Source organism: Pelodiscus sinensis, chromosome 1, assembly GCF_052426305.1.
Source record: "Pelodiscus sinensis isolate ZL-2025 chromosome 1, ASM5242630v1, whole genome shotgun sequence".
In the NCBI taxonomy this organism is placed as follows: Eukaryota; Metazoa; Chordata; order Testudines; family Trionychidae; genus Pelodiscus; species Pelodiscus sinensis.
The window spans coordinates 60,154,286-60,226,374 of record NC_143052.1 but is presented as its reverse complement, the minus strand read 5'-3'; positions in this window follow the sequence as shown (position 1 = coordinate 60,226,374).

Below are 72,089 nucleotides of genomic sequence, written 5' to 3'. Positions count from 1 at the left end.
TGGAGCTAGGGTTCCAGTGCAAGATCAGGCCTGCCATGGTGGGGCTAGAGAAGAAGACTAACAGAGGATCTCCATGCTGGCAAAGGACAGCTTCAGGTGCCCCAGTGGCCCTGCACTGGCTTGCCTGGAGAAATGGGCAGAGACCCACATGTGCTCCCCCTGAAGGTGAAGGGAGTGCAACTCCATTGGCTACCTGAGCAACCCCGCCCCCACCCTGGGTTCTCCATCCCCTAGCCACTCTCTCCCTCATTCACAGGTAGCCACCACTCACTAGGTAGCAGCCAACAGCAGTGCAACATTACAGGGACTGGAGGACTCAGGAGTTAAAGGCAGTGCGAGAAGCAACACTTTCTCGCTTCAAAGTGCGACATTTTCCTGCCAGCTGTGCAGCTTGCAGTCTCTCCAGCCTCCAGTTGGCTCTTCCCCCACCATGGCAGCCACAGCTGGCCCCCCCTCCCACCCTGTGGGCAGCTGCCACTCACCAGGGATGGTGGCCAGCAGAACAAAAAGAGGCTGGAAAATGCCACTTTTCTCTGGTCGGATGTGTGGCTCACTCATGCTCCTCTGAACACTTCCAGGCCATGTTTGTGCTGCTCGCTGCCTCCTGATGGCTCTCCTGACACTACAGCCTGCAGGTTAGCCTCCCTGCTCTCCTGCCCTCCCATACAGCCCTCTCTGCAGAGAGACTAGCCCCCTCGCGGAACAGCCTGTGCAAGGGTGTGTGGGGAAAGAGTGCCATACCCGGTACTGGACTGCCTGGCTGGGGGGGCACCACGCTGTTGGGGAGGGCCCATACCAGGGCACAGTATGTTTCATTTAAAATCCTCCCCTGCTCTGGCTAGCAGAGTCTTCTATCCTTGAATTATACCTGTCATGCCGTCTGGAGTGGCTCAGGACTGTATGTGCCTACCTCTGGGCAGGCTGTCAAAAACAAGGCAGACACCTCAAACTGGTGATATGTTCTATTAAATTTCACCAAGCCAGTGATAAATTTGAACTCTTGGATCACCTTAATAGTCTTATCCTTGAATTACATGCAGTCTCCTTAGACTCTCCAGTCAATCTTGCCACCCGGACAAATTGGACTGAGTGATAAATGGTCACATGATATCTAAGTTGCTTTCAGTTCCAAGAGATCCGTCACTTACCCCAGATCAGCTAGCACCCAACATACAACAAAGAGAATGTCTATGGAAAATTCTGTAATAAACTATCCCCAGGTTTATTAACTAGGGTTCTTTCATCCATTATCTAGGGACAGGTTTTTAGGTGCTAAGCTATTGCTTTGGGTTCCTCATCTAATATAAAAATATTGGCTATGATTTATTGAACCTCATATAAAATGGATTAAACCTAGTGCCATTCTTCAGTCTGGAGCACAGTCTTGTTAGGGATTTCTCTTTCCCATGAAAAATATTCCCAGAGGAGAATTTTTTTTCCTCCAGATTATTGGTTATTACACAGGGAAGATAGAACAGATGCATGTTCATTGGATAAAAACCACAAGCAGGCATTTCCATCATGTGTAGCTTACTTTTCAATCAACAGTAAATTATGATCTTCTTAAACTGGAGTGCATATAAAAAATGGCTATAGGTGAGTTTAAAGTGATGTTTCCTTTATTATGACTTAGACTGCTTAGTGACCTCTCACTATAACAGTTGATTTATTCACAGTATGAATTTGTTCATTCCATTACAACAGATTGAAGTAAATGGGAACTAAGGCAAGTTTTTCTACATAAAGGGATTGCATATAAGAGGATGTTACTGAAAAATCTTTCCTTGTCTACTAGAAGAGAGACTCCATCAAAGAGGGCATGGCAAAGAGGGAAACTGCCCCAGGTCCCAGCAATTCAAAAGTGTCTGGGGATTCTGGCCACTGCAACTGTGGCAGAGGTGGTATCCAGAATCTGGGCCCTTTAAATCGCCAATATAGTGGCACAGTGTACTCCAGGCAGCACTGGAGGAACGTGCTGTGGTCCAGGTGGCATTGAGGGCTGGCTTCCCCTGATTTTGTCCCTTTTACCAGAGGCCCCACCACTTCCATCTGAGGCCCCACCCTCTAAGGGAGAGTAGAGCCAGTCCCCACTTTGTCCAGGAGATCAGTGAAGGTGTTGATTCTCCTAGGGAGTGAAAACTGAAAATGGAAAGTTCAAAAGAATTCCCATGTTGCAATGGCGTGAACTCAGTATAAAATGTATTTTTCTCAAAATCCTGCTTTTCTGAATTTGAAATAGAATATATTTACATATATATGCACATGGATTTCAGCACAATATGTCTAATATAAAATGCTATTGAAAATGAAGACAGATGATACCCTTCCTACTAGGCAGGGATGTCTCATAACTGTAAATAATGAATTCCTGTGTATAACTAGATCTAACATAAGCAGAAGGATAACATTCACTGAGACTATGTCTACACAGCAGGGTTATTTCGAAATAACTGATGTTATTCCGAAATAACGTAGTACGCATCTACACATCAAGACTGTTATTTCTAGATAAATTCGAAATAACGGGCTTCTTACTCTGATTCCTGTAACCCTCATTATATTAGTAAGGGTTATCTGAGGAAGAGTGCTCTATTTCGAAATAATTGCTGTGTAGACAGCACCAAAAAGTCTAAATAAGCTATTTTGACTTAAGCTACGCAAGTAATGTAGCTCAAGTTGCATAGCTTATTTTGAGTTTAGCCCTGCTGGGTAGACATGCCCTGAGGCTCTTAGTATGGGACTAGAGTTTGAAAATGTTCTTTACCTGAAGTACACACTTGTTAAAAAAAAATCAATGTTTAAGAACAAATCTCTTTAACTATCTTGCCAAAAAAAGTGGGTTAGAATCAATTGCTTTCATAGTAAATCCCAGTTTATTTATACTGTCAGTGAGTGGAACCTTATTTCTAAAGCACTTTGAGATTGACCAATGAACGTTGCTATATAAGAGTTTGTATGATTAATTATTAGTTCTTAGGTTTGTTTTTTTTCCAGAATTCGATAGAAGTTGTTCAGTGCAGGAAATTTCTCTCCAAAACACAGTTCTATGAAAATAAAATTCAGATCCAGTATCTATAACATGACATATGACTGACATGAATTCTCATAGTTTTGAAATTCTAGGAGCTACTAACAGTTACCTCTTTTATTTCACCCTATATCTGCTGAAAGGCAGTTATCCACTATTTGCTGTAGTCTGAAGAGCTTTCAGGATGTCTCTACAGAAACATAAAATTAGTCAAAAATAAAATGAATAGAGATGGGTTGATACCAGATTTCCTATTTTTCAGGAAATTCAGCAATTTTGATTTTTTTCCATTCCAAACTGGAAACCAAAACATTTCAAAAATTCCTGCAATACAAAATTACACATCTACACACCCAGAAATTATTTCAAGTTGAGCAAAATGTCTCTTTCAACTAGAAAACATTTCACGTTCAAAAGATGGGAATTTTCCAATGGAAAAAAAATCTTTCTTTGGAAAATTTCTGCTTAGTTCCACTTATGGAATTACTAAGAGAAATTACCAAATAAGTAGGTTTAAACAAAAAATTGGTGAACAAGCACTTATACTTCAGTTGCAACACATAAGCATCACAATCATAAAATTGGAAGAGTAAATTTTACTAATATTGGAAGGGGTAAGTCTAGATGACAAAATTCTGATAAAGTGGAGTGATTTTATATTACAGCAGAAGGAAATTGAGATAGAACTCCTGGGATACATCTACACTGGGTGCTAAATTCAAGTTAAGATACGCAACTTCAGCTATGTTAATTGCATAGCTGAAGTTGAAGTACCTTAACTCAACTTTTGGCGCTATGAAGCAGGAAATCTAAGGAAGAACACTCTTCCTTCACCTCCCCTTACTCCTCGTGAAATTAGGGTTGCAGAAGTCAGAGTAAGAAGCCTGTTATTGAGAAATTAATTTGAAATAATGAGCTTGCTGTGTAGACATGCATTCTGTTATTTCAAAATAACATGAGTTATTTCAAAATAAGTGTGCCGAGTAGAAAATAACATTAGTTATTTCGAAATAAGCATGTAGTGTTTTTAAACTGCATAGGAATTCTACCCCTGCCTTTTCTCTAATTGTGAAGAATTTGTCATCAGATGCACAAAGATACTCTTGAAATTAATATTTGCATATAACACTAAAAAGTTCCCTTGTTCTCTCAAAGCAAATGATTTGTCCATTAAAGCTCAATATATCCCTATGTCCTAGTTATCTTTTGGGTTTAGAGAAGGTAACAAAGATAGCCCAGATTTGAAAAACTTAAACTACAAGAAAAAGCTAAAAACTGAGTGGCTACGTCTAGACTGGCATGATTTTCCGCAAATGCTTTTAACAGAAAAGTTCTTCCGTTAAAAGCATTTGCGGAAAAGAGTGTCTAGATTGGCATGGACGCTTTTCCACAAAAGCACGTTTTGCAGAAAAGCTTCCGTGCCAAATCTAGACGTGGTTTTGCGCAAAAAAGCCCCAATCGCCATTTTCACGCTCGGGGCTTTTTGCGCAAAACAATACCACGTTGTCTACACTGGCCCTCTTGCGCAAAAGCATTTGCGCAAGAGGGCTTTTGCCCGAATGGGAGCAGCACAGCATTTCCGCAAGAACACTGACAATCTTACATGAGATCGTCAGTGTTCTTGTGGAAATTCAAGCCGCCAGTGTAGACAGCTGGCAAGTTTTTCCACAAAAGCAGAAAAACTTGCCAGTCTAGACGCAGCCGGTATGTTTATTCTCTTGAAAAGATGAACGAGGCCTTTTCAATACCTTCCAGAAGATCATTGCTGTGGGAATCCCAGGAGTTCATACAGTAGGTCCAGTAAAGAAATTAACTGCTGATCATGCTCCTGTCAACTCTGGTACTCCACCAGGTTGAAAAGAGTAAGGGGAATTGATAGGAGAGTTTCTTCCATTGACACCCCCCCCCCCCAGTAGGAATGCAGTGGTAATTTAAATTAAGGTACATCGACTCCAACTTTGCTATTCACATAGCTGGAGTTGCGTATCTTATTTCAACATTGCCCACTAGTGTAGACGTGGGGGGGGGGGGGGGAGGGGGCTGACAATAATCTTCAGATGTGTCAAGGGCTATTATTAAAAACACAGCCATCAATTATTTGCCTTCTCCTCAGTTCAGTGGACATGGAGAAATCAGTTTAACCTACAGTGAGGTTTATATCAGATTTTAGGGAAAATATTCAAACTGTAAGGATAGAGGACTACTGGAATAGGTCACCAAAGGAAGTTGTGGAATTCCCCATCATTAGAGGCTTTTAAAAACAAGTTAGATTAGTGATGATCTAGATATATTTGGTCCTGCCTCGTTTTGAGATGAACTAGGTGACCTCTTGGGTGCCCTACATTTCCATGAAAATAGGGTTTTTAAAATCAAGCTAGGTTTGGAATACTAACTAGCAAAAAGAAAACTTTTAACAATGAAATGCTGGTCATTTTTACATCCACACAGTATCACAAATATTTGGTTGAATACAACTGACATGTAGTTAAAATTCCCCTCTTGTAAAAGCCACATATGCAAAATAATCAGTAATAAAAGGCCTCTATTCTCTTTGATTGAAAGAGATATGTGATCAGAATTATAAGGACAATTTTAGTTACTGCAGGCCAGAGATCTATTTACCAGAGAAAATGAGTTACACCAGCATAAAACTGGAGTAATGCTGTAGTGAATGGGGCATGACTTCTTTCTCTTCTTTGCAAATAAAGTACTCTAATGGTGAGATTCAGCACTGTGCCTCTTAGAAGTGTTGCAAAGGATTTGCAGCTGCAGGCAGAGGTAGAGGGTTAAGACCTGCTCCAATTATGGCCTGTTATGGCAGCCTCCCTGGACTGTGCTATCCCTGCAGTGCTATATGCCATTCACAGAACTTGCCCTGTGCCAGGAGTCCTCAGTGTACAGCCGACAGCTGTGTTCCTCAGTTCTTGCATCTGAGGAATTAGCTCCATACCAGACCTAGGTGTTTTAAACCTGCTTTCTGTCATTCCAGCCCTTTTACCCAGTGGAAAGGGGACCTTGCAGGGGTAGAGAATCTCACCAAGTCTTTTTTTGCACTCTCTCATATAGAAGTTCTTATACCTCTGAACATTTTCACTTCTCTGTACTTTTTCCATTTTTCCTACTTTACTTTATTCTTAACAAGGTGTACAAAACTGAATGCAGTAGTCAGAGAACATAATATACCATTCATTTGCCCAACTCCATTACAGAATAACGTTATTCTCTATCTTTTCCTGAATACTTGATAGAAAGCCAATATTCTTCAATACCAATGCCAGTGAGGGCAATTATAAAAACTTTATGATATTCCAATCTCTTTCACAGTCACCCGAAAGAATTAGCTCCTAAGGAAGGCCTTTGTGAGAAGCTGCAACCCCCCTAGATGTAAACTGCAAGCAGCAGTAGCAGCTTCTCAGAGTTATGATACAGTTATTATTTCGAATTAACTTTAATAGCATCTACACAGGCAAATTGCTATTTTGAAATAAATTCAAATAAGCGGAGTGCTTATTTCAAATTTGGTAAACCTCATTCCACGAGGAATAACACCAAATTCAAAATAGCTAATTCAAAATAAGTGCTGTATAGACGCTTATTTTGAAATAGGGGGCCTCCAGCCCTTCCCAGTTTCCCCTGGTGGCCACTCTGGGCCAAACCAAAAAAACTCCTCTTCTCTCCCCCAGCCCTGGAGCCCTTAAAGGGGTAAACTCTGGCCACACTGCACTGCACTGCCAGCACACACTGCACTGCCAGCAGTTGCTGCCCCTGACCCAATGCCCGCAGAATGAGCCGGGCAGCCAGTGCCAGCCAGCCATCCACTTCCCAGTCCCCCAGGAGCCAGCCAGGGGCCGGAGACGGTGGGAGCCCTTCTGGACTAGTGCGGACATCATGGACCTCATAGAGGTTTGGGGGGAGGCCTCCAATGTCCATGATCTCTGCACTAGATGGAGGAACGCAGCCATGTACAGCCGCATAGCTGCCACCATGGCCACCAAAGGCTACATGCGCACCCAGGAGCAGGTGCGCATGAAAATTAAAGAGCTCCGGCAGGTGTACACAAGGGCCACATGGGCAGCTCCGTACAGGGGCAGACTCCTGTCCCCATTTTGACACCCTGGAGCACATCGTGGGGGGCGGCATGGTCCGTGCCACCCCGGGGGACAACGATCTGGGAGCAGAGAGTCCTGACCAGTGCACGGAGGAGGAGCTACAGGAGCTGTCACAGAGGGTGCCACACTAGCAGGACCCCTCAGCTGTCCCAGCAGCTGAGTCACCAGGGTCGTCCGGAGAGGCCACAGCATGTGAGTGCCATTACTGTCTCCTTCCTCGGGGGGTGGGGAAGGAGACCAGGGACTGTGCATGTGGGCCTTGCTTACCATGGATCATGCAGCAACCTGTGCATGTGTGAGCATGTGCCGTGCCACCCCTGGGCAGGTGACTCCAGCTGCCTGCCACATAGGGACCTTGGCCTGACAGTCACACGCATGTGTGAACAGACATGACATGCCCCTGACCCCAGGGCGGGACACAGCAGGACACCCTCCCTTCACAAGCCCCCTCTACACAGAGGCAGGGGACATCGCCCCCCCCCCCACCTCGGCCGCACTATACACAGCACAGGGGCATGGGTGTGGTCTTGGGGCAGCTCCCTCTCCCGGGGATAGCCGGACATTCCGACCATGGCCTCTGTGCAAGCACAGCGGCTCTGACGGTGCAGGGCACAGTCATCCTCACCTTGCAGAGTGCAGCTGGGCTTCACCCACTGTGTCCCCAGGGAGAACTGACCACTTGTTTTGTTTCTCTACAGCTGCACCAGCTACGCATGAAGAGCGCACACCACGCCCGGGACATGCATCCGAGGGCTCGGCAGGCCCACTCGAACAGTGAAGGGGTACTGACAGCAGCACCTGGGGGCACTGCGAGCCCTGAACCTCCAGAACTGGGTGCAAGAAGACCTGCAGCTCCGCGGGAGCAGCTTGCCCAGGGTTGTGCCATCTACTGACACCTGCAGGGGCCCTGGTGCAGAGCGTGCTGCCTCCTGCCAGTCTCGCGCCTGCTGCCTCCCCAGCTACCGCTCCTTCTCCCACTTCTTCTCCCTCTCCCTCTTCTTGCATCACACCCTCCTCAACCTCCACACCCTCCTCTCCATCTCTCTGGGGATGCCGAGGCCCCCGCAGCCGCTGTGCTGGGAGACAGTTGGCCCGGTGAGACCCCCACCACTGAGCTTCCCTTCCCTCTTCTTCCCCTTTCTTCTCCCTTCCAGCTCCCTCCTCCCAGGTTTCTCCCTTTCCTCGCCCGCCCTCTCTCGTCCCCTCTCCCGCCTCCTTTCTCCAGTATCAGAATTTCATCCCCCCTCCCGAGTTTTGTTAAATAAAGACAGTTCGTGTTTGTGAAAAAGTGTGCATTTTATTTTACATCATCAAGGTAGACAAGCAAGCAGGGAAACCTGAGAACTGGCTGTCTGAGGGAGGAAGGAGGCCCTTTAAGCACAGACCTCAGTTAGCCTCAGGCATCAGCCACACAGGGTAAGTCCTGACCTGGTGCCCTGCCGGAACTGGCTCCGACCATCCTTAAATGCGATTCACAGTCCACTCAGCGTGGACACGCTATTTCGAAATAGCAAAATGCTATTTCGAAGTGCATTTTGTGTATAGACACGTTATTTTGAAATAAGCTATTTCGAATTAACTCTTTTGAAATAAGATATTTTGAAATAACGCTGTAGTGTAGACATACCCTCATCTGGAATAGTCCCTTGAAAATTTTCTTCCTTCCACAAGTATCAGCCTAGGAGGATTTAGGCTTTTTAAATCCTTCAGAATTGCATCTTCCTACCTCATTTGTGGTCCTTTGACCTCAATTCTAAAAAACTTCTGTGATAGTGTGCCTTCTTCTCCATGTTGGACATGACCACACTATTATGCTCTTGGCATCCACTGGTGGAAGACTCCAACTTCCCATGATCATCTAAGTTATCAACTTGTTTGTAACAAAATTAAACCAAAGTATATTACGAATGCACCCTCACTTTTGATATTGAAAACTCATTTTTCTTCCTTTTCTCGGCTGTTTTTAATGTCAGGGTTTCTTCTCTGTATAACAGAGTTGTCATCACTACTGTGTTAAACATTTGAATCTTAGTTGTCACACTAATATCCTGCTGTCCAAACACGGGCCTTTAAAGATACTGAAATGTCATTGATGTAAGACTGAGAAAAACCTGTGACTTTTGTAATTACAGATTCTCCTTCTGTTAACTAGATACCCAGATGGATAAAACTTTTCACCATTCAACATCTTTGCCATCTTCATACAGCATTGGCAGGTCATACCTTTTGATTTTATAAGAGGAAGTCATAGCCTTGGTTTTATCCTCTTCCCCACCGCATTGACCGTCTGTTTCTGCTGGGGTGAGGGTTTTTTTTTTAGGTTTTGGTTTTGGGGTGTTTTTTGTTTGTTTTTTGCAGTTCTTCCACAATGCTTTATATTTGTTCACTTGTCCCTCCAGAAAGGCAGTATCCACCTGCAGACTTGAGATCCTCTAACGACAAAACTTTAAATTGCACATCTCTTACTCAATCAGCATTTGTCACCCTATCCTCTGTTAGAACATTGAATAAAATAGGTAAGAGAATACACAGCCCTTATTTCTGCTGCAACCTTGGGAGTTGGGGGGGCGGGAGGAAACCACAGCTCCTACTCCTGCCGCAGCCACTGCCATCTGAAACCAAAGTCATGGAAATCTGGTAAAGTCATGGAATCTGTAACTTCTGTGCTTATTTATATCCTTTTTATGAGCATTTTGTATTTTGTAAGACTTGGACCTAAATGATTTATTGTTTACCTGAGTGAACCTAGAGAATTAGAGAGAGAAAACTAAGTTATGCAACTGAAATATAAACTTCAGGCCATTATTTGTAAGAGATATGAACAACATATCTTACATTTTTTCTGAGAAATATTTATAAACAAGCCTTACATATACTGGTTTTAATATTAAAATGTAAACAGTCTTCTACATGCAAATATTCATTTGAAAGTAAATATCCATCCACTTGAAAATAAATGTGTACAGAATTTTTAACAAACAGTACAAGTGTAATACTTACATTGACGAGTGTTGATTTGCAGTGTGAATGCTTCAATTACAGAACATCTGCAATTAGATTAATTATGAATTTTCAAAGTTGACTCATCATAGTAACTGACACTTCACAATAAAATCCAAGTGTGTAATCGTTCATTAATCAAAAAAGCAAAAACAAAACAAAACCAGTTTAAGAAAATCCCACCACACAATTTGCAACATTTCCGCACCCTATTTATAGGAATAGACTTACATGGTTATCAGAGAAATGTCACATCATTAGAAACATTGATTCACCCTGTAATGTCATTTACAAAATGTCACCTTCTGACAATAGTGCTGCTAGGAATAGTATCACGCTACATTGAATCAGCAGCTACAGTGAACGCTATTTAAAAAGTAAACATTTGCAAGACAATCAGTCACCACAGTTACTACCTACTCCAGTTATAGTGAAAACTCTGGTACCTTGGAAGCTACTGTGTGGTAACTATAGATAAATATTGATTCTCGGGTCATATTCTCAGCTCATGTACATTAACATACCTCTGTTGAAGTCAGTACAGTAATTCTTCACTTAACACGTGCCCACTTAACACATTTTCACGATAGCACGATTTTGGGGAGGGGACATTTTTTAAACAACATTACCCCGTCCCCACAATAACACAATTTCCCCTAGGGCTGGCCGGTGGCTGGCAGCTGCACAGGGCTTCTCCTGCGTCCCTGCAAAGCGGCAAAGCTCGCAGCACCATTCCCCAGTGACACCCTCTGGCCAAATGCCTTGTGTCCAGACAGAGGAGGTCACTGGGAAACGGTGCGGCGAGTGGCAAACCTCCGCCACTTTGTAAGGAGGCAGAGGAAACCCCACGCAGCTGCTCGTGATCGGCCAGCTGGGGAAACCCAGCCGCTGGCTGCAAGCTCCCTTCCCTGTCCTCCTCTTCCCTTCCCGAGAGCCAAACACCTCCCCAGTCCCCTTTCTCCCCCAACCTTATGTCCCGGTCCTAGCTGCTAACAAGTGCAAGCTGGAGCCGCAAGTGCAAACTCAACCACCACCTTTTTCATTATTTTCAATGGGAAAAGAGACTCAGCATAACACGTTAGCACTTAACACGAACATTTTCAAAAATGCATCTATAGTGTTAAATGAGGAATTTAATGAGGAATTGCCAACTCTTGCATATTATTCCCAATCTCATAATATTTTGGTTCCCTTTTAATGTATTTGCATGAGCTTCTGAGTTTTGCTGTTATTCCCATGGAATTTTGTTCGTCCACAAAATGGCACCCCTCTCCCTTTATAGTGAAAAGAATTCAAGCCCTCTGTGAAGTGGCTTCAATGTCCCTTTATATTTAAAACTGAATATGAGGCTCCCCCACAAAGATGGCCAGCTTTCCCTCAGTTTTCAATGGAATTGCAGCTATGCTACTCCCAGAAAAGATGGTAGCCCTTAATCACCCTGTGAGAACCTAGTAGGGGATGAGAAAATGCTGATGTTCAGGTAATGAGATTATGGGAGCACCAGGAAGGGAGAATGTGTCAGAAAACAGTATAGGTAACTATGTGGGTGTCAGAGGCTGACTGAGAAATGCAGATGAATTGTGGGAACCAGGAGGCAATGGATAGAAATATAGGAAAGCAGAGGAGGCATATGGAGGGACTGTGGAAAAATGTAGCATAGCAGGGATGGAAAATATGATGGGTACCTGATTGTAAGGGAATATGGAGGAAGAGTACAAGTGGGGCAGGTGTTTATCCTGTTTAAGTACAGAAGGGATTAGAGATTCCTGATCCCACACCTCAGAAGAGAAGGTAAGACAAAATACTTCTAAGTAACAAATGGAGAAGTTTACAATTGTGTGGATTTCACTGAAGATTGAAATTTGAATCTGAGATGCTCTCACACACATTGGAGGTGGCTAGTTTCCCTCTAAAGGTAGAAATATCATGGAGAGAAAGCTTGTTAAAAATGTGTTTTTTTAAACATTGACCGCTGTGACCCACATGTCATAATTATAAAGGGTGTGGAAGAGAAGGGGGACAATTCACCCGTCCTTTTGAGTAAGAGTTTCAGAGCTTTTTAATGCCGGAAGAGATTGTTTTTATCATACTTCCTGCATAACAGTGGACATAGAATTTCCACCAATAACTCCTGCATCAAGTCTATAATTTCTGGTTGAGCTAAAGTGCATCTTTTAGAAAATATATCAAATCATGAGAGAGAGCACTCACAGAAATCCTTGGCAAGTTATTCCAGTGGTTAATTACCCTCATTTTATTTCTATTCTGAATTGTCTAACTTCAGTGCCCAGCTATTTGATCTCTTTATGCTGTCTTCCAGAATATGGAGACAGCCACAATCAGAAATTGTCTCCCCCTTTAGGTACTGAGACTGTGATCAAGTCATCTCTTAACATTCTCTTTGATGTGTTCAATAGATTGAGTTTCTTAAGTGTGAGCCAGGATTTTCCCCCAGAATGATTCTTGTAGCTTTTTCCTCAAATCTTTCCAAATTGTCCATAAATGTCTTAAAGTGTTGATATCAGAACTGAACCCAGTATTCCCATAACTGCTTAGTCAATACTGTATTCAACAATAACAATATATACCAAATCCTGCTAGTCCCCTACTTACACATTATAGGGTCATCTTAACCCTCTTAACCATAACTTCATGTTCAGTTAGCTTTCTAGTGTTATATTTTTACCACATGTCAAGGCTCCTTCCCCACTCTGGCATGATAAATACAGAAGTGGGGTCTGCAAAAGTACTTCCCACTCTGGCACAATAAATGCAGAAATGGGGGCCTGAAAAAGTACCCCAAAACCTTATCTTTCCAGGCTTTGGTAAAAAATTTCCCCCCAAAATCTTAACCTAGATTTTGGGGATAAAAACTCAGCTGCCACCACTCAAGTAATGATAAGAAAATCAGGGGAGAGATCACTTGGGAAATCTCACTCCTAAATTACAAACCAGGAAACAAAAATTAACCACTACCAAGTTAATAAAAAGAAAAGAGAAAGAACTTTTATTATTATCACCACAATATTCCTGTTGCAAGCATAATGACTAGATGGAACAGTAACAAAATAATATAATCATGGAGGAGAAATTTACCATGGGCAGGAACATAGGGTATGTCTACACTACCACCCTAGTTCGAACTAGGGTGGTAATGTAGGCAACCGGAGTTGCAAATGAAGCCCGGGATTTGAATTTCCCAGGCTTCATTTGCATCTTGCCGGGCGCCGCCATTTTTAAATGTCCGCTAGTGCGGACTCCATGCTGTGCGGCTACACGCGGCACGGACTAGGTAGTTCAGACTAGGCTTCCTATTCCAAACTACCTAGTCCATGCCACGTGTAGCCACGCGGCACGGAGTCCGCACTAGCGGACATTTAAAAATGGCGGCGCCCAGCAAGATGCAAATGAAGCCCGGGAAATTCAAATCCCGGGCTTCATTTGCAACTCCGGTTGCCTACATTACCACCCCAGTTCGAACTAGGGTGGTAGTGTAGACATACCCTTAGTTACTAAGGAGAGCAAAATCCCTTTTTAAATGCGCAGACATCAGATCCCTTTTCCCCAAACCCTAAAACAATAAAACCTAACAGATTTATCTAAACTTGACCCTACTTACAGCGTTTAAAGGGGCAGAATATCACCCTAGCCACACACAATAGATTACATGTCTAACACAAAACATAAAATAATCTCACAAAAAGTGGTGTTATAATAACCTTACAAATTACTGGGGTACATACTGCCTCAGTGGAGCTTTTTGAGAGCAGGTTAGGCAAACACTTGTTAGCGGTAGTCAAGATGATGCTTCGTCCATCCATGAGTAAAGTAAGAGGGCACCAGCATCCAGATCATAGCCCTACCCCCTGTTCTGCCTTGAGGCACATTCCCACTTGGCCCCTCCCGTGAAGCCCTCATGCTTCATTCCCCTCTCCCCTGAGGCATTCCCCCCCACCCTTCACTCACCTGGTGGAACAGGGGTGGACAGAAGAGCAGTATGGGTAGGGTTATAGGGGAAGATGATGAATGGACGCAATGCCTCAGGGCAGTGGGGCATGGCCATAGTACCATTCAGCAGCTGCCCTTCAAAGGGAGGTGTGCTGCATTCTGTTTGGGGAAGCTTAGCTTCCCCTGCTTGTTATATCTGCTGCCCATGGGCAATATGAAAATGTAGTATGTCCAAAGAGGGATGCAAAATCATTTTTAAAAGAGTGCAGGTGACTTCCAAGTATTAGCATATGGTATGGTGTTCATACAGGCAAAGCAAGAATTGGTCCAGTTTCTGCTGATGACTCAAAGTAGATTTGTTAGCTCTTAGAGCATGCTATAGTGTCCCCATAAAAGCAATCTGCTAGATCTTTTGTGGCAGGATGGTATGAAACAGAATAAATGTGCTGAATTTCATTTGAAACAAGGAATGTCTCAGACACTTCTTCATAGAACTGAGGTCCATTGTCACTCATCAACTGTAATGATAGACCACATGGCTATGAAGCTATGAAGATGTCCACTGGTCTTGGGAGGTCTAGTATAAACTATTTTGAACATTTCTGACAATTTTAAATGGGCATTGGCAATGACCAAAAACATGTAGCCTTCTAAGGCTATGTCTAGACTGCAGGCTTCTTTCGAAAGAGGCTCTTTCGAAAGCATCTTTCGAAAGAGCCTCTTTCGAAAGATCGCGTCTAGACTGCAGGCGGATCTTTCGAAAGAGCAATCCGCTTTTTCGAAAGAGGGCACCCAGCGAGTCTGGATGCTCTCTTTCGAGGAAGCCCTATTTACATTGAAGAACGCCTTCTTTCGAAAGAGGAACTTTCGAAAGAAGGCATTCTTCCTCGTGAAACGAGGTTTACCGCCATCGAAAGAAAAGCCGCATTCTTTTGAAATAATTTCGAAAGAACGCGGCTTGAGTCTGGACGCAGGGGAAGTTTTTTCGGGAAAAGGCTACTTTTCCCGAAAAAACCCCTGAGTCTGGACACAGCCTAAGAGACCAGCAAAATCCACATGGATATGTGTTCAAGGAATCTGAGGCCAAGAGATAGGTTATTCTCTAACCAGGAGAGGATCATGCTAAATTAGGGTGCTTCTACACAGCCAGGTTTAACTCAAAATAAACTATGCGAGTTGAGCTACGTCAATTGCGCAGATTATTTCAAAATAGCTTATTTAGAAATTGGGAGCATCTACACAGCTCTTATTTTGAAATAGAGCACTCTACCTCCAACTTCCCTTACTCCTCATACAATTAGGGTTACAGGAGTTGGAGTAAGAAGTCCTCCAGCTTGACAGTATTTTGACATTATTTCAAAATAAATGCCTGCTATGTAGATGCGGACTAAGTTATTTTGAAATATTGCTAGTTATTTTGAAATAATGTTGCTGTACAGACATACCCTTAATGAGAAATAGTACCACACTTCACCTTCTTTTCAATGTCTTTCTTGATCTTCACCTACCAGACATGACTCCATGTTTCAGTCCTTATCCATACAATACCAAAATGATTTTATGAAGAGTTTCCAAAACATGAGAACAAAGTGAGTTTGGAATGATCTCTTGTGTTCCCCATAAGCAGCAACCTGGATTCACAGATAATTCAGGTTGATGTGACACAAATTTTGTCAGTTTGGGAGGTTTATGATCCAATACTGTAGCCTCTAGTTCCTTCCCTTCACAAAGGGAAGCACAATATCCTTAGTGGTTTCTTTGCTGATATCTATGCTTGTGATGATTAACCTATCCATCAAAACAAATAAAAACACCTTCATTTGAAGTTTCTTTGGGTAAACTGGAAGCAGGCATGACAGTCTATTTGCATTGTGGCGCTGAGTCCCTTTATAGAACTGAGTCATATAGGAATGAGCTGAAAATAGCAATGCCCATTGTTGCATACAAGCACCAGCTAACAATAGAACTCCATGTTTCAGTCTCAAAACAAAAAGTAATGGGCAGTGATCCATCAGCAAGGCAAAATATCTACCATCCAGCTAGGCATGCAATTTCCAAATTTCTAATATAATGCTGAGAGCTTCTTGCTCTAGTTGAGCATAGTTCTCCTCAGAGTGGAAAGTGCTCGTGAAGCAGAGGCAATTTTTGCACTCACTCCATATGGCGAAGCATTCACAAGCCAATTCCCCAGTAGCAAGGCATCAAAGTGCATAAAAACATTGGCTATTGTCAACGGTTTCTTTGCTTCCTTGAATTCACAATCACATTTAGTCAATTTCCTTTTTGTTGTTGTTGTTGCTTGTATCCAGTCATGTAAAGATGCCAATACTGTTGCCAGATTATGCAGAAATTTACTGAAATAGTTAAGCATTCCTAAGAATGAACAAACTGTGACATGTCCTCAGGTATGTGGCACTTGAGGAATTGCCTTCTCATTTTCCGGTGATTTTCTTAAACCAATGGCAACAACTACATATCCAGTGTATTCAGCTGCAAGTGTGAAAAGCTCACATTTGTGTCAATATACAGTCAGCCCTTGCAAATAAGGGAATAGGCCTTTTATCCTTCCAGGGTATATGCATACCTCTCAGAGAAGCCTTTTGAAGATTGTGTTGAGGGGCATAGTTATTTATCAGACTAATTATTTCATGTCAAAGATAGGATAGGTTTCAGTTTGTGATTTCCAGTGATTATTTAAGGCCATATAGAAAAAAATGATCCCTGGATTCCATTTGATCAGAGTTTGTGAGGATTAGTTCACTAAAAATCTAAACTTATTCTTGGTAGCACACTGTACTACAGGTGGATTTGGTGTAATGGTATCACTAAAATAGTTTCAATTTTGAAACAAACTTTGGCTATGCTAAGTTTATAACTCCAACCATAATATGTCTTTGTGCATTGTGATTATATATTATTTCATTTTTAGAACAAACTGCAGTGTTTCAAAGGGAGAAAAGTTATAATGCTGATTCTGTGGTTACATGTCTTGAGTTTGCCTTATTGTTCTAATAATTCACTTCAAACTGAGGGATATCTGCTGATTAGGGCAGTGGCTGCCAACCATTCCAGACTACTTTGCTCCTTCTGGGGGTCTGATTCTTGCATACACCAACTTCCACCTAATTTAAAAGCTACTTGTTTACAAGATCAGACATAAAAATTCAGAAATGTCACAGCACATGGTTACTAAAAAAATGTTTATTTTCTCATTTTTACCATGTTATTATAAAATAAATCAATTGGAATATCAGTCAATTGAAAAATACATATTGTATTTACAGTTTAGCATATAGTATGTAATGCAGTATAAACAAGTATTTGTCTACATGCAAGTTTAGCTTGTGTTGACTTCTCTAGTACTTTTTATGTAGCCTATTGCAAATCTAGGTAAATATCTAGATGAGTTGAGATACCTCCTTGAAGACCTCTGAATATTCGTAGGAGTACACATAGTAAGGGAAGTTAGTCATAACTAAATTTTGTGTTGTTTTTGAGACGTGCTCCCTGTAATGACTTTTTGGTGATAAAATTCCAAATTTAAACCTAAATCTAAAAAACTGGATCAATCATTGCTAGTGTTGGGACAAGGTCTTCCAAGTATTAGTGGCAAAAAGCTTGAAATAACCATGGCAAGCCCATTATCTATAGAATAGGAATGACTCCAGTAATCTGAAGAAGTGGGCTATGCCCACGAAAGCTCATGATACCATTTACATGTTTTGTTAGTCTATAAAGTGCTACCACACCATTTGTTGTTGTTTTTTTATAACAACACAGGTTGTCTTAGAACTATCGAGGTCATTTTTCTTATTATACTGGGAGACTAGATTAATACTACAAAATATTGAAATAAATTCACCAAGAAAGCAAATGTGTAGCCCTAGGCTGTGTCTAGACTGCATCCCTTTTCCGTAAAAGGGATGCAAATTAGACACTACGCAATTGCAAATGAGGTGGGGATTTAAATCCCCCCCGCTTCATTTGCATAAAAATGGCTGCTGCTTTTTTCCGGCTTGGAGCTTTGCCGGAAAAAAGCGCCAGTCTATATGCGGATCTTTCGGAAAATAAAGCCTTCTGAAAAAAAATAAAGCTTTCTGAAAAATCCCTTATTCCTTATTTTAAGAGGAATAAGGGATCTTTTGGAAAAGGCTTTATTTTCCGAAAGCTCCATGTCTAGACTGGCTCTTTTTTCCGGCAAAGCTCCGAGATGGAAAAAAGTGGCAGTCATGTTCATGCAAATGCCGCGGGAGGGATTTAAATCCCCGCTTCATTTGCAATTGCGATGTGTCTAATTTGCATCCCTTTTACGGAAAAGTAGAAATAAGAGATCCTCCAGAAAAGGGCTTTTTTCCGGAGGATCGGGGCCAGTGTAGACACTCTTTTCCGGCTTTTCTAAAAGCCGGAAAAAAGCGGCGGACATTTTTATTTAAATGCCGCGGGGGATATTTAAATCCCCCGCGGATTTCCCTATTACGACCTGTAAAATTAGCATGCCCCTTTCAGAAAAGGGGCCAGTGTAGACGTAGCCCTAGAGTTTAAGGGAGAAGCTTGACAGATTAGGATACTGTCTGTACAACTAAATTTGATAAAAAATTTGGGATGATCAGACTGATCTGAGTTATTATCACAAGGTATTCTGACGAATGCATTTTAGAATCCACTGATATCAGAAGCAGTATCCACATGCAACATTCTATATTGAGCCAAGAAGAAAATAGATTTGCCTATGAAAGGGACGTAATAGTTCACAATGAAAAAAATGAAGCTTTCTATATTGCATTTTAAATTAACTCTTGTAACATGTTTTCTTTCCTTTTCTTTCCTGAATCCTTTTTGATTTTAAGAATTCCCTGGTTTCCAAACAACTGTAGCATCTCTCTGCTAGGGGAGGCGGTTGAGCCCCAAGCCTCATTGGCTGGAGTCAGGCAAGCTGTGTCCAGATCTGACCAATGGACTGTGCCTTGTAGGAGAAGGAAGCAGCTGTGTGCTGCTGCTCCCTGTCCCCCTTTCCTCAGCTGGGGAAATGGCAGTGCAGCAAAGCACTGCCTGACGGTTTTTCCCCTGCCACTCCAATTGGCCATAATTGCCTGGAAGTGGAGGGGATTCAGAGCCATGTACGTCCCCAGGGAGCTGTGCCAGGTAACCATCCCCTCCATCACCCAGACCCCACACTTCCACCCTGCTCAGGCACCCTACCACACTCCAAGATCCACCAACCTCCATCCTGGTCCTGCACCCTCCTTCCCGCCCCGACACCACAACCCAAACCTGCTTCCTTTCAGCCCCTTCCCACACTCTTAGCTGCTCATTTTTGGCCCTACCCCAGAGTCTAGGGGGGCCCATACAATCTACTAGCCCAAGCCCCCCCTTGGTCAGATGTGCAAGAGGAATTTGGGAAGTGTCTCTCTGTTTCGCAGTCAGGGGCCATGTCAGTGAAATGGGGTTTTTGTTTGTTTGTTTTGGTTTGGTTTTTTGCTTCTCGCTTTTGTGCAGCCGCTGGCTGATTTTTCTGTAGGTCAGCAGCCCCTGTCTCAGTATGCAGTCTAAGGTCACTGTTTTGTTTTGGGTTTTTTGCTTCTCGCTTTTGTGCAGCTGCTGGCTGATTTTTCTGTAGCGCAACAGCCCCCGTCTCAGTATGCAGTCCAAGGTCACACCTAAATAGACCAGTTCTACTTCATGCTTCATTTTCTTATCATTCAGATAAGCATTCAGTTCTTGGACTGTGCTAACATGATGAAGATGGAACAAACTGGAGACTGTATTTATGATGTGTGGCTGGAGGTGCCACGTTCTACAGTAGTCAGCTAATTTTATCATGTCCTGGCTTAAGGTGGCATCAAGCTCATGAAATATCTCAGATAAATGAACTGATGTCATCTGCATAAATGAACTTTTGTGTCTCCGTTTTTGGGAGGTTACTGATGTAAAGGTTGAACGAGGTTGGAGAAAGCCAGAGCCCTGGGGTAATCCATGTCTCTGTCATATCCAAATGCTCATCATCTTCTCTATAGACACTGACCTGTCTATTCTGGAGAAACAGTTCATCGACACCTGTGATCCAAGGTAACAGGACCCATAATACATTCACAAGCAGGCCAGTGTGCCATGCCATGTTTTAGGCTGACGTTAGGTCAATGAAAACAGTGCCTGTTTTCAAATTTCTCTGGACACCATAAATACTGCTGAAGAAAGAGTGGAATAGTTATCATGACTGTTTTTCCTGTGCTATTTGCATTAATAAAAGCAATTTCATTGCCCTCCTTCAATAGAGTCATATTAACTCATTTGATCTGGTATAACTTTCAGGTCTTTCTCCATGGATACCTCTTCACTGGACAGCACTGCTTCTTTTGGACATACCTACACAGCACCCCGACATGGGCATAAATAACTGTAGTTGTAGTTGGTGAAGTATGGCATGGGCAAGTGGAGTACAGATACGCCTGAAGGGTGCAGGAATATCCACTTGAGAACATACCTCAAATATGTCTATTCAACCCAGCTTGCCCCCACATCCACACATCTCCTTTTAACAATATATTGTCCTGCTGCCTCCCTCTTCCCTATCGCCTCCCACCCTGCTGGTACCTTTTCCCTCACGGGAAATCACTCCCACAGCAAAGACAGCTGGCGGCTCTCTTTGGATGCAGCCTTTCCCAGCTTCAGGGAAAGGCTCTGGAAGCAGGGAAAGGCTCTGGCAGAGGGAAGACAGTGGGGAAAGGAGCAGTCCTTACTTTAAAGAAAGGCTTTGGCAGTGGGGAGATGCTGAAACCTTTCCCTGCTGCCTCCCCTCTTCCAGAGCCTTTCATTGAGAAATGTAGCTACACACTGCAGAGGGGACACAGACGGCTTTTCAGTGCAGCATGAAGTTACACATATAATACACCTTGCCACCAGTGGTGTGTAGTGTGGAAATATTCTATAATGCTCTCACATAATTAGCCTCCTTCCATTCTGTATGCCTTCCTATGCACTTGTATTTAGCAAACTACCTTATATGGAAATGCACCTCTCTCATTTAATCCTAACCCTTTCCATTTTTACATTATCTGAGAGAAAGAACCTGCCATTCCCTTCTCTAATGATCAGACTGCAATCCCCTGACCCAGGTAGCATGGTACATCACTGGAAAGTAATCTTAATGAAGTCAGTCTTTTGATGTAACATATTATTCAGCACGGGTAATGGATCACAATTTGGCCCAGAGTGAGACTACTCATAATTAAAATACTGAAGGACTCCACAGAACAGCTCATTAATTCCAAATATATATGTCTGCCTCATGATAGGCAACTGAGACTTAAAGTACAAATGCAGTCAATGTGGTACCTTAAGTGAAGGTACATCATTTTGGGGGTAAAACAAGATTTTCCCCAGCCTATTATACCTTCAATTCACCTTAGCTCTTTACTCCCTTTATCTCATTGCACACCCAGGCTATTTTCTTTCCAAAAAGTAGTAATGTATTGCTCTGCCTTAAATGTGAATTGGGAAGGGGAAGTTTACATTCTCTCAATATAAACAAAATATTAAAGTTATCACTTGCTTAAGATGGAGGAAGGAAGAGACAGAAGCATGAGGCGGCAAATTAGCTAGTTCTTAACATTTTAAAACAGGTATTTTCTTTTCAGTACTGTGTCAGACCCATTTCTCTGCTTCTTAAGGACTCCCCCTCCCCCAGCCTCACCACACAAGAGTGTGGATATTTTTCCTTCTTCATTAATAAGCAGTAAATAGCTGGGAGTGGTGATATTTTGTGCTTCTGCAGGTTGAAAATTGTGTAGAGGAACCAATAAGAGCAGAAGAATTATGCTGTTGTAGTCACTTGGAAGAGAGATTTGTATATACACAGAACAACTATTGAGTAATAGCCATATTGTGATCGTGCAAATCAGACAGATACAATCAGAGTGAAGGGACTTGTATAAACTCAAAATCTAAGGTCATAGAGAACCATCATTATCTTCTAGTATGACCTCCTGCACATTGCAGGCCACGGAACCTTCCCTTCCCTTCAACCTCTCCTCTCCCCAGTAATACACCCCTAACCTTTGGATGAGTTACTGAAGTCCTCAAATAGCAGAAAAATTATGAAGCACAGTTCTGCCTCTGAAACTGGCAGCATGACTGAACTTTGGCTGAGAAGTACATTTCAGTTTAATTTTACTATAGCTTCTATTGCAGTATTTATTTACAATTTTTGGATGGGAACAGACACTATAATAATTACATATATTGTAGATACACTTGATGTACTTTCTTATTTAATATGGTTTTTACTTCACTTTCTATAACAAAATCTCTAATAACAATTACACTATATATTGTGAGTATATGGCCAAATTTTCGGCTTGTGTAGATCACTGTGTACCATAGTACATTGTATGGAACTAGATCATCCTCTCCCACTACATTTTTAACCAATATTTTTTAAATCACTCCCCCCCCCACCCAGTGTTAAAAGAACATAAAAGTATTGCAAAGTCAAACACTCAAGTTTTGAAAAGGCAAAACTAAGGGTGTCCATGCAATCTTATTTCAGCCCCCTTGTGTATATTTGGTTCAGGTGACTTGGGCAGCATCACATAGGAGTTCTGTGGCAGAGGCAGGGGTAGAATCCAGTGCAGCATTCAAGTGCCTTGTCCAGCAGTTCTAATCTCTAAGGGTATGTCTACACTACAAAGTTAGTTTGAACTAACGGACGTTAGTTCGAACTAACTTTCATAGGCGCTACACTAGCGCTCCGTTAGTTCGAATTTAATTCGAACTAGCGGAGCGCTTAGTTCGAACTAGGTAATCCTCATTCCACGAGGATTAAGCCTAGTTTGAATTTACTAGTTCGAATTAAGGGCTGTGTAGCCCCTTAATTCGAATTAGTGGGAGGCTAGTCCTCCCCAGGTTTCCCTGGTGGCCACTCTGGCCAACACCAGGGAAACTCTACTGCCCCCCTCCCGGCCCCAGCCCCCTTAAAGGGGCATGGGCTGGCTACGGTGCCCGTGCCAGGTGCAAGCCTGCCAGCACCCAGCCAGCAGACCCTGCACCTGGCACGGCTCGAGCCACCCACCCGATGCCCCCCAGCCCTCCCCCTCTTCCCGGGACCAGGATGGCGGCTCCCAGGAGCTTGCCCGGGACTGCAAGAGGTGGGCACCCGCCTGGCCTAGTGCGGAGGTCGTGGACCTCGTCCACGACCTCCGCACTAAGCACAGGAAGGTGGCCGTCTAGGGCAGGAGAGCTGCCAGCCTGGCCACCCAGGAGCACGTGTGCATGAAAATCAAGGTGGTCCACTGAGACCCCCGACCCTGAGCCCTGAGCTTACAATGGCCGTCCTGGGTCAGACCAAAGGTCCATCTAGCTCAGTAGCCTGTCTGCTGACAGCGGCCAACCCTAAGGACTCTGGAGGGGATGGACCGAAGACAGTAACCAAGCCATTTGTCTCGTGCCATCCCTCTCCAGCCTTCCACAAGCCTTGGGCAGGGACACCACTCCTACCCCCTGGCTAATACCACTCCATGGACCCAACCTCCATGACTTTATCTCACTTCTCTTTAAACTCTGTTCTAGTTCTAGCCTTCACAGCCTCCTGCAGCAAGGAGTTCCACAGGTTGACTCTTTGCTTTGTGAAGAAGAACTTTCTGTTACTAGTTTGAAGCCTGCTACCCATTCCTTTCCTTTGGTGTCCTCTAGTCATTCTTTATGGGAACTAATGAAGAACTTTTCTGTATGCACCCTCTCCACCCAACTCCTGCTTTTAGAGACCTCTATCCTGTCCCCCCTCCGTCTCCTCTTTTCTAAGCTGAAAAGTCCCAGTCTCTTTAGCCTCTCTTCATATGGGACCTGTTCCCAACCCCTGATCATTTTAGTTGCCCTCCCCTCTCCCAGCCTCCCTCTTCCCCTCTCCCACCTCCTTTTCCCAGTCTCCCCCACTTTTGTTCAATAAAGACAGATTCCATTTTTGAACACAATTGTCCTTTATTTTGTACATCAAGAAGAGGGGCTAGGGAAGGGTAAGTGGAAGGAGGTGAGGGAGGAATGGGGTACACGCCCCCGATGGGGAGGACTGGGCTGGCTCTGCGGGCTTCTGGGGGTGGAAGCTCTCCTGCAGCCCCCCAATTGTCCCCTCTCCCCAGATGGCAGCCTGCGGCAAGTGCAGCCGGTCTGATGGCCGAGTGCTGTGATGTGCCCAGTGTGGGTACTCCGGGCAATCCAAGCCAGGACTGCTTTGCAAGCGGGGCACCCCTGAGAACTGTCTGTCCGGGGTGGGGGTCGGGACCCTTTAAGCACAGCCCTCGGCTAGCATGAGACAGCATCTCCACGCTCTAAGTCCTCCTCTGATGCCCTGCCGGCACTGCTTCCGGCCATCCTTAAGCCTGGTTCAGGGTCCACTTAATGTGGACATGCTAGTTCGAATTAGCAAAACTCTAATTCAAACTAGTTTTTTAGTCTGGATCCGTTAGTTCGAATTAGCTTAGTTCGAATTAACTAATTCGAACTAAGTTAGTTCGAATTAACGTTGTAGTGTAGACGTACCCTAAGTTGCATTTCTAGGCTGAGCATTGAGCAATGATCAGGATCTCCACTTGGTAACCACTCTGAACCACTTCTTGTGGCCCTATTATGCCCTCCTCCCCTGGTTTCTATATTTTCTTCATTTTTTGTTCCCACAATCATTTGCCTAATGAGCTCAGCTCCCCTGGAGGGCCTTTGGTTTTGGATGGGCCTAGGCCCACCTGTCCAGTACCACGATAGGGGAACACCTTCCAACATCTGCAATAAATGAAGCAGGAATCCTACAGCTAACAGTCTCCATCACTACACAGCCCCACTGACCTCCAAAGCAGCTCCTTACCATGCACTGAGTTAGCCAGGGAGCTGATAGGAAAAAAAATCCCAGCTTGTGATCATGTTATTAAAGAGTGTATCAAAATGTATACGCCTAAAGTGGCTGAATTAAGATTGCAAAAACAACCTTATTTTTGAGTGCATGACTCTGCAGCTTACACTAACTAGTCACGAATATATATACAGCTGTGATCATTTTGGAAGTTCTTTTTTCAGTGGGTGTGCTAAAAAGTTCATACTGTAGTAAAGATTTTTAACATGTTCCTTTACTTAAAAATGGAGAATGCCATTACAACTAGTAACAACTCTAAAACAGACATAATTTCATTTTAGGTGCACCAAGTGTTCCTCTTTACTGACAGGTAATTTTTCCTGTTTGAGGAAGTATTCCCATATTCTTATAACGATGAGTTCTTTCAGGACTGATTGTTCCTTTGCTATTAGCATAAAGAGAAAAAAATTCTTTTTCACTGCACTTGCTGTACTTTTTAGACTAACTGAAGTGTACAAACAATTCTGCTGTGTAGGAAAGATAGAAAATATGGCAAAAGACCAGCTTGGCTTAACAAGGAGATCTTGCATGATCTCAAAATAAAAAAAGACTCTCATAAAAAATGGAAACTAGGACAAATAACAAAGGATGAATATAGGCAAGCAACCCGGGAATGCAGGGGCAAGATTAGAAAGGCAAAGGCACAAAATGAGATCAAACTAGCTACAGGCCTAAAGGGAAACAAGAAGACCTTTTATAAATACATTAAAACCAAGAGGAAGACCAAGGACAGGGTAGGCCCACTGCTTAGTGAGGAGGGAGAAGCAGTAACAGGAAACTTGGAAATGGCAGAGATGCTCAATGACTTCTTTGTTTCAGTCTTCACCGAGAAGTCTGGAGATGTGCCTAACGTAGTGAATACAAGCAGAGAGAGGGTAAGTTTAGAAGATAGGATACACAAAGAACAAGATAAAAATCACTTAGGAAAGTTAGATGTCAGCAAGTCACCAGGTCCTGATGAAATGCATCCCAGGATACTCAAGGAGCTGATAGAGGAGGTATCTGAGCCTTTAGCTATGATTTTTGAAAAATCATGGCAGACAGGGGAGATTCCAGAAGACTGGAAAAGGGCAAATATTGTGCCCAGCTATAAAAAGGGGAATAAGAACAACCCAGGAAACTACAGACCGGTCAGTTTAACGTCTGTCCCAGGGAAGATAATGGAGCAGGTAATTAAGGAAAACGTATGCAAACACTTGGAAGATAATAAAGTGATAGGGAATAGCCAGCATGGGTTTGTGAAGAACAAGTCATGCCAAACTAATCTGATAGCTTTCTTTGATAGGATAACGAGCCTTGTGGATAAGGGAGAAGCGGTGGATGTCATATACCTAGACTTTAGTAAGGCATTTGATACGGTCTCGCATGATATTCTTATTGATAAACTAGGCAAATATAACTTAGATAGGGCCACGATAAGGTGGGTGCATAATTGGCTGGATAACCGTAGTCAGAGAGTTGTTGTTAACGGTGCTAAATCCTGCTGGAAAGGGATAACAAGTGGAGTTCCGCAAGGGTCTGTTTTGGGACCCGCACTGTTCAATATCCTTATCAATGATGTAGATATTGGGATAGAGAGTACGTTTATTAAGTTTGTAGATGATACCAAACTGGGTGGGGTTGCAACTTCTTTGGAGGATAGGGACATAATTCAAAATGACCTTAGCAAGTTAGAGAAATGGTCAGAGGTAAACAGGATGAGGTTTAATAAAGAGAAATGCAAAGTGCTCCACTTAGGAAGGAACAATCAGTTCCATACATACAAGATGGGAAGCGACTGTCTAGGAAGGAGCATGGCGGAAAGGGATCTAGGGGTCATAGTGGACCACAAGTTGAATATGAGTCAACAGTGTGATGCTGTTGCAAAAATAGCAAATATGATTCTAGGTTGTATCAACAGGTGTGTTGTAAGCAAAACTCGTGAAGTCATTCTGCCGCTCTACTCTGCACTAGTTAGGCCTCAGCTGGAGTACTGTGTCCAGTTCTGGGCGCCACATTTCAAGAAAGATGTGGAGAAATTGGAAAGGGTACAGAGAAGAGCGACAAGAATGATTAAAGGTTTAGAGAACATGACCTATGAAGCCAGGCTTCATGAACTGGGCTTGTTTAGTTTGGAAAAAAGAAGATTAAGGGGGGACATGATAGCGGTTTTCAAATATCTAAAAGGGTGTCACAAGGAGGAAGGAGAAAATTTGTTCCTCTTGGTTTCTGAGGACAGGACAAGGAGTAATGGGCTTAAAGTGCAGCAGGAGAGGTTTAGATTGGACATTAGGAAAAAATTCCTAACTGTCAGGGTGGTCAAATATTGGAATAAATTGCCAAGGGAGGAGGTGGAATCTCCCTCTCTGGAGATATTTAAGAACAGGTTAGATAGACATCTGTCAGGGATGGTGTAGACGGAGCTTGGTCCTGCCTTGAGGGCGGGGTGCTGGACTCGATGACCTCTCGAGATCCCTTCCAGTCCTATTATTCTATGATTCTATGATTCTAGGAGCATAAGCTTTCGTGGGCAAAGACCCACTTCGTCAGATGCATGACGAAGGACTCCTCGCCACTTTTGCAGATTCAGACTAACATGGCTACCCCTCTGATGCTGTACTTTTGACATCTACAGTGGTAAACATTTGCTAAAGTGTCTGCCAGTTTGGGACACTACAATTTTTGAGTGTTTCTCTTGAAACAGCTTCTTCTAGATACTCAGCAGATGTGCTGTACTGCTTCAGCATTGTCTTCCGTGGAGGTATAGTATTACCCTTTACAGTCAGCAAATAGTCCTGTGGAACCTTAGGGCACATCTACACAGCAGGGTTAAACTCTTTATTTTGAAATAATGGGCTTGTTGTACAGATGTGCACTATGTTATTCCGAAATAATGCTACTGTGTAGATATAACCTTAGAGAGGAACAAAGGTATAGGATCATGAGCTTTCATGGTTAAAACCCACTTAATCAGATGAGTTGGAATGGAAATACAGAATCCAAGATATATATAGCAGCTAAAACAGTTGCCTGTCAATTGTAGGACCCTTGTTAATGAAGCTAATTAAGTAGGCTGGATGTGTCCCATTCATAGTGAAATGTGAATGAAAAAGGCATGGGAAATTACCCGTGTAGTGCATTAGCCAGTTAATATCTTTATTCAAGCCCAGGGAGATAATGTCAAAAATGCAAATTAACTCCAGTTCAGCATCTCTCTCTGTATGGCTCCTGAAATTCGTTTGTAGAAGAATGGCTACTTTTAAATCCAACTCAGTGTAGGCACTCAAACTTAAGGCATTCAAAATCAGTGAACACGTTTCAAAATTTAGCTGAATTGATGTCTATACTAGGGAGTTATTTCAAAAGAAGTGGAGTCACACTACCAACTCCATTATTTCAAAATAATAGGCTGGTTATTTTGAAATCTGTACTCCTGCTTTCCTCAGGGAATAATGTTAATTTTGAAATTGTTACTTTGAAATAGTATTAGTGTGGACGATCCAATGCTGCTAATTCGAAATAATTGGCCTCCAGAAGCCTTCCACAGCTGCAGTTCTGACCGCTCTGTCATATCCACTGCTCCTCTTCTCCTGTAGAACTTAAAAGTCCAGGCAGCAGGAAAAGGGCTTGTGCCACGTGGTGAGCTTTACAAGCCCCGTGCCACATAGCATGATCTGAGGTAACCAGGACAGACCCCAGTGCTCCCTCAGAGCCTGCAATGGCTGCCAGGACTCCTGCTGCTTCCTCGGTTGCCACTGGCAAGAGAGCTTTGGCCGTGAACTGGTGCAGAGATCCTGGACCACATTGAGGTCTGGGGGGAGGAGACCAACCTCCAGGATCTCTGCACCAGAAAGCGAAATGCTTTCGCCACTAGCCTGGCTGACAAAGGCCACAATTAGACACTTACCAAGGTCCAGATGAAGGTCAAGGACCTCCAGCAGGCCTACCACAAGGCCAGAGAGCAGAGCGGATGCTCCCAAGTGGCACTGCACACCTGCTTCTCCTTCAAGCAGCTGGATGCAATCCTGGGAAGGGGGCTGGTCACCTCCCCTCCCCTCCCAACCCCCAGAAGCACTCTTTCTGGCATGCAGCATCTGCAGCCCACACACAGCTTCCCCAACCTCTCCCTCTCCCCCTCCCCCAGTGGGTAGGGATAGAAGTTCTCTTTCTGTGGGATGCCACCAGCGCCGGACCTGGCATGTGGGGGACACAGTAGGAGGCTGAGCCACCCCATCCTCCACTCCCAACCACAGGCTCCTGGCCTGGCTGGCACCTTCCCATGCCTGCTTGTTCCTAGGCTGTGGGTGTAGTGATGCTCCCCAGGAAAGTCTAGGCAGCATAAAGCCTTGCTTAAAGCACATTGCCATCATCTGAACCGAGACCTTCAGTGTCGTGTCAGAGAGTAGGGCGAGGCTTCATGCACACTGTCTCCTGGGATGACTGCCCTTGTCACTTTTCTTCAGAGCTGGGTCAGCTGCGAGCTTGGTGAATCCTCCACATCCCATGCAATCTACCTAACTCCACAGGATCTGAAGGTGAAAAAGAACCTGTGAGGACATGATGTGGGAGCAGATGGCTGGTCTTTGGTCCCTCATTCAGGGGCCTGAGAAGGAGCATCAGGAGCGGGCTGCTAACTGGGAGTAGAGGAAGGCTACCTAGGACCAGCTTGCATACAAACATGAGTCCATGTGCTCCTCCCTCACCTCAGTGATGGAGTGCATGGCTTCGTACATGTAACTGGCTACCAGCCAACTCCCCCCCGCCATGGCTTCCCTTCCTAGACCCCCACCCAGGGGTCACTGTGGCCCTAAATCACGTAATGGTGGGAGCTCTTGGATAGCTGAAACCTCCCAACGAACTGGAAGCAGGCGCCAGTCCCAGCACCATCCTTGAACCCTCCACTTCCTCCCTTCCCCATTCCACATTCTTTCCCCAGTCCCTCTCCTGTTGTATATCCCCCTGTTGTTTCAGAAGAGAAGGCTTTATTATTTGCTCTGCAGGAAAGGGGGAGAGGATGAGAAGGCAAAGGGAAGGGTGGGGGAAGAAAGGCAGACAGTGGGAATGCTGGGGCCCCTTGTGAAGGGGCATGGGAGAGTCTCACAGCTAGCCTTGGATGAAACTCTCCCTCAAAGCTTCCCTGATGTGCTCTCCTGATGGTACTGGTGTCCGGCTGCTTGAATGCCTTGGTCAGCCATTCAGCCTTTGCCCCCCACATTAGCAGAAAAGCTTCCCCCTTTTCTCACACAGATTTTGGAGCACACAACAGGCCACCACCACAAAGGGGATGTTGTCCTCGCTAAGGCCGTGTCCAGACTCAGGGGTTTTTTCGGGAAAAGTAGCCTTTTCCCGAAAAAACTTCCCCTGCGTCCAGACTCAAGCCGCGTTCTTTCGAAATTATTTCGAAAGAACGCGGCTTTTCTTTCGATGGCGGTAAACCTCGTTTCACGAGGAAGAACGCCTTCCTTCGAAAGTTCTTCTTTCGAAGGAAGGCGTTCTTCAATGTAAAGAGGCCATCTTCGAAAGAGAGCATCCAGACTCGCTGGGTGCTCTCTTTCGAAAAAGCGGATTTTTCTTTCGAAAGATCCGCCTGCAGTCTAGACGCGATCTTTCGAAAGAGGCTCTTTCGAAAGATGCTTTCGAAAGAGCATCTTTCGAAAGAAGCCTGCAGTCTAGACATAGCCTAAGGCTCAGATGGGTGAGGAGACTGCATTCAGTCATTAAAAGGGGGGATTCAGGACACTCCATGACCATGCAACGACCTGCTTATCCTGGCATTGAAGTGCTCTGTGGAGGGGTCCAGGCTGCCCATGTAGGGTTTCATGAGCCACTGAAGCAAGGGGTAGACTGTGTCGCCAAGGATGATGATGGGCATGCCCATCTCCCTGACTCCAATGATGCGGTCAGGGAAAAAAGTACTGGTCATCTTTCAGAAAATTCAGGAGTTCTAGAAGCACTCGACACTGATGTTGGAGAAGGATCCCTTGTGAGCCACAAGGGCCTGCAGCACCATGGAGAAGTACCCCTTCTTGTTTTTGCCATCTGAGGCCCGATAGTTGGGGCCCGATTATTGTTCTATCTGCTTCCCAAAATCCATAAACTGGGACACCCCCGACATCCCATCATCTCAGGTATCGGCACGCTCACTACTGGATTATCCAGCTATGTAGACTCTCTTCTCAAACCCTACACAACCAACACTACCAGCTATCTCTGAGATACTACTGACTTCCTGAGAAAACTACAAAACATCGATAATCTCCCTGATAACACCATCCTTACTACCATGGATGCAGAAGCTCTATACACCAACATCCCACATGAAGATGGATTACAAGCAATTAGAAACACTATCCCAGAGGACAGCACTGCCAATCTGGCAGCAGACCTATGTAACTTAGTTATCACCCACAATTATTTCCAATTTGAGGACAACTTATACCTCCAGATCACTGGGACAGCCATGGGTACCTGCATGGCCCCACAGTACGCTAACATCTTTATGGCTGACTTAGAACAATGTTTCCTCAAGTCCCGTCCCTTTTACCCCTTCTCTACTTACACTGCATTGATGACATCTTTATGATCTGGACCCACAGCCAAGAAACACTGGAAACATTCCACAGAGATTTTAACAACCTACAGCCCACCATCAATCTCAGCCTGGACCATTCTACACGAGAGATCCATTTCCTGGATACCACAGTACAAATCACCAATGTTAAATTAGACACCACTCTCTACAGAAAACCTACTGACTCATACAGTTATCTTCATGCCTCCAGCTCCCATCCAGAACACACCATACGAACCATCGTCTATAGCCAAGCCCTTCAAAACAACCGCATCTGCTCTAATCCCAATGACAGAGACCAGAAACTTCAGGATCTCTACCAAGCATTTATAAACCTCAGTTACCCACCTGGAGAAATAAAAAAACAAATTGAAAGAGCCAAACGAATACCCAGAAACCATCTACTTCAAGACAGACCCAAGAAAACCAACAAGGCTGTGTCTAGACTCAGGGTTTTTTCGAAAAAAGTAGCCTTTTTTTAAAAAAATTTCACCTGCGTCTAGACTATAGCCATGTTCTTTTGAAATTAAATCAAAAGAATGTGGCTTTTCTTTCAACGGCGGTACTCCTCATTTCACGAGGAATAACGCCTTTTTTCGAAAGAGCTCTTTCAAAAATGGCACTATGTAATGCAAACTGTGCTTTTTCGAAAGAGAGCATCCAGACTGCCTAGGTGCTCTCTTTCGAAAAAGCGGCTTGCTTTTTCAAAAGTACTGGTTGCAGTCTAGACGCTCTTTTTCGAAAGAGGCTTGCTCTCTTTCTTGAAAGAGAAATCTCTGAACTGTCATTCATGCTTAAATTTGACACTTTATGCCGAGGTCTTAACAAAGACACTAATTATCTTACCCATTACAAAGATAGCTTCCCCAATTATCACCTCTAATATCATTAGCTCATAGACATTTACCTTCCCCCCCATCCCTCCTCTGTTCTGAAATTTAATTTGTCCTTTTTTATGTGTGTTCACTTTTTTTGATTGTATCCCTTTGGTATATATGGTTGTGCTTATTTTCTTCCACAATTTGATCTGAGGAAGTGGGTTTGGCCCACAAAAGCTCATCACCTAATAAATCATCTTGTTAGTCTCTAAAGTGCTACATAGTCCTGTTTTTTGTTTCAGCTAGACTAGACTAACATGGCTACATCTCTATTACTAAACAGTAAGGGTGCATTTACACAGCACTTACTTCAAAATAGAGCACTCTTCCTCCAACTTCTCTTACTCCTTGTACAATGAGGGTTAGAGGAGTTGGAGTAAGAAGTCCTCCAGCTTGACAGTATTTTGACATTATTTCATTATTTCATTATTATAACTGCCTGCTGTGTACATGTAAACTAAGTTATTTCAAAATAACACTAGTTATTTTGAAATAATGTTTCTGTGTAGACATACCCTAAAATGCATATCCAGAGCAAATATACAGTTTCTAAACTTTTGACTTTCAACTCTTCATCTTCTTTTGATGGATTATGTGATAAAAGAGCTTAGGGAATTATTTCATTTGTTATCCCATAATTAAGAGAATAGTGCCACAGCTTCCAATATCAAAGATCACAGTGACATTACAAAAGTTGCTCCTTGTTTGTCTCTGCTCTGTCTTTGTAGCATCATTCAGATGAAGGAAAAAGATGGACCCCCGGGTGGATACATAATATAAAACATTGCTACTGCTTTCCAGTTTCACATACACTTTTAGAGAAAATATATAGGGACATGTTCTCCATTCCATTTTCTTGTTTTGCTGTTGTTGCCAGCTGCTGTTATTTTTGCTCTTTCTCATTCAAAGAAGTTTTATAAGTTCGCCGTAAAGTTGTTTCCCTGGAAACAATGTTTATTTTATGGCCCAGGTTTTTTTCCCTCACCTCTTCTGTTGCCAACATAGGAAAACACTGCTCAGTGATTTTCAAACTAAAGATTGTTAAGCCAGAAGGATTTCTTTGTTTCACTGAATTGGGCCTATTTGCCCTTTATACCTCTATTCCAAAGGACAATATATGGCAGCTGCCTATCATATAAAATGAGATTCCATCTGAGACTATAAGTGTAGTCAATACTGTTGTCTGATAGCATCAGATCTTACAAGCTACACAAAGTCAGACTCTGTCAATAACTGAATGAGGTATATTTAAGGAATATATATGGCATATTGGGGTAAATTAGTGGGAGCATTGCCAGCAGATTTAGGGAAGTGATTATTCCTTTTTATTCGGCACTGCTGAAGCCACATCTGGGGTATGTCTAGACTACAAGCCTCTTTTGAAAAAGCCTCTTTCAAAAGAGAGCTTCTAGACTGCAACCACTTATTTTGAAAAAGCGAGATGCTTTTTTGAAAGAGAGTTTGTAAAATGAGGTTTACTGCGGTCGAAAAAACCGTCACATTCTTTCGATTTAATTTTGAAAGAACGCAGCAGCAGTCTAGATGCAGGAGAAGTTTTTTCAAAAAAAGGCCACTTTTTTTTAAAAAAAACCTTATAGTCTAGACACACCCATGGAGTATTGTGTCCAACTCTGGGGCCCCCATTACAGAAAGGATGTGGATGTATTGGAAAGAGTCTAGCGGAGGACAACAAATATGATTAGGAGGCTGGAACACATGACTTATAGGGAGAGGCTGAGGGATTTGGGCAAAAGAGTGAGGGGAGTTTAATAGCAACCTCCAACAATCCTGGCTTGACAAAGCCCTGGCAGGGATAATTTGGCTGGGATTGGTTCTGCTTTGATCAGGGAGTTGGACTCAACCTCCTGAGGACTCTTCCAACCCTATGATTTTACGATTCTATGATATAAATACCATAGAAAGCTGAGTTGGTGGTCATTCCATCTTTACGGGTATGGATCAGTGTACCAAAACAGTGTTGATGGAATCTCAAGCAATACCCCCTTTAAGTTAAAAGTAAAATCACAGTACTACTCCTGCTATTAATTACTGATGAATACTAATCATCCTATGGCAATTTCTGCCAAGAGGCAGCGTGTTAAAGCCAAAATCTTAACTTGTACAGTTATATTCTGTTTACCACCCACCATTTCCCCCCCATTGCCATCAATTCCATAGTAATTCCAAATGAATATAACATTCTTTAGTTCCTGTATTAAACTACTATGTATCATTTGCTGTGTGTTATTTCACAGTTGAAGTGTTTTTCCTCAGGGTTCTTCACTTGTGAATGAATTAGTCTTTTGTACACAGTTTATATGTCCATTTGTAAAGCATTTAGGATAAAGAAATTATAATCATTTAAGACATCATTTGTTAACAGTCTAAATTTAAATCTGAACTTTCCTCTCCACTATGTCCTTTCCCCTCTGCTATATCTCTTTTGATGTGTTGGAATAGACTTGTTTGTTACAGCAACATTTCCAGTACTGCCATAAACAAAAATGTGTATTTTATCTCCTTGTTAAAGGTTGTTTTTTTTGTATTCAGATTGTCAAACTTCCATTACTTGGCTTTGTGAAAATGTGAGCACATTTTTCTTTGCCAGTACCATTGGTCAGCAAAACCTTAGGCATGGCATCCTTCCAGAAAGCAAAATTGAAAACAAACAAAAAGTCTGACTGCTAAGTCAGGGAGGGCTTTACATCTCTGAACGATTGATAAAGATGGACTGAGATAAATATAAGTGCTTAAATAATTAGAGTCTGATATAATGATACAAAAATATAAGCTTTGGGAGCTGTGAAGTGGTTTGGGGGCTTTTGTGATGGCATGCTAGTCATTTAGGGTATGTCTACACTAGCCACCCTAGTTCGAACTAGGGTGGCTAATGTAGTCATTCGAACTTGCAAATGAAGCCCGGGATTAAAATATCCCAGGCTTTATTTGCATGTTCCCAGGTGCCGCCATTTTTAAATGCCCGGTAGTTCGAACTCACTGCCTGCGGCTACACACAGCACGGACTAGGTAGTTCGAACTAAAGCCCCTAATTCAGACTACCATTACTCCTCCTGTAACAGTAGTCCGAATTAGGGGCTTTAGTTTGAACTACCTAGCATGTGCCGCGTGTAGCCACGGGCAGGGAGTTCGAACTACCGGGCATTTAAAAATGGCGGCGCCCGGGAACATGCAAATAAAGCCCGGGATATTTTAATCCCGGGCTTCATTTGCAAGTTCGAATGACTACATTAGCCTCCCTAGTTCAAACTAGGGTGGCTAGTGCAGACGTACCCTTAAAGATTTAGAGATGCTGAATCTAAATGGAATTGTCAGTTTTATCCTGTTGGGAGCAATGCTTTAGACATTTGGATGAAGAATTCTGAACAGATTTAACAGGTGCACTTGTCATTTTCAATGTTGCAATTGAGTCTTTTTCTTTTAAAAACATTCAATGAAAGGAAAAGGCCTTCCTTTATCTTACCAAAAGAACTCTTTTTTTTTTCATCCATCTTATAATTTCAAGCTGATTGGCTTTGTTTGTGTTTCTATTATGCACATACACATACACAAAACTTGTCATTTAACAAACTTAATCTATGTAGTGCAATTAAATCTGAAAAGGCAGCTTCATATAAATGTGTTATATATTTTGGAAGTAATTTTTTATTTCTTCATTAGTATTGTTAAGGGCACACTTTTTGCAGTAGGCCTTCGGTAAGCTTATCTGTGCCAAAAGCATTATATAATCACTTTTTAAATTAAAGTTTATTTGAAAGACTTGTGATCATGTAAGTTATTTCTATAGAAAATCAAAATGAGTCCAAATCTTGCCATTTTTTAAGATATAATAAAATACCCTCTACTCACATCTTCATTTAAAAACACAAAAATCCAGAAAACAGTCTGGTGATATTTTTCATAGAAGCGGATAAACAGGAAAATTGCATCTTACAGTCAAATTTTCAGTGGGAGAGAAATAAAAATTGTCTCTGGAGATGGAAATTGTATGTATTATTTTAAAATAACTATAAATGGCTAAACTGGCTAATGCAATTTCTGTACCGAGCTCCACTGTTGAACCTTAGCATGTTTATTTATTAGGAGTATATTTAACAAAATTCTATCCATTTATATATTTATAATGTCAATAGCTAATACTGATGCTTACTTTTAGGCTATAAACGGATTGGGACATATCTTATAGCACTCCTTCCTATCGTACCAGTCTCTTCACTTGCTAACTCAGCTAATTTTGTCCAAGGTCTCCCAGGGTACGTCTACACAGCAACATTATTTCAACATAACAGTCCACGTCTACACAGCAGGCAGTTATTTTGAAATAATATCGAAAAACTGTCAAGCTGGAGGACTTCTTTCTGTAACTTCTGTAACGCTCATTGTACAAGAAGTATGGAAAGTCGGAGGAAGAGTGCTTCATTTAGAAATAAGTGCTGTGTAGACACTCCCAATTTTGAAATAAGCTATTCGTAGCTCAATTTGCGTAGCTTATTTCTAGTTAAGACCTGCTGTGTAGATATGCTCTCAGGGTACATATATACAGCATGGCAAAAGTCGATTAAGCTATGCAACTTCAGCTACGTCAAATGCATAGCTGAAGTCAAAGTAGCTTAATTTGGCTTTTCACACTGTCTACACAGAACACTCTTCCTTCAACTTCCCTTACTCCTTGTGAAATGAGAATTACAGAAACCACAGTAAGAAGTCCTCCAGCTCACCATTATTTTGAAATAATGGCTTGCTATGTAGATGCACTTTGTTATTTCTTTATGTAAGTGACGTTATATATAACTTCTTTATATAACTGATGTTGCTAATGAAGTGGGGATTTAAATATCCCATGCTTCATTAGCATAATCTCACCCACGCGTTATTCCGCTCAACAGCTGATTCGAACCAGGAAGTGTACTCTGGAACACGTTCGTTCAACTCAAACCCCAATTCAAAAAATGAGGAGTAACGTTAGTTTGAACCAAGGGGTTTGATTTGAACTAACGCGTCCCTGCTTCATTAGCAATTTCGGTCGGCTATATTTACATCTCTAGCTCGAACTAGGGAGCAAGTGTAGAAGTGCCACAAGGGAAGCAATTTACAGCAAGGTTAGTTGTTTTACTTAATCCTTCTTAAAAAAATAAAATCAAAACTTGCAGATGCTTCCCTATAAAGTCTGTGAGTCCAAATAGTCACTTTCTCAATACCTCCAGTAACTAAAATTTTCTGGCCTTTACCGCAGAGCCTCATGAGTAAAGGACTCCACAATCTCTTCTATCTGTTTTCAGGCATGATTCCTCTTTGCAGTAGCTCCAGCAGCAGTCCATTGGGAGTGCTACCCATAATATTTCCAGAGGGCTTTGCCGTCCATTCATTTGCTGTTGCCTTCTTTTATAAAGGTCAGCTAAGTAAGCTTCATCTTAGGTACAGTGGGCAGGGTAATCAGCCAGCTAGTTCTAGGCATCTGGCCCCAGAGTAGTGATATTTCTTATACATGCACACAAACAATATTTTTCTCTTTTTATCAAACTAAATTCTCACAGTATCACAGAAATTGTGGGATTTAAGCATTTTTTCAGTTTTTATCTTTTTAAATTTTCACAGAGGCAGTAAAATGAAGGGAGGTGATTATTTAATAAGAGTAGATGTTGAGATTTAAATAGCTAAAGCTTTATAATCCTTAGAACAGTATTTCTCAACCTTTTTTTATAAAGCACCCCTTTTTTAAAAAAAAATTATAAGTACCCCTCTTTAAAAAAATAAGTACCCTCAGTACCTAAAGTTTTCACACAATGTTTTCACGCAATGTTTTCACACAATGTTTTCTACCATTGCAACACATTTGTTCAAACAACTTAATTGTAGCCGGGCGGGCGATGAAATTTTTGGGTGTAAAAAGTAAAAAAATAATAAAGTGCTGTAAAACTTAAAACAAAAATTCAGTTTTCTTAGAATTTCAGTTGTGTTGATGTACCCCCCAGACTTCTCTTGAGTACCCCTGAGGGTACTCGTACCATTGGTTGAGAAACAGTGCCTTAGAACATAAAGTGTCAACTTCATGTCAAAAAGGCAAAGTAAATGTCTTTAAATCAAATTGTCAAGCAGCATTTTTCTCACTTTGCTTATCCATTAGTTTGGATTATCATCAAGGGAAATATTTTTTATTGTTCTGTGGACAACAAAATCAAAGTTCACCAACATTTACAGAGAAAAATTTAATCGTTCAGGCCTCGTTATGAGGAACTCTATTCAGGAGAACAAATCCTATTCGTGACCTTTCTGTCTGAGGTTATCTAAAGGTCATCTCTCTTCCTTGTCAGTTTTCAATCATTCAAGTACCTTTTTGAGATATATTCTTGAAATTTAGTACACATTACACGTGTATTGTTATCTGTGAACAAGAAGGAATGTGACATTTGACATTTCTATCACAGGTCACGAAATGTCATTTTAACAATTTGCCAACACATAACCAAGCAGGAAATGGTCATAAGTCTGAAGCCTCCAATCTGGAGAGAGAAAGTTCACCACACATCATCAACTCTACTTAATGGATTTTTGCCAAGAAAATTGTCAGACAAACAAGTCATGGGTGTTGATGTTGATAGCTGTGTTCACCCAAAACCACAAGCTGTTATATATTTTAACAATATGTGCAACAAACTTTATACTGTGGTGCTTTCTAATTACAGAGGAAGTGTACTAATGAATTTATTGTTTACATATGCAATTTAGGTGTCCATGTTTGAAAATATAGCTCTGTGAATTTGACATATTTGGAAACTGATTTTTGGTGGGCAAAATCTAGTTTCTAAGATTTTCATAGAAACATGCAATTATTTAAACACTAATAATGTGGTCCACGAGGGTTACAGTCTAAAATTCTCGGATATGTTATCCTGATCCTTCTAGCTGTCCTATTTGGACAGATGACTCTGTCCATGCAGAATGTTACTGACTTCAGGTGGTCTCCATCTTAATGCAGGTGGCCAGCATCCCCGACCAGCCGGTAGAAGAGAGGCTTTGAAACAGCTTGATGTAATTCAACGCCACCTATCTCCCTTTCAAAGCAGTACAAATTCATCAAGATGTAAGTAAGGAATCACATGATTTGGGGGCTGAAATCCTTACACACAAAAAAAGCAAAATGCCCCACTTTTGCTCACTTTGTATTTGCTTGTGGTGTCATGTCTATTTAGATGGCAAGCTTTGTGGAACAATGACTGTATCATTTTCACCTTCTAGCATATAACACACTATTAGGAGCTAAATACTTTAATAATTATTGGAAGCTTTGATTCCATTAGAGATTAGAAAATGCCACAACTAATATTGCCTTTTACGTACATAATTAAGAAATGCAACAGCAGTCTTTATGAACTCCTTATTAAGGATGTTTCAAAATGTATTAGGAATGCATAATCTGATAGTCTATCAGATTTTAAGTTGTATAAAGTATGGTGTTCATTATTTGTATTACAGCATCTTCTAGATGCTTTTGGCAATAATAGGGCCTGTTCTGTGAGCCATTGTACATGCGCATAGGAAGAAACACTCTACTCTGAGGATCTCACAAGCTAAATAGAAAAGACAGAAAAAAAATATGGGAGAAAGGTAGCATTATTATCCTCGATTTCCAGATGAGGGTGTGAGGCATGACGAGATTAAGTAATTTACTCAATCACAGAGGAAGGTCACACGGGAAATTGGTGACAGAACTTGGAAATGAATCAGTCTCTTGAATTGTAGTTCAGTGCCTTAACTACAAGATCACCATTCTTTTTTTGATGTAGGAAAAAGCATTGGCTATTCCTACACAGAAAAGACAAAAAAGCCAGTAGAAGGTGCTATAAGGATGCAGCTGACCATGAATATTTATAAAGAAAAGCTATGGAAAGTATTAGCAGGTGATCATATTTGCATATTAGCAATATTAGAATATCATGTGTTTGTCATTGGCTCAATAGAGTTTTTTCATGTGACAGTATTGCAAACAGGTGATGATTTTCTCATAATCATATTGCTGTAAATACACGTAATTTGTTATTTACATTTTAAAAGCTCCTGCTTTCTGTAGAAACATAGAAGATCCTTCTCTCACTATTATAAATAACATTAGTTTAGCCTTGGGGATTTATTATGTATAAATTTGGAACTAACAAGTGCTGGTGTGTTTGCAGTTTGAATGCCCTTACAACAGGGGTGGGGAATCTTTTTTGTATTAGGGGCCACTGACCCACAGAAGAATCAGTAAAGGGCCATACACAAAAACCCCTCACTGATGTTGCACCCAACTGAGAAGGACAAAGACACTCCCCACATTCCCCTCACACACCAGAGCCTAGGGGGGCCCAGCCTAGTATATTTTTTGTGCTCCATCCCCATGGTGACGCAGTGGCAGGAGGGAGGGGCTGGGGCTTCAGCACAGGCTCCCCAGTGCAGGGAGACAGGGCTGAGCCTCAGGGGCTGGATCCAGACAAGTTGGGGACCCTATTCAGCCCCTGGGACTGAGGTTCCCCACGCCGGTCTTAAAAGATCTTACTTCTAAAGAAAAAAGACCCATATAAGTAAATTGTTCTTTGTGCAATGCTGTAAAGAAGTATTTTGAAGGAAACAAATAAACATGTCACTGTCTTCATTTGTGATGAAAGGACAGAGCCTAAAAAAGGTGCAGTGACATTTAGAAAAGTGCACACTAAGGCCCATTTTTCAAATGAGGTTACTTAGAGCCCACTCCAAAGTTTACATGGAAGACTTCCTTAATTTTTGCAACAGGCTTTGGATCAGGGTGTAAAGTGAGAACAGTCTTTCTGTATAAATACACTTAAGTTGTCACATATTATTAGAGTTATACAAAACATTAAGACAATATGCAAACACACATAAAATCAGCTTGTGAAAGCTGCATCTGGATTTGCATGTATCTGCATTTGCAAAGCAGTAATCTTTCTACTTGATATTGTTGTTCATGATTAAAAATCTGTCCATTGAAACTGGAAGCTACTTTTTGTCTCTTTTCATATATCCTTGACGGTTTCATGCCATGTTCATTAAGAAAGGGCACATGTTTATTGCCACGGTGTCCCTGTTTGAGCATATTCCATTTGATCAGGAGGGTCAGCAGAAGCCATTTTACTATGGCTTTTCAGACATGGAATCTCTGCTTGGCTGCTCTTTCTGGTGCAGTTTAAGGAAAGCATGATTTGTAATTATTGAAAAGTGACTACACACGGAAGTATCACGGTTTGTGTAATTAAAGAGGAAATGCGGGAGAGGGAATGAAAAGTAGCTTTGATGTTGTTTTTCGCAAAATTTCCACAACTTCCTCACTCCAAATGCAACAAATGTATTATTATATTTGATAGGACACAGGTCTCACAAAGGAATAGTGCAGTAGCTGCAGCAGAGGCAGACAGCTACGCCTGAATGAGTGGCAATGGATTTGTATTATTTTTATCGATCAGTGTGTGAACTATCACATGGTGATAACTAATTTAAACTCCTGAAATATTATTTTGCATCTGTCTATTCTTGTTGTGCTGCTGCACAGAAACTCCTCATAATAGTTACGTGTATGATAATTGGCAATGTGAAGCTCTGGGGTTGGAGAAGAATAGGCCTTCTGCCTAGATTGTCACTCCTGAGGCCCTGAACATGAAGATTTGGCACCTTCTGCTCTTTCCTCTGCTACTATAACAAAAATGCCACCCATTTTAAATGTATAATAATTATACAGCTGTAAATAAGACATCTATAGAGAAAGAATTATATCAATGTAGTGCTGGAAGGGATCTTAATAGGTCATGTAGTTCATGCACTTGCACTGAGGTGGGATTAAGTAAACCAACCTTGTCATAGCACCTGGTATTAACAATCAGCTTCTTGGCCACACAGAGCATGAAAACTAGAGGGAACTATAAACCCTTGGCAGGTTCAAGAAGTCCATTAATAGGCAGTACAATTTTACTCCCTTCATGAGCCAGGGGTCTCATCCAAAATCCATGGAAGTCAAAATGGGAATCTTTCCTTTGACTTCTGTTGGATTTGAATCACCCTCTTGGGCCTTTGTTATGGCAATGCTAGAAAACCAAAAGTACCTAATGACTAGGGCTATGCAGAAGAGTATTTACACCATATAGAAATCAGAGACATCCACTCACACTTCCTTTTCATTGCAAGGGACAAAGTTCTGATGTTGAAATGGGTGATTTTGTGTTGATTTGTCACTTTCATGAGTAAAGAAGTGCCAGTGTTCCTGTGAATAAAGAAAAACAGAAGAAAAATGAAAATGATTGGATTTCAAGTAAATGAAGTGGCTGTGTGTTAGTGGCTTGGTGGATAGAGTGCAATGTATTGTAACACTTGCACCAACAAAGTAAGGATCAATGTGATGTTTGCTCTTTTAGTTAAAATTGGTTAAGCCCTGAGACCACTGTAAAGAGAACACTGCAATATAAGGAAAACACTGCAATGCCTAAATAAAGGCAGCAACCCTGATAAAATGATTTGATTGCTCCTGAGCAGGGTATTCCAAAGAGGTGACAATAATATGTTAGGTCCCAGGTATAACTTGTCCCACTAATTCACAAAAACTTTTGGCATCTCTATTTGGCATGGTTGTTTAATATGGGTATGTCTACACTTGCACCCTAGTTCGAACTAGGGATGCAAATGTAGGCATTTAAAATAGTCAATGATGCGGGGATTTAAATATCCCGCGCTTCATTAGCATGATCTTGCCGGCACATTACTCCAATCAACAGCTGTTTCGAAAGTGAAAGTGCACGCTGGGACGCGTTAGTTCAAACTAAACCCCTTGGTTCGAACTAACATTACTCTTCACTTTTTGAGTGATTGAAGTTAAACATGTACATAAGTACTTTGCTGAACTGGGTGCTATAATTATGTGGTAATGTGCTATGTCATATAGAAAAGGGTAAATGAGGTCTGCATCAGACTGCTCCAGGTGAAACTATTTGTGGCAAATTTGTTACCCGGTATTTACTTTAAACTTATACAAGTTTCTAAATCACAAATCAGCTTCCAAGCATTAATAATAAATTCACTTGAATTGATTCTTACTATACTTCTGGAGACAAATGGGCATGTCTACACTGCAAGGCTAATGCCGAATTAAGCTACTCAACTTCAGCTATGTCAGTTGTGTAGTTAAAGTCGAAGTAGCATATTTTGGCTTTTGGTGCTGTCTATACAGCAGGAAGTCTAAGAAAGAGCACCGTTCTTCTGACTTCCCTTTCTCCTCATAAAATGAGGGTTACAGGAGTCAGAGTAAGAAGTCCTCCAGCTCGGTATTATTTTGACATTATGTCAAAATAACTGCTTGTAGTGTAGACGTGGACTAAATTATTTCAGAATAATGTCAGTTATTCTGAAATAACAATCCTGTGTAGACATACCCAAAGTGTTATTCTGAAAAGCCTTTTTAGATTTTAATTGTACTTAGCAGTGAAAACATTTTTGTTAAACATCCAAGACCTCTTGGCTTATTAAAATATGCAAATTGCCCTAACACTTTGTTTAATTGCTGTTTCCCTAAACCAAGGAAATCTTTTTTAATTCCTCTCTCCTTTTTCTTTAATTAACACCCATTCCCTGTGGGCTAAATGTAACCCAAAAGACCTAGGCTGTAAAATTCCCAACTTATTAAATCTAACTGCAATAATGAATAGCAACAATCAGCAAAATATTTATGTAAAGAAAACATAAAGGTATCCAACTAACATTCACTAGTCATTTGCTTCTAGATGTTTACCTATAACTTCAAACTTGGATTTCAGAAGATTCAGTGCTATTCTTACTGATTTAACCATTTTGTCTAAGTAGAAACATGGTATAAAATGAAATAAGTGGCATTCAACATTTTTTTTGTGCCTCACAAAACTTACAAAAATACTACCAGTTTGAATCATGCACCACCTTGGTTAGCATTATATGCTGTTACTCCTGTGGGAATTCTGCACCACAGCACAATACAGAATGTTGCATAAATTAAGTTGTAAATGCAAAATCTCCTGTCGCCCCACAGAAATGGGCTGCAGCGCTGCTAGCTACCACTAGTGGCCATTGGACCTGGCAGAGCCCAGCTCACACATAGAAGAAACTGCTGTGGGGAGGGAGAGGGAGCTAGACGGTTCCTGGTAGCTGTAGTTCCCTGCATTCCCCAAGGGAAGAGAGGATGGTGTGCAGGAAATTCAGCAAACATCAGGCTGCTTCTCCCTCTGAATCCCTGGGCTCTGGATTGGGAAGGGGTGTGGGTATTTGAAGGAATGTCTACGCTGGGGAGGTATTTCAAAATAACTCCCCTTATTTTAAATAACAGGGCTAGCGTCCACACAAGCAAAATGATTTTGAAATAATGTGCTTGTTATTTTGAAATAATAACCCCCCCCCTTCTTATCAGGAATAATGCCTATTTCAAAATAGTTATTCCAGGAGTAATTATTTTGAAATAATTTATTTTGAAATAAACATGTAGTATAGACATAGCCTGGGGTGGGAGAGCTCCAGCTGGGCTCTAAAGAGGGATCTTAGGTATCTATCCCTATGGCTTGGTTCTGGGGAAGAAAGGGAGCAGAAAAACATGCAGGAAGCCCTGAGCCTCTGACTGAGAAGAGGGGGGGACTGATTAATCACCTGTGAGGCTGTGCTGCTGTGCAGTTTAGAGGGAACACTGCTGTGGGGAATGATTCAATAGCTTGAGTAATTGCAGCCAGGGATCATGTTGTAAGTCTGTTTACTATATTTTGAACAAAAAAGTATTTTCGCACCACATTTTTCTATAGTTTCTGCACACCTTTCATGCCATTGGTTTTAGTGGGATATTGGGTGTATGAAGATTTCAGGTTAAATACACACAAAAGTAAAAGAAGCGCAGACTTTGGTAGATTGTCATCCTGTGCTGTTGCATGATTTCACCTGGGAAGTGATTCTAGCTTGTCTTACTGAAGAGAACAACATTGCTTAGATTTGTAAATCAAGAATACAGAGTGGATTCAATGATTGGTATGAAGGTATGCAGTTTCCTTACAATGCTAAAGAATTAATGTTTGATTTAGATAAATCTAAATATGATTTTCTGTCATGAATATGTGGACACATAATTGACATTCTAGGTCAATGTGACTGACAGCATCCAGACTAATGCTATTTCAAAATAAGCGCTATTCCCTGAGGAAAGCCGGGAGTATAGATTTCAAAATAACCATACTGTTATTTCAAAATAATGGGCTTGGTAGTGTGGACACACTGCTTATTATTTCAAAATAAGGAGGGGGGGACGTTTCAAAATAACTGCCTAGTGTAGACCAAGGCTGAGAGAGAAGCTGGAGAGACTGGGTATGTTTACACTGCAGTTAGACTTCCATGGCTGTCCAAGCCAATTGAAGCTTCAGAGGGGTAGCCGAGTTAGTCTGTAACTAGAAAAACAACAAATAGTTTAACAAAACATGTAGAAGGAATCATGAGCTTTCATGCATTTCAAGAAGTGGGTTGTACCCGTGAAAGCTCATGATGTTTTGTTAGTCTTTAAGGTGCTACTAGACTATTAGTTGTTTTTTAAGTTTTTCAAGCCATCTCATTTAGGCTTGCTGGGCTCTTTAATTGCAGTGTAAGTGTTTGGGTTAGGTTAGCAGCATGAACTCTGGGACACTCCACCCCACAAGCTAGAACCTGGGATCTAAACCATGCTTGAAGATCTGCAGGGCAATTCAACAGACCCTTAGGCTCATGGAGCTGATTCAGTTGGCATGGGCCAGCCATGGGAGTCTCACTGTAATGTCGACATACACATTAGGTCTGAGGAGTTTTGAGAGCTGAAGTTCACTCTGTCTCAGGAGTGGCAATTGGGGAGGAGAGGGTTAAAGAAGGAAAGGCCCAGTAGTTCTAAAGGGTCCAGGGCTCCCAGCTGCTGTCATTATTACTGCACCAGTGGGGTCTGTAGCTCCGGGCCCTTTAGATCGCCACCAGAGTGCCAGGTGGCACACTCTGAGTGGTGCAAAAGGGCTAGCAGGGGGAGGCAAGCTCCAAGCCCCACCCCTTCTATCCAATGCCCCATCCCATCCAGGATTGTGGAGTCCCCCTTCCCCACCTTGACCAGGGGCCTGTCAATTTTGTCAGCCTCCCTGTTCTGTCAGGTAGGGGGGCAGCATAGGTCTCTCCCTATAGTACTCTAGCCCCAAGTCCATGGGCTAGGAGAGGATGGGGAAAATTCCCTTCTACTCTTTGTCCTTTTTTCTAAGAGATTTTCTCCCAACAGGGATCAAGGACCCATTTGGCCGTTTCTCACAGAAATTGCTATTTTGCTCTGCTCTTGTGTTGGACACTTGCTTGCTTCTCTCTCCAAGACACACATGCCATCCACAATCTACATCTATGTATAGGGCTCCATGAAATTCCCAGCCATGCAATGCCTACCATGACCATGAAATCTGGTGTACTCCCATGAAATCTGGCCTTTTGTGTGCTTTTACCCTAGGCCAGTGTTTCATGCTGCCTTCAGGACAACTGAGGAGTGGTAGTTGTAGTGTTGCCCGTCTTTGTTAACTTGTGCAAATGTTTAACAGATGGGTTAATAGCTGCAATATACACCTTACCTTTTTAATGTTGAAGAATTCTGACTTCTTCTGCACTTTTTTTGTATGTTCTCCCACTTTTTCCCCTTTTTCTTCATAAAGGTATCGTAGATTAGAGGCATGTTTCCACTAATTGTTGAAGTAATGGATGAAGATGACAAATGAAGAGTAGGCGGGATAACAAGAAAGGCATAGTGTGGCTGGGGCAGGTTCGATGGAGTTGTTTTGAATTGTGAAAGCAGTATAGTTTTTCAGGGTGTTATGGCTACATTTATAGATTGGACCTACACAGAATTAAATAGTAGCTAGCAAATAAAGGGAGCCCAGTCTGCATTTACAGTGTGGATACATTTAATCTGCTCAGACATGAATAATGTGACAGTATATCCTCATGGTCACAAGCCAGAGGCCAGGGATGGAAAGAACAAAAGGAAAGAAAATGTGAGGGCATGTCTACACAGCAGGGCTAAAGCCAAAATAAGCTACACAATTTGAGCCAAATCAATTGCGTAGCCTAAATTGAAATAGCTTATTTTGGCATTTGGTGCTGTCTACACAGCAGGAAGTCTGAGAAAGAGCACTTTCTCCAACTTGCCTTACTTCTCATTAAATGAGGGTTCAGGAGTTGGAGTAAGAAGTCCTTCAGCTCCCCATTATTTTGACATTATGTCAATAAGTAACTGTTTGTAGTGTAGATTCAGACTATGGTATTTTGGAATAACGTTAGTTATTCCGAAATAACGCTGCTGTGTAGACATAGCCTGACAGAGTCAAAGGGAGTCTAAATCTGGAACTAAATAACATCCCTTTTCTAACTACGCCCACCTTTCAAAAGTACAAAGCACACTGCTGTCACAGAATTGTTCCTTTTTTCTTTTTTAGATGTGTTGAGAACCAGAAAATGTGACAAGCATAATGTGCACATAATTATAATGAATTTGAATATATATTTTAAAAATAATATGCTGAATGAATAGAATTTAAACTTGGAATGTATAGTCTATGAGGTTTTTGTGAACTACATTAATACTAATTCTGATACAGGGAATGCTAATCAATGCTATTTGAGCCTGGGAGCAGAAGAGATCCTTTTATCACTCTCCTTGGGTCACTGTTAAGATTCATTGTATTTTTTAAAATCAGGCTCTAGGACAGGTGATTTGCATTCCTGGTTTAAGGAAGACCTAAAGAGCCGAACTTTTAATTGAAAAACAATTATTTTAAAATTATGGATTTTCAAAAGAAGCAACCGTGAAATTTGTATTGCAGCTGAAGGTAATAAATCATTCCAGGCTTGTGCTGCTTGAGGCTGAGTTAATTCAGTCATCAACTTTTCCACTGTCTCCAGTTTTCCAGGCTGATGTATACTGAGACATTTCTAGCACCGATTTCTTTCTACTATGGCCTCAGTCAGCCATATCTGCAAGATCTTATTTTATTTGTTTTAAAGGTGGAGTTTAAACTATGCTGAATATGTTAGATTCCTATAGACCACATTGTGGAGTTAATCAGTAGTTATACCTGTGCATATTTAACTTTAGTAGCATTGGAATCACCAGGACCACTGATGGAGGGCGTAGGGGAGGAAAGGCAGCAGTTGCCTTGGGGCCCAGTGATTCAAAAGGGACTGGAACTCCTGGTTGTTGCTGCTACTACTGTGACAGCAGCCAGACCCCCAGGTCCTTTAAATCACCACTGGGGTGCCGCGGGTATGCTCTGGCTGGCACTGTGGGCTGATGTGGATGGAAGTTCAGTTAGGTTGTCTGCCCTAGGCCTGCCCCTTCTGCTCAACACCTTGCCCCTTTTGAGGGCATGGATATACCCTCCCTCCCCACATTGCCCGGAGTCCAGCAATCCTGCTGGCTACCTGAGAATTACCATTCTTTATTGGACTAGTGGTCCAGCTAGTCCAGTATCCTGTACCATAGGTGACATCTACACCACACACCACTGCAGCATGTAGGGTATATGAAAAGACAAATATTGAAACCACTTTTAAATGAAAAAAGAACCATATGAGACCAAGGGGATTGCCCTATATTTGAATACACATAAAAGACCAATACAGGTTATCTCAAGGTGGAGAAAGACACTTCGGACACATTCATGGTCCAAAGATGGTGTGTGATCCTGGCATAAGTGCAGGGACTTGATGACCTCTTGAGGTTCCTTCCAGTTCTATTATTGAATGATTTTGGGGAGGAAGTACCTTGATGAGCTGGGGTGCTTCATGAAAGATTGAGTTCTAGTTCCTTATGGCTTGCAAGCACTGCCAAAGACTGAATTTGGGGACGATAATCTATTTTATTAGACAGGAAAGGTTGCTATTGAGGACTAGGTTCAGAATTGCATTTTATATGTAACCATTTGTTTCCATCATTGACAATTGTTTCTTTGAATCTCTATTTTTTATTAAATACATTTCCTGATATACTACATTTGAACTGTGTGTGATACAGGACCAGTGGGATAATGTAAACCTGGTGTACACTGCTCCTTTGGGAGTTGAGAATCTGGAATATCTGTGGACTTCAAACTAATTTTCTCTTGCTCGCTTTCTTTTTCTCTCTGGCCCAGTGACTAGTCCACTGTGGGTAAATACTCAAATCATTGTTGGGACACCGATAAAGAATGATTTGGTGAGCCAGGGTTAGGGCACTCATGTAGGAGGTAGGAGACCCTGGTTCCAGTGGAACAGCTTCAACAGGAAAGATTGAAGGAACCCTATATTAAGCTATCCCATAGCTCAGTGGCTAGAACATGATGGCAGAGAGCGTAGAATTTGAATATGGGTCTCCCACATTCCAGCTGAGTTCCTTAATCACTCAGTTGAATGTTACAAGATGGGCAGACTCTCCCGCTCTCTCCTTCCAGCCATTTTATGTGGAGCAAGTCCAGTGCCTAACTCCTTTCTAAGCCTATTATGCTGGCTTGTGTGGTTCACTTGCTTTGACCCAAGTTCTTCCCAATCTTTGTACAGAGAAGATAGGCACCTAGCTTGTGTTTGTGGGTCACAGCAATATTTCTGTGATTTTCTAGGCACCTGAGTTAGGAGTCACCACAATCATCATTGCAGTAACTAAGTACCATTGTAGATACCATCCTCAGAGTAATTTTTAATTGAATATTTAAGTATTTTAGCAAAAGCATCTTAAGATACAGACACAATTGTTCTAGCTCTGTCTCTATAGGTAGGTTTTAATAAAACACAATGGGGAGAGAACACTGGAAGAGGGACATTCTGTGTCTATTTAATAAGTTGATGCTTATGTACAGGAGACCCAAACTGGACACACACACACACACGCCCCTCTCTATTTATGCACAGAAAGATTTATTTGCAGCCTCAGCCCTGCAGTAATGGCTAAAAGAAATGCTTACAATTGCTTTAATTTAATAGGGGCAACCCCATTGAAATTTGTCGAGGTATTAACAATACGTATATTACAGTACATTGGGCTGGTCTTAAAATTTATGAAGCAGCATTTCCCATCATTTTCAGTTATTAATCATTTTAATACCCTTTAATTGGATAATACAGCCATTTGTCAGGTATTTTAATATAGCAACCATCCTTAGTTCTATAAAGTTTCTAGAATATATTAATATCAGTTTCTTACACTCAGAGAAGATATACAAAAAGGAATTAGGGTATTTGTTTTGTCTACAGTGTAATGATCCATGTCAAATGGAAAGCGAGGACACTGAAAAAAGAATATAATGCAACAAGCCATGAATTCTCTCTAGTCAAACACTCGTGCAACAATTAATGGATCATTTCCTTATAGGAGAATAAAATAATTGAAGTGTTTAGTGGATGGACCCTTTGAAGATGTTTCATATTCCTGAAGGTTACTCTTGATTCTTCTTTAAATATTGACCACCTTGGTTTGACAATGTCCAGCATTAACTCTGTTCTTTATTACACTAGTAGAGTCATTTACATTTAAGCATTCTCATTAGGTAAGGGAACAAATACAACTCTGAAATGTATTTAGAAGGTTAAACTGATACTGGGATTTGCACAGACACATAACTATCAACACCAATCATCATATTAATATTATAAATACTGATGCTTAAATTACAAATATGGAGGGAGGAGGGAAAAAACCAAAACAATCCAACCTCAGGATAGTCCATAAACATGAACTCTTCCTTTATCTGAGATCCTAAACTTAAGAATATTTCCTTTTACCACTCATTGAATTAACCGCGGAGATAGAAATGGGTAGACACTAACAGTTATAAAAGCTGCTCAATTTGCCTTCCAGACTAAGTTTCCCCTTTCAGATCTTTTTTAGGGTATGAAAGACCCTGTCCAGCTCTTCATTATAGTTACTCTCATCATGTCCATTATGTCCTATTATAATAAAAGAATAGAGAGTAAGATTACAACCTCCCAGGACACAGATTATGTCTTCCTATATTTTGTACAGGGCTGAGTACACATTAGCATTTACTTATTAATGTGCTGTCAAGAATTGCATTACAATACTTTTTACTTGTAATTAACCACAATACTATTATGTAACCAACACAAGCATGAAAATAACTAGAGTGTGTTACCAGTGCTCCACTGTGCTTAAAAATGATTTTCCATTATTTTCTTTGATTAAAAGGATGATAAAGGGAGATGGCTTTTGCATAATGTTACTCTCAATGGACTCTTGAAAGAAGACGGATAAACTATTAGAGAGAGAGAGAGCGAGGGAGAGAGAGAGAGAGAGAGAGAGAGAGAGATGGTATTCCTGATAATTTTAATATAATTTACTCTCTTTTTAAAAGTCATGGTACTTTCCTATATTGGGGGGGGGGAGGAATGGGATATAAGGGTTTAATGTGATTGAAAAATGCCCAAATATTTGCACATTTTTCATCTAATACACTAAGATGAAGTATTAATTTTACACTACTTTTAAATATGGGGGAAATAGGTGAAGCACCACTCAAGAGTGAGAGTTTATAGAAAAATCACCTAGTCCATACAAGATGAATCCTAAAGTGTACCGAGTTCTGACAAAGTGACTGAACCACTGGAAGATATTTTTTAAAAAATTATAGACAACTACACTGAAAGAAAGCATATATTCTATTGTCAGGAAAAATGAGAATCTATGGCAGTTACTATTCTGAAATGTCGTATCTCTAGTAAATTATCATAGATTAAGTAAGCAAAATCATCCACTCAGTATGAAACATCTTGCAGATCAATAGGTGATAAACATATTGGATAGAAATTTCCCAAACAGATTTTTTTTCTTGATTTAACTCTCCTTCCTTTGAAGTTAAAGCAGTAAAATTTTGCTATGGACTTGAAACAGAAGCACGGACTTATGCCAATGCTAAGTGCTTGGTGTTTATGACTTAGCAGGAAGTGAGTCAGGAAACCCAAGACTGCATCTAGAACATACAGAAAGCTTGGCATGTCCCCATCTTCATACTCCATAGCACAGTAACAGGTAAATAAATCTGAAAAGAGACAAGCACTCCAGAGATCATGAGGGAGTATAGTCCACCAACAAAACAGGGCAAGTATCCCCCAAAAGTTCATAATGTAAAGTAGGATTTACTTTAATTGACTAATACATACAGATTTAACACAACAATCACGTTTTGTCATGTGTTAGTTATTGTATATCCGCATGCAAAAGCGCATATGTGGTAGCATCATAGGGATTATACAACGGCAGTTGTTACTATATTACACCATTAACATTCAGATTGATAGAAGTTTACATATAAGAATGAGTACTATGACTACAAGCAAACCACACATACACAAATCTAATTGCCATCGAAGCTCTAAATCTAAACTATTTAAATGCTATTCTTTGGATTCATATAAAATGTATAAGTGAAGCTAACTGTCAAAAGAACATAAGAACATAAAAACGGCCATACTGGGTCAGACCAACGGTCTGTCCAGCTCAACATCATGTCTGCCGACAGTTGCCAATACCCGATACCCCAGAGGGAGGAAACACAACAGGTAACCCTCACTGTCACCCACCTCCAGAGAAATAGAGGCGAGGGACACCATTCCTACCCATCCTGGCTAATAGACATTGATGGACCTAACTTCCATGAACCTATTTAGCTCTTTTTTGAACCCTGTTAAAGTCCTAGCCTTCACCACATCCTCTGACAAGGAGTTCCACAGGTTGACTGTGTGCTGAGTGAAGAAAAACTTCCTTTTGGTTGTTTTAAATTTGCTGTCTATTAATTTCATTTGATGACCCCCAGTTCTTACACTGTGGGAATGAAGTAAATAACTTTTCCTTATTCACTTTTTCTACACCAGTTGTGATTTTATAGACCTCTATCATATCCTCCCTTAGTTTCCTCTTTTCTAAACTGAAAAGTCCAAGTCTTTTTAATCTCTCTTCATACGTGACCCGTTCCAAACCCCTAATCATTTTTGTTACCCGTTTCTGAACCTTTTACCATGCCAATATATCTTTTTTGAGATGAGATGACCACATACTCAGTATTCAAGATGTGGATGTACCATGGTTTTATATAGAGGCATTAAGATATTTTCTGACTTATTCTCTATCTCTTTTGTAATGATTCCTAACATTCTATTTGCTTTTTTGACTGCCTCTGCACACTGAGTGGCTGTCCCTATTTTATTCCTAAAACTGTCACTATTTTATTCCTTATCTTACTGTGGGAGATCTTCAAGCAATAACAAATTTTATGTAACATGAGCTATACTGTTTTTAATCCCAGTGGGGGGACTAAAAGGCCAAATTCTCAAAGGCATTTTCAAAAATACCAACGATCCTAACTCAAAGGGAATTAAAAGAAATCTGTCCCAGACAGCATAATATGAAACAATGTTTTCTACTTATTAGATACAATAAGTATGTGGATAACCGTACTCAGAGAGTAGTTATTAATGGTTCACAATCCTGTTGGAAAGGCATAACAAGTGGGGTTATGCAGGGGTCTGTTTTGGGACCGGCTCTGTTCAATATCTTCATCAACGATTTAGATATTGGTATAGAAAGTACGCTTATTAAGTTTGCAGATGATACCAAGCTGGGAGGGGTTGTAACTAATCTGGAGGATAGGGTCATAATTCGAAATGACCTGGACAAATTGGAGAAACGGTCTGAGGTAAATAAGATGAAGTTTAATAAAGAGAAATGCCAAGTGTTCCACTTAGGAAGAAACAATCAGTTTCATACATACAGAATGGGAAACAACTGTCTGGGAAGGATCTGTCTGGGAAAGGATCTAGGGGTCATAGTGGACCACAAGCTGAATATGAGTCAGCAGTGTGATGCTGTTGCAAAGAAAGCAAACATAATTCTGGGATGTATTAACAGGTATGTTGTGAGCAAGACATGAGAAGTCATTCTTTCACTCTACTCTGCGCTGGTTAGGCCTCAGTTGGAATATTGTGTCCAGTTCTGGGCACCGCATTTCAAGAAAGATGTGGAGAAATTGGACAGGGTCCAGAGAAGAGCAACAAGAATGATTAAAGGTCTAGAGAACGTGACCTATGAGGGAAGGCTGAAGGAATTGCATTTGTTTAGTTTAGAAAAGAGAAGACTGAGGGGGGACATGATAGCCGTTTTCAGATATCTAAAAGGGTGTCATAAGGAGGAGGGAGAAAACTTGTTCATCTTGGCCTCTGGGGATAGAACAAGAAGCAATGGGCTTAAACTGCAGCAAGGGAGGTTTAGGTTGGGCACTAGGAAAAAGTTCCTAACTGTCAGGGTGGTTAAACACTGGAATAAATTGCCTTGGGAGGTTGTGGAATCTCCATCTCTGGAGATATTTAAGAGTAGGTTAGATAAATGTCTATGAGGGATGGTCTAGACATTATTTGGTCCTGCCATGAGGGCAGGGGACTGGACTCAATGACCTCTTGAGGTCCCTTCCAGTCCTAGTATTCTATGATTCTATGAATAGAGTTGATTTCAACACTGGAAGAGTTTTGAGGTTTTATCTTCCTTTAAGCTTTGTTGACCCAAGTTCAGGCAGCTCTAGTTCTACTGCAGGTACTGTCAGTGATCCCTGTCTGATATTTTATTAAGTACGTCTATGCACCAACCTGCTTTCCTTGTGAGATGTGATGAGTTCGTTTCTTACGATGGCAAGGCTGCAATTATTTAACAAAAGAATTGATAATTTCTCCTTAGTTTTCTTGTACTTATACATGGATTTTATATAGGAGCTTAAAGGTGACAACTGCTGTTCCAAATGCACCTTTTCAAATGTCAAAACACAGGACTATGCTCTCATCTGTGGCATTTACCCTGCCCACTTCTCTTGCTCAAGATAAAGCTAGCATGACTGTGCCTTTTAGGCATAGCTCTAAGCAGATCATCTCTATGGGTATGTCTACACTACCCTCCTAGTTCGAACTAGGAGGGTAATGTAGGCATACCGCACTTGCAAATGAAGCCCGGGATTTGAATTTCCCGGGCTTCATTTGCATAAGCGGGGAGCTGCCATTTTTAAATCCCCGCTGCTTCGAACCCCGTGCAGCGCGGCTACACGGGGCTCGAACTAGGTAGTTCGGACTAGGTTCCTATTCCGAACTACCGTTACTCCTCATGAAATGAGGTGTACCAGTAGTTCGGAATAGGCACCCTAGTCCGAACTACCTAGTTCGAGCCCCATGTAGCCGCGCTGCACGGGGTTCGAAGCAGCGGGGATTTAAAAATGGCGGCTCCCCGCTTATGCAAATGAAGCCCGGGAAATTCAAATCCCGGGCTTCATTTGCAAGTGCGGTATGCCTACATTACCCCGCTAGTTCGAACTAGTGGGGTAGTGTAGACATACCCCATGAGATCTACAGTGCACTGGCTGGGTGCTGCTCTTTCTCCCTCCCCACCATTGTGGAGGGGTATCAGGCCATGGCCCCATCTTTACCCTATTCACACTGGGGTAACATGTGCCCTGATAGAATGCAGTGGGAACTGTTGCTGTATTCCCCTCAGCACAGGGATGGAGGAGAGGCCACTTGCATCCTTTGAGTAACCCACAAAGACTAAGATGCAAATTCAGGGCTTGAAAAATTTCTGCTCCTTCCCTTTCCCTCATCTTGTCCTATCCTTTGGCTATCATCAGGAGAACTTTAGACAGAATGACAGGAAGCTCACATTTTTCTCTTGTCCCTGTGAACACTATCCATTGGCCACTAGACGAGACACTGAATTACACAGCTAGCAGCAGGAGCTTTCCTGTGTGCTTTCCCTTTTGACCAGCGTGGTAAGTCACTCTGAAAGCTGGAGGACTTTTCCATGCAGTACTACAAAGCACTGTCCATTTTTAGTCAGTTACATTAACACTGAGTAATGACTGAAAAAAATGTAAAGATAAATGAGGCTATGTCTAGACTGCAAGCCTCTTTCGAAAAAGAGCGTCTAGACTGCAAGCAGTACTTTCGAAAAAGCAAGCCGCTTTTTCGAAAGAAAGCAGCGAGTGAGTCTGGATGCTCTCTTTCTAAAAAGCCCTGTTGGCATTCAAGAACGCCTTTTTTTGAAAGAGCACTTTCGAAAAAAGGCGTTCTTCCTCGTGAAATGAGGTTTACCGCCGTCGAAAGAAAAGCCACGTTATTTCGATTTAATTTTGAAAGAACATGGCTGCTGTCTAGACGCAGGTGAAGTTTTTTTGAAAAAAGACTACTTTTTTCTGGACACAGCCTGAGTGAGGTAGGTATAGTGTGTCCATCTATCCATCCATCACACATTATTATACTTTTTATGTTGCATTGTAGATCCAAATTCTGTCCTCAATTACCTGTGTGTAATATGTTGCCTGTCCAGCTTATTTTGTCTAGAGTACACAGTGATATTACAGGAAATGAGCAAATGAAACAATACTGCCATTTTATACTCTGTGGGTCAGATCCTCTGCTGCATTCAGCTTCCCTGATTCTCTGCCCCATAATAAGACAGAGCTGCACAGCTCTAATTTAAGCCATTCCTCTCCCCTTCCCCCGACCAGCACCAGATCCCTGGTCTGGGGTCATCACTTATGGCAGTAAGAGAAGAAACATAGGATTTGTCTATGGGAAAAAATAAAAATAAATTTAGAATGAAAATGAGGTTAGCATAACCCTTTCATTTGTTAAATCCACCGCAATTTCAACCATTTCCATCCTACCATCAACCTCAGCCTCGACCAGCTACACAAGAGATCCACTTCCTGGACACTATGGTGAAAATAAATGATGGCCACATAAACATCACCCTATACCGAAAACCTACTGAGCGCTATGCCTACCTTCATGCCTCCAGCTTCCATCCCAGACATACCACATGATCCATTGTCTACAGCCAAGCACTAAAGTGTAACCTCATTTGCTTCAACCCCTCAGTCAGAGACAAACATCTACAAGATCTTCACCAAGCATTCTTGAAACTACAATACCTGCCCAATGAAGTGAGGAAACAGATTAACAGCACCAAACATGTACCCAGAAGCCTCCTACTACAAGACAAGCCCAACAAAGAAATCAACAGAACACCACTGGCTATCACCTACAGTCCTCAGCTAAAACCTCTCCAACGCATTGTCAGTGATCTATAACCCTTCCTGGATAATGATCCCTCACTTTCACAGGCTTTGGGAGGCAGGCCAGTCCTCACCCACAGACAACCCACCAACCTGAAGCAAATTCTCACCAGCAACTATACCCTGCACCACAGTAACTCTAACTCAGGAACCAATCCCTGCAACAAACCTCGGTGCCTACTCTGCCCACGTATCTACACCAGTGACACCATCACACAGGACCTAATCATATCAGCCACACCATCATGGGTTCATTCACATGCATATCTACCAATGTAATATAAGCTATCATGTGGCAGCAATGCCCCTCTGCTATATACATTGGCCAAACTAGACAGAACCTACATAAAAGAATAAATGGACACAAATCAGATATCAGGAATGGTAATATACAAAAACCTGTAGGAGAACACTTCAATCTCCCTGGACACACAGTAGCAGATTTAAAGGTAGCTATCCTGCAACAAAAAAACTTTAAGAACAGACTTCAAAGAGAAATTGCTGAGCAAATTTCATCTGCAAATTTTACGATTAAACAAAGACTGTGAATGGCTAGCCAACTACAAAAGTAGTTTCTCCTCTCTTGGTATGCACACCTCCACATCAGCTGCTAGAAGTGGGCCTCACCCTCCCTGACTGAATTGACCTCATTATCTCTAGCCTTACTCTTGATTGGTACTCTTTTCTTATGCCTGGATATGTATACTTGCCTCTGGACTTTCCACTACATGCGTCTGACAAAGTGGGTCTTTGCCCACGAAAGCTTATGCTCCAATAAATCTTTTAGTCTATAAGGTGCCACAGGATTCCTCATCGCTTTTGCAGATTCAGACTAACATGGCTACCCCTCTGATACCTTTTATTTGTTATACGGTATCATTGTCCCTCTAAGAATGTCATCAAAGTATTTTGATTTTAATGTCCAGATCTTCCAGGACTGAAGAATACCTGTCAATGCTGAGCTGCCCTACCCTACTCAGCAGCATGCCACCAGATAGCTCTGTGATCCTATGATGAGTGCTAGCTGGAGGACTTTTGTCATCTTAAGTGTATGGGAAAAGATATGTATGGCCCTGATAGCCACAATCAGTCATGATAAAAACATCCACACATCATTTTTAACCCCAAGGCCTATGTGGTAGATCACCATAACCATTACATGATTTTTTTATTCTATATTTATCAGTTGGAGAATTTAGAGGCAACTGAAATGATAAAACATTACCTGAGGAGTTGGGCAAATTATAGACATGAAGTGCTAGATCTTCAGCTGCCTCAGAACTTCTCTAAATATCATTAGGGGAATTGTTCAGAACATAGTGTTCCCAGCTTATAGAAAATGACACTATTTCAACATTAGTTTTTGTGATAAAAAGAGAAGAAAAGGCAAAAAAGAAAAAGGTGTCACAGAAATAGAAATTTCCTTTACACATATTGACATTTTTGATTAAAACAAAATGTTTCATTTTAAAATGTTGGTATTTTTTACATTTTTGAATTTCAAAAAGTTGAAATGTCTGTTTGAAACTAAGGGCACATCTACACAGCAGGGCTACGTCTAGACTGGCATGATTTTCCGCAAATGCTTTTAATGGAAAAGTGTTTCTGTTAAAAGCATTTGTGGAAAAGAGCATCTAGATTGGCACGGACGCTTTTCCACAAAAGCACTTTTTGCGGAAAAGTGTCCGTGCCAATCTAGACGCGGTTTTGCGCAAGAAAGCCCCGATCGCCATTTTCACCATCGGGGCTTTTTTGCGCAAAACAGTTTTTAGCTGTCTACACTGGCCCACATGCACAAAAACATTTCTGGAAAAGGGCTTTTGCCCAAATGGGAACGTCAAAGCATTTGCGCAAGAAGCACTGATTTTGGACAGTAGAACGTCAGTGCTTTTGCGCAAAATCACACGGCCAGTATAGACAGCTGGCAAATTTTTGCGCAAAAGCAGCCACTTTTGTAGAAAAGCTTGCCAGTCTAGATGCAGCCCAGACTAAAATCAAATTAAGCTACACAACTTCAGCTACATCAATTGCATAGCTAAATGTCAAAATAGCTGAACTCGGCTTTTTGTGATGTTTACACAGGAGGAAGTAGAAAGAAGAACACACTTCCTTCAATTTCCCTTATTCCTCATGAAATGAGGGTTACAGGAGTTGGAGAAAGAAGTCCTCCAGCTCAACATTATTTCAAAATAATGGCTTGCTGTGTAGACGTGCTCTTTGTTATCTCAAAATAATATCCGTTATTCCGAAATAAGGCTGCGGTGTAGATGTACCCTTAGACTGCGTCTAGGCTGGCATGATTTTGCGCAAAAGCGGCCGCTTGTGTGCAAAATCTTGCCGCCTGTCTACAGTGGCTGTGAGTATTTGTGCAAGAACACTGACTTTGTAATGTACAAAATCAGTGTTTCTTGCACAAATACTCTGACGATTCCGCTCAGGGATAAGCCTGTATCCTATGCAAGTACTCTTGCGTAAGTATTCTTGCACAAGAGGACCAGTGTAAACAGCCAAGTTAATTTCTTGTGCAAGATAGCCCGATGGCTAAAATGGTTAAATCTTTTGTGCAAAGGCACATGCCAGTATAGAAGCTCTCTTGCGCAAATACTTTTAACGGAAAAACTTTTCCGTTAAAAGTATTTGTGCAAAATCATGCCAGTCCAGATGCAGCCTGGGTCTCAGAGGGCTAGCTGTGTTAGTCTATAGCTTAAAAACATTAGGAAACAATGAATAGCCCTGTATCACCTTAGAGACTAACAACAAAATACACAGTATCATGAGCTTTCATGGGCTCAGCCCACTTCTCTTGCTCCACTCATTTGAAGAAGTGGGTTGTGCCCACAAAAGCTCATGATACTGTATATTTTTTAATTAGTCTCTAAAGTGCTACAGGACCATTCACTGTTTTTTAAGTTTATTTGAAACTAAGTGGTTTTATATACAAGCTACCAAATTGCTATTGACATGATAGAAAAGTTTTGTCATTACTGATTTTAATTGGATTTGAACCAGTGCCCTGAGAGGAAAGACTCTGTGTACCTTATCAGTCTCCTACACAATGGAATCTGTAGTCGTACCTTTAAGGGAAAAAAAGCCTGATTTTGATCTCATTAGTACTGGTTTCTCACCAACATAACCACTGTTGTCAATGGATTAACTACAGATTTACACTGGAACAATTAAAATCGGAATTATAAAAAATGTTAAGATGTTAATGATTTTTAACCTGAAGTTTTAAAACCTTGAAAAATCATTTTCTTATTTCATTTAGACTATTTGATACATTTATAATTACTATCAGGATTTAGATTAAGCATTTAGATTATGCTATTCAAACTCTGGGTCACGGCTTGTAATGGCAGACTACTAGCTGGCCATGAGATGCTTTGTTTACCTGCTCCTATGCAGCTCCTGTTGACTGCAGAACACTGTTGACTGCAGAACACAGTTCTCAGACAATAGGAGCTCCAGGAAGTGGTGTCCCTGTATGCACTGCATCCCACAGCTCCCATTGGCCAGGAACGGCAATCTATGGTCAGTGGGAGCTGTGATTGCCTGTACCCATCCTCCTGTCTGCCCATGCCCTGAATTCCCCATTCCCATCTCCGTGTCTGGAGCCCTGAGCCTCCCTAAACTTCCCACAGCTGAAGGATCCCTGGCCAGTCCACCCAGCTGAACTGCCCTGAGCTGCTCAAGGTTGTCAGCCAGACCAAACGGCTACTGGCTACCCCAGCTGCCAGTCCAGGCCACCAGCTGGAGCTGATCCTCCAGCCCCAGCACTTCAGGGGCCAGGGCAGTGAGGACAGAACCTCAGGGTGAAGCTTGGGATGGGCCACAGCTTTAGTCTAGGAAGGTTTAGCCTTCATTACCCGCCGCCCATGATGCTTATAGTTCCATTACATTCATTGACTTAAGATCAGTATATTTTAGCAGATAACAATGAGTTTGATAGGTAAACAACACATTCTGCAGCATGTAAAGCCTGATGCCTGGTTTGAGTACTATTGAAGGTTCAATTTGATTTGTGTATTTGAGGGAAGGGAATGTATTACTTCTAAAGCACTGTACGATAGTAATTACTTTCAAGTCATTCTTTACTTCTTATATTATCAGAAGAGAAAGAAATTATATTCAAACTATTCCCCCTCTTCCCCCAAAATTCAGCCCTCAAAACTTGCTTGAATCACTGTGCTTTCAGCTGTAAAATAACTGAAAAATAACTGAAATGTCCAAGCTAGATAGACATTTATTTTTTGTCAAGGCAAAACTTGCTAGCAGCATGCGCCTGCATATATACTGTGATCTTCTGAGAATACTAACAGCTAGCTCAGCTCTTAGCAAAAAATAATAATATCCCCCCAAATGGCAGTAGTGTTGCAATACAGATAATGTACAAAATGAAAAGACGACAGTAATGAATGTTGAATCCCTCGTTTGAAGTTAATGCAAAAGGTTGAAGGTAATTTATAAGCCCTACAGGGTTCAGGCACTTTGGGAAATTAGAGTACATGATTTAATATCTTCTACCTTGATTACTACTGAAAATAAAATAGTTTGAACTGTGGCCTGTGGTTCAAGATTACTAAGCAAGTTGATGAAAGCGAAGCTGGTGTACTACAAGAATCTGAGCATATCTGAAATGAAACATGAACTCTAACTACCATTTTGTATTTGGGTAATGAAATAAGCTATGTAAAGGTGCCTCAGACTTGTATCCCTATTTTGTGATAATACCCTGAAGCTAACTTTCTAGAAATGCTGCATCCCCGTGGAGTATTTTTGGAGATAATATTTCAGTCTTGGGAGAATGCTACTGAAATCTTCTTTCACAAGTGAGGTTTCCAAGGGGCCAACATTTCTAGACATGATCATTTTGTGTGGTAAAGATTATTATTTGGTTATTAATGAAGTGAATTATTAATACACTATATTATTTTGTAAATAATTTTTCCAAAAATTATAATGACCTAAATTTTTATGCTATATTCAAAACAGATATTGGTTATAAAACTAATTTCACCAACAAACTTAGAAGTGAATCAGAATAAAAATATCTATGCTTTATTTTTTTTTTAAAGTTGCCTTTCTTGGCAGATCACCTTATCCCTTCCACAGTGTTTTTCACTATCTTTGTTATGTAATCTTATATTGATTTTCCTCTTTACTATCTTTCAGGGTGATGATAGTAACCTTATGCCTAGTTGACTTTATTTAAGTTAAGAAAAAAACAAAATTTCAAACAGAAATAAACTGAAGCTCTCTCTCTCTCAAAAAAAATCCAATATAGTCTTTTTTCACTAGAAAAGAGTTCAGGTGGCCCTTCATCTTTGCTGATATTGCTGTTATAGTGTATGTTCCTGATCACCAATTTCTTATTTTACATTTAAACATACTCTGAGAAGACTGACATTTAAACATGACTGAGAAGGAATGTGTAATGTTTAGAGAGCAACTGCAGAAGCCAGAAAACTGGAGTTTTGTGCCAAATGGGCTTCTCAATCCCCAATTCAGTGGTGATGCAATCTTCATTCACCTATTCTAATATACTCCTGTGAAGCTTGTAGACTTTGCAAAAGTACTTTGATTTACGGGCTCAGCATAGTTTGGAATCACCCCAGGAGGAGAGCAGTCAGGTCTAGAAAGCACCTGGAGCTTCTGGTGTCCATGCTGAAAAGAACACAGAGCTTGTCCATGTGGAACTTGTAAATTCTACATGCTGCTGCAGAAGCATATAGGAGGAGTTTTGTGGAGATGGAGCACATAGAATGCATCCCCATTGAAACTTTGCAGCCATGTAGCTAAAATGTAGTATTCCAGTGCTTGTATAAGAATATAATAATAAGCCTTATGCAATGTAATGTGTCTTAGTGTACCCACCCTTTTTGACTAGCAGGAAGGAACGGCCTATTGTCGTGGTTTAAATGCATCAAGCAAGCTATCTGTCTCCATTATTGGTGTTAAGGCAGGAATAGACCAAAACATCCTTCTGACACACTATGGTCATCCTTTTACCTTTAGAACTGCTCTCTTCTTTAAGAGTGTAAGAATGTTTTTTGCATTATAGAAGAATTTGTAAGAGTAGTAGTTACTTTAATCTTAGAATATTTTGTATTAGATCTGTTTTTACAAAAGCAACAATGTAATCCTTGCTTATGTGAATGAAGAATGTGAGAGTTTGAGAGATTAATCTGAAGGCCAGCATAGCATCCATATAGCCAGAGGAGGCGCCAGATACTTGGAGGCACAAAGGATCTATCGAATGTGCCCATCGTTTCAGTTACAGGTTAGGGGCAGATCAACAGCCCTGAAGTTAGAAGCAAGTACTCCAAATATATGAAGATAACAAATCCCATTGAAATCAGTGTGAGGCAACACTCAGAAAAGTCAGCAGCAGACTGAAGTTAAACAAAGAAAACAATCTCAAAGTAAACATATGTTGCAGAGAGACTAATTATGTTGCAATGTGACTGATTATAACATGATGCAGGAAAACTCATAGACTTATATGACTTATAAGATAGGGGTGCCTTGCTATGAGACTTTGGCTTCATCCTGCCAATACCCTCAGAGCATTGGAATTGTGACTGACAAAATACGGCTCCCCCACTTGAGTCCAATCTAACTGACCCTTAGATTGGTCCAAGCTGCAGACTGGTAACTATAACACTGATAGAATGCGTATGTGTATGTATGTCTGTGTGGGTCAATACCTGTGTGCGTGCATTCCTCTTACAAGCATAACAACTTATTGTTCATTTATTTCCTTCTGATCCTCTTCATGCAGTAAGAGATTGAGCACCTCAGGTAAGACTTTCATGTGGCTGAGCAGCAATGACTGCTATTTGTGCTCATCTCAAAACTGGAAATAATAATCTCAAAATACCTTAAGAAAAATAATGTCTTCTTATAGCTTCTGCTCAGTGAGAAACCAGTAGGTACAAACGACAATGTAGAAACCCTCTTACAGATGTGAGTGCAGTTATCTCTGGGTTGTTTTCTTCAAGGTTTGTGTTTGTTTGAAACAAATCTCCTGAGGTTAGTTTACTTCCAGTTCTTCTGAATTGACCCTGCAGGTGTTTGTATCGGCTAAGTCATCTTATTGTTTGAACACATCCTTTTTCTACTGTTTCATACTATCTACAGGTTACAAGTTAGCAGTATCCTTATGATATAGTATGGGAGTCTTCTAGTTCAAAACTGACCTAGTCTGATTTTATAAAACATTTCTTGATTTAGAAATTGCCTTCTCTCATTACTTTTGGTAACAAGATGACAAACAAAGCAGTGTACACAGTGTGACCACCGGTCTTAACCTAGCCTATGTATTTTGCATTATTCACTAGACCTCTAGGCAGCATAGGTGAAAGTGTGAATTTAAGGGCCGTTGAATGCTGTATTTGTTCAGAACATCGGTTACAGAAACACCTGTGCTTCAGCACTTTAATCTAATCAACTGTGAAACATTCACAATGTTCAACAGACCTAAAAATTTCTCATTTCTTACCTATGCTGTGATGGTCTAATGGCTTCACGTTGGGCTGCAATATGAAGTATCTCAGAAAACTGGTCCAAGTCCTAACAGAGTTTCTCCCTCCCTCTTTATGCTGCAGGCAAAGGACACCTGTTAGTTTTTAATCACTGAATATGTCTTTGGCTCTACCTTTATATTTAGCACAGTAAAAGTGGCTTTAAACAAAAGTGATTAAAACAACATTCAGACGAACATGAAAATGTGACAAGAAACCCTAGAAGTATTAACACAAGGTGAAATTATAGCTAAAATGCTCACTTTGAGCAGAAAGTGTCCTACATATTTCATATAAAAAAGCAGAATAACAATCATGATTCTTGTCACGGCATTCATCAAAACGTGTATTTCCAAATCTATTCTTTCATTTGCTGTTTTAACTAAAAATAGCAACTAGAGGACAGGTGCAGGACACTTCAAATACCGATGATAAAAAAACATTGTGCAGTTTCATTAGGTCAATAGAAGGGTCCTGCCACATGTATACAAAAATGTGGTACACTGTGCCGGAGAGGGAAGGAGTGTGTTTGGGTATAGCTAGACTATGGGGGGAAGGGGAAGAGTTGGGATACCAGAGGTATCTCAGAAAAACTCAGCTGAGTCCAGGGAACATGTTTGCTGTTCCGCATTTGTTTGCAGAAGAGCAAATGATCTCTTTTGGAAGCCCCTGTATTCCTTGTCCCCTAAAAGAGGGTTTAGGTGGGCCAAATGTTGGAAAAGCTTCTTCTGACAAAAGTATTGGAAAAAAGATACGCAAAATGTAGAGCGCATTTTGGGTACCTTTTTCTGACAAAAACTTGTAGTCTAGCCATTCCCTTTCTAGCCATCTGATGAGCAATCAGGTCAGTCTCTTTCCATGGCCTGGACAGGAATTTCTCATTGAATTCTTGTCTTCTCAGGGTATGTCTACACTACACATCTTTGAAATCAGGCAATGTAAACACTATTTGTTGGCACTTTTTCTGACAAAAAAAGTCAACCCCCTACTAGAGCAATATTTGCTTTGTGAGATGGAGAACACTTCTGGAGACAGAGCATTATTTACACTAGTATTTGCTACAGCAAATCTCTTGTCATTTGGGATAGGTGGGGGTAAGCATCTGTGAACAACAAATGCTTTGTTTCTCAGTAGACAATATAGACAAAGCCTCAACACCTTGCCTCAAGCTATGGAGAAGAATAAACTGGCATCTCTCTTAGCTCTTAGCGGGAAGTGGTTCTATATTGGATGCTGCCAGTGGAGGAGCTAACGCAGGGTGAAGGAACTATATTGGCCCTGTTTATGTTCCCGAAAGAGATGTATACAAGACCGTAAGTCTAAGAGGATTGCTTTAGCAGTTAGGAAGTAGAAGTAAAGGAAGAGCTGATAGAGAGAGGAGAAATTAGGGATAGTGAAAGGAGAAGAGGTGGAGGAAAGAGATGGGAGCTGAGTTTTCTTTGATTCTGTCCTTAATAATAGGGCCCTTAATGCAAGTATAGCGTTCCCTAGGATGATTCCTTATCCCGATTATTTCTTATCCCACTACCACTCCCTAACAAAATATCCCCTTAATTTAAAAAAAAAATCTCCATCTAATTACTTCTCTTGATAAACAGTAAATTCCTCAGAAATAATATTACATAACAATTGCAAAAGCAAATAATAAAAAAATAGCATCAGTATTCATGAAATCAATAAGTTTTCATTGAAAAAAGTGTTTTGACCAAAAATAAAAGAATTGCTGAAAGTTATGTATTAGTTGAAGTTTCCATTTATTTGATATTAAAAATCAGAAAATTGTTTTTATAACAATTTTTACTGGAAGCCAAAATATTTTAACTGAAAATCCATTTTTGAATCTAAAATGTTTTTGAAGACTGAATTTTGACAAGCAAATAGCATTATTTTGTCAGTGCTAGTACATATGTTATGTTGGTGATATGCACTCAGCTTTTAGCTTGAACCTCACCAAGGAAGTAAGATGCCCTTTCTTCTTACTCTCAGAAATGAACATTTTTGATCTGCAGAAAAATAATTCTAAATTAGGAGAGGTCATTGTGAAAATATATCTTTTTTGGTTTGTTTCAAACTGTATTCATTCATTAAAATTCCTCACCACATTCTGGCCCCCAAAGATTTTCATTTTGAGTTTGAGTTTCAGGAAATGAAAAGTGAAAGTGAAGAAAAAAAAAATAGAATCATGTCAAAATTGTACAAATCCCAGACTTGGTCACCTAATATTTGGTTCAGCAAAACTTTCTAATCCAATTTCTAAATCTGGGACACTAGCTAACATCAGACAATTTAAGAATTCTCTTTCTGCAACTTCTCCAAACAGCTTTTTCTTTACCACCCACAGACATCTGTCTTTTTTCTAACAGGAGACCTTCCCAACCTTGAGATTTCCCAGGAAATAAGATTTTTATTTTCTTTTAAAATAGATAGAGCTGCTGAACTGCCACAGTACTACTGCCACAGCCTAAACCACGTACAATGAATTTAAACTGCAGAAGCATTTTAAAACATGACAATTCTAAAGTACAATTTTCTTTTTAAACAAAATACATCTTCTTTGGGGTTTGGGGGGCGGGGAAGGGGCGAGGGGGAAGAGGAATACAAAGGCCAGGAAGAGAAGAGAGGAGAATACTAGTCAGCAAAATATATAAAGGAAAAAGGAAAACATTCTTCCAGGTAAGAAAACACTCCAGAGACAAAGAGTGAAAATAAACAAACAATTTTTCTATTTCCTTTTGAGCATTGCCCAATGAGAGTGCTTTGACACAGAAGTGGTGTGTCGGTAATTAAAGGTTTATTTCCCTAATAGGCACTATAAACAGGGACAGTGATCATATGTATTCCAAGAACTTGCCTACATTGTATAGAAAGAATGGCTTATTGTAGTGGCAAATGACTTTGCTCAGACTATTACCTCTGTATATTTGTACTTCTGGAATATGGTTTCCTCTCTTCTTACCTGACCAACTTTTGCAGATCTTCTGAAAGAGGTGCCCTTTGGGCAACAGAGGGCATGCAGAGAAAAAAATGCTTTGCTGTCCCTCATCGAAGTAGACAAGCAAGCAGGGAAACTTTAGAACTGGCTGTCTGGGAAGGTTCCTTTAAGCACAGGCCTCAGATAGCCTCAGGTAGCAGCCACACAAGGTAACTCCTGACCTGATGCCCTGCCAGAACCAGTTCTGGCCGGCCTTAAATGCGATTCAGCATCCTATCAGTGTGGACATGCTGTTTCAAAATAGCAAAACGCTATTTGGAAATGAATTTTCTGTCTAGATGCATTATTTCAAAATAAGCTTTTTTGAAATAACTATCGAGATGTGTTATTTCAAAATAACTATTTCGAAATAAGATATTTCAAAATAATGCTGTAGTGTAGACATACCCATATAGAGCTGAGGTTATAAAAAGGGTTGTGCAGTCCCATTTTCCTCAATGGCCTTCCCCTGTACTCAAGAATCCTATAACAACAGGATTGTGAGGAAGGAGGAAAAAGGGGCACAATGGTTTCAATAAGCAGATGCAACTCTCTTGAACAACACACGTAAGTAACTGATTTTCAATTTGAGGTGTCCTCTGACTAAATTCACTTGTGGAAGTTTAGTTAGCAGTACAGCTCCCAGGATCATGAGATGAGGAATATTAATTAAACAAGGATTAAACTGCCTCAAAGCGAGCATGAGATCTACATGCCAAGATGAGAGAGTAAAAGTTGAATAAATACATGAAGAGACTGTCGGGCAGCAGCCTTGTAGATTTCTGTGATGGAAACTTCACCTTCTGGGGGTCATCCCCAGAGCTCCAGCACAAAAAACTTTTGAGTTTCTATTTTCTTTATGCCTTTGTGTTTTAGATCAGCATCAATACATTCCCCGAATGAAGGTGAAGGTCCCAGGTCTGGTGCACTGGGACTGACTTTTTGTAGTTCAGGAAAATACCAGCACAAAAGTGTGTATCTGCATGAATATATCCATGGAATGGAACAAAAGCACATTAACATTGAAGGAGTCTCCAGGAGTAATACAACAATATGTTAGTCCTGGATTTCTTTTGTATCTGAGAAGCTTCAGATGCTCTTTCACCATCCCTGTAAATCTTGTTCTATGAGGCATAAGGAATGTGTTGAAAACGCTCTTTTTTTCTGAAACTTGGTACCATGCAGATGTGCCAAATTTCAGAAAAGCCTCTTTTGAAAGTAAATCAGAAAAAGATACACAATTTGCATACCACAAATTGCATATCTTTTTCCAATTTAACACTGAAGTCAAGACGTAGCCCTAGAAGAAAACATATAGCCATCACTGATAAAATTCGCAGTTGACATAAAAACTGGGGGAGTAATAAACAAGAGACTGGCAAGGGTTTAGAATGATCTGTATTGCTTTGGAAACTGGGTGTAAGCAAACAATATGTATTTTAGTACTTGTGGAATGAGAGACAGTATGCTCAAGAAACAGTGGCACTGAAAAAAGATTTGAAGATTGCTATGAGAAATCAGTTTACATGAGCTCCCAATGGATATGTCTACACTACGGGATAAGTTCAAAATTAAGATACGCAACTTCAGCTACGTTAATTGCTTAGCTAAACTTAGCTAAAAGTTTAATTCAACTTTTGGTGCTGTTCACACTGCAGGAAGTGAGAGGGAGAATACTCTCCCCTTGACTTCCCTTACTCCTTGTGGAAGTAAGACTACTGGCTTTGACCCGAGTGCCCCTCCCAGTTTGAATTAGTGTGTCTTCACTAGACGTGCTAATTTGAACCCTGGAAGATCAACTGCGGCAGCTTTGATCTTCTCTGTAGTGCAGGCATACTCAATGTGATGTTGTGGCCAAAAAAGCTAATGAGATCTTAGGATGCATAAACAGAGGAATCTCAAGTTTGAGAAGTGAGGTTATTTTACCTATGTATTTTGCACTTGTGTGACAGCTGCTGGAATACTGTGCCCAACTCTTCTGTCCAAGTTCAAGAATGTTGTTAGTAAAAGGAAGAGGTTTCAGAGAATAATCACAACAAAAAATGATGAAGGAATTAGAAAATATGCCTTACTAGAAGATTTACGCGGTATTGCTCGAATGCTTTACTCAATTGATTTCTGTATTTCTTCATTTAAATCATTGCTCTGGGGTGGGACCGGAGTTGAGGGATTCAGTATGCAGGCTTCCCTGGGGAGAAAGGATTGCCCCAGTCCTCTCTCACTGCAACAGGCTCTCACTGCAACTGCATCATTAGTGTTTTCCTAAGAAACACAGAATGTTTGTACAAATACTACTTGTGTAACATTTTTAGAAATTTTCTTTATGTATTTACTATGTACTTAACATGACATAATATATTTGCTGCTGCAGCTCCAGTGGATACAGGCAGGGGAAGAAGTGCATGTGCCCCAGCTGGGGCAGGCCCAGGTTCATCTGCTTCCTGTGCTCCCCAGCCAGAGTGAGGAATGCAGCAAACTGTGCACTTTCCCTTGGCTCCCTGATGAAGGGGAACAGCCAGCAATGTTATATATATAAACACCCACACCCACAGTCAGCCAAATGAGCCATGGGGCACATCCATTCTCCATGACATATCTCCCAAAGCCTGTTTGGATCAGAATTTGTGACTCCAACCTTCAGGGAAGGAAAAGAGCTGGGTAGTACTGAGTGACCCATGAGATCTCCCCTCCCTGTGGGGTTTATTTAAGTCTATCTCACTGCAAAACGTGGTTAGAATCTACCGTATTGGCAAGGCAATTAGGAGTTGAACTAAGGCCACAATTTTACCTCATGGCACTTATACACAAAGATAACTAAACAGGTTATACATCTAGCACATTGAATATACTCCCCTATATGCTTTAAAAATGAAATGCTGTAGCTGAATTTTAAAGCTCCTAATTCGAACTACCATTATTCCTCCTGCAAGGAGGTTTAACGGTAGTTTGAATTAGGAGCTTTAATTCGAACTACCTAGTCCGTGCCGTGTGTAGTCGTGGGCAGGTAGTTCGAACTACGGGGCATTTAAAAATGGCGGCACCCGGGAACATGCAAATGAAGCCCGGGATATTTAAATCCCGGGCTTCATTTGCAAGTTCAAATGCCTACATTAGCCACCCTAATTCGAACTAGGGTGGCAGTGTAGACATACCCTAAGGGTCACCAAACTTGGGCTTTGTACTTACTGGTCTTTTCCTTATCCAGATTGGCTTTAGGTTAGCTATTCCCTCATGTCCCCATGCTCCCAGGAAGCAGTCTACCATAAGTGTACAGTTTTATTCCTTAACAATAAAACTGAGGCAAACCATCAAAGCAAAAAATGCTTCTGCCTAGTATGGGCTACTGCTTCCGGAAGCTTTTCCCCTTTGCATCTCAATGCTGAAGGGACAACACAACAAGACACATTCTTTCCACCTGCTTCAGGCCCAAACAGAATTCTATGTCTCACTTACAGCTCCTTTTGCAGCTCTTTAAAGAGATTAACTGCCTCCCACCCAGCTCCCTGTGGAAGTTGAGCAGGGCCGGTTGGACCCAGTTCATAGTGGGACAATGTGGAAAATATTCACAGCTTTGCTTTGATTAGCTATAGGCTTGGTCCTGATTTAGATGGCAGATTCAAGAGTACTTAGAAGAGCCAATATTTTTAAAACAGAAAGCGCTACCTCGCCTTAACTAACAGGAGACTGTCAGCTCCACTATAAATGAAACTGTGGCAAATAGACTCCAAAATAAAAACTGAAGTTCCAGTTAATGAAGATCAGGCTTTTTTTTTTTTTTTTTTTTTAAAAAGGTCCCTCTGAACGATGTTACAGAATGTATGTTTTTCAGCATTTGATCTGTAAATTAACATTTATTACACTCCCTTATTCAGTTAGTGCCCTTGACTTCTGGGATGTTTTTATTGTATTTTCTTTGGTATGAGTTGTAGGAATTAACTGGGCAATTTGATCACTATTTTGTTTTATGAATACTGTAGCAAGATCCTCACCTAGGCCCCTTGCCTTGGGACCCCTTCTTGGAGTCACAAACCAACCCGAGATCCTTTCTG